The 72,089-nt window shown below is 38.2% G+C and overlaps 1 non-coding gene across 1 annotated transcript; it reads right to left on the bottom strand.

Annotated features, from left to right (window-relative positions):
• Positions 1 to 36,356: 36,356 nt before the first annotated feature.
• On the bottom strand, positions 36,357 to 36,463 carry LOC133813061 (small nucleolar RNA R71). The gene has a single exon (XR_009884106.1). It is a non-coding gene; the product is annotated as a small nucleolar RNA R71 (small nucleolar RNA).
• Positions 36,464 to 72,089: the final 35,626 nt, after the last annotated feature.

The following is a 72,089-nucleotide window of genomic DNA, read 5'->3' as shown; positions in this document are numbered from 1 at the left end:
TAAAATGAGTGCTTAGAGAGAAGTCAAAATACAAGTTTGACAAGTCATAAGTCAGATTTTCTGATAGGTTTTAGATTCTCTCTAAACACAAGTCATTTTCTAAGCCTCTTTGATTATTTTCTCTTCTTCTCTCTGTATCTATCTCATGTGTTGAGAATTTCCCACACTAGTCTAGGTGATTCTAAGGATACATTGAAAGACTGTGAAGAAATTAGAAGAACGGTTGAGTTTCTTGATAATACTCTGCGACAGAAAGGATACAAGAGTTAGAGAAACTGACGGAAGGACTCTTTCATTCCACTGCGTATACTGTAAGTATTCTTATTTTTGTTTCTCTTTGAATTCAATTATAGAAACATGTTCTAGGTTATCTCATATTAATTTATTTAATATTAGATCTACATAAAAATAAATAAAGATCCTGTATAAGTTTTCCTAACAGAAACTAGGAGAAAAATGTAGTCCTCAACTTTTCTACGCTTAGGGTCAGCGTAGCTCTCCTGTGACTCTGGGAGGTGAGCATTCGAGCTCTAATCTTTTCAATAGCCTCACTGTTCCTCTGAACTGCTTCAAGACCTAGATACTTTCTCTCACCCATTTCATCCCAATGAATGGATGATCTATACTTCCTACCATACAACATTTCATATGGAGCCACTCCAACCATCGATTGATAGTTGTTGTTGTGGAAAAATTCTATCAAAGGCATATATTTGTTGAGATTGGTTAAATACATGGTGAAATTTTTTATGCATGAAGAGGTGCTAAAACAATAACGATTTCACAAAATTCATTGGGAGGTGAGCATTCGAGCTCTAATCTTTTCAATAGCCTCATTGTTCCTCTGAACTGCTTCAAGACCTAGATACTTCCTCTCACCCATTTCATCCCAATGAATGGATGATCTATACTTCCTACCATACAAAATTTCATATGGAGCCACTCTAACCATTGATTGATAGTTGTTGTTGTGGAATAATTCTATCAAAGGCATATATTTGTTGAGATTGGTTAAATACAAGGTGAAATTTTTTATGCACGAAGAGGTGCTAAAACAATAATGATTTCACAAAATTCAACGAGTGAAAGTTGAATTTCAATATAGGCATTTATAAATCAACTTTTTGGGTCCAAAATATTTATTTGGAGTATGTAAGAATACCCAAGAAGTTTGGGAGCATTTGGAGGTATTTTGAGACAAGTCTTGGAGTTCCAAAACAAAGGAGTCGACGACGTGTCACCCCTTAGGAGCCGACACATTGCCAAAAGCTTGAAACCCTAGGTTGAGACGGACTAGGCGATGCATCGCCTGGTGCAAGGCGATGTGTCACTTGGGCTATTACAGAAAGTCTGTGCAAGTACATAAAATAGCTACAAAGCTTAAAATAAAATGCTCTAATCTCATTGGTTGAGTCTAATGAGGTTCTTATACTATTTAAGGGGTTCATATGAGTTAATTGGTGAATTGATCACTCACCTCTCTCTCTTTCTCTAAAACCATATCTCTCTCTAGCTATCAAGATTACTAGTTTTCTAAAAAAAACTCAAAAAGCATTGCTTGACTTGCATGAGTTTCAAGGCTTGTTAAATCCCAAATCTTATTCTACTTAGTTGATGCTTCAAGCAATAAGAGAAGCCTTGGAATAGAAATTTTTGACAACAATATTCTTATTGTGTATAAGCCTTAAAAGTTCCCCAAGTTTGAAGATTCAAGTTACTCAATACAAATGTTATATCTCTCTAACCCTAATCTTGTACTTTGTCATTCTATTGTATTTTCATTGTTAGTATTGATAATTAAATGTCTCTAAGTTGATCTTATCATCATTTAATCATTTAGTTTCTTATATTAAAGGATTGACATTCACATTATGAATATGCTTTTTTGATTATCAAGATTTATATTCATGCTTTGAATTAGGTTCTTGCTTAGTGATTAGGGTTTCAAATATTGAACTATTCACATTATTAATTGTTGATTTGCAAAGTATAAAGCCATATATTCCCAAGAATATTTACTCTAAGACCCTTCAAAGTCCAATACACAAGCTCGAAGCATATCCTCCAGTATATGAATTGTTCTATCACATTGTCTGTCCGTCTGTCTATTTGAGGATGATATGTAGTGCTAAACTTTAACTGAGTAACCATGGCCTTCTGTAGGCTTCCCCAGAACTTGGAAGTAAAATTGGGGTTTTGATCTGATACTATAGACTTTGGAGCCCCATGGAGACATCCAATATCCCTGACATGCAACTCAGCGTACTGATCCACGGTGAAATTCGTTCTCACAGGTAAGAAGTGCGCTAACTTGGTATAGCGGTCCACTATCACCCAAATCGAGTCATGTTAACCCACTATCCTAGGCAACCCAACAAAAAAATCCATGGTGATGTCCTCCCATTTCCACTCAGGGACACCCAAAGGTTGTAATAGCCCTGCCAACTTCTGGTGTTCAACTTTTACTTGCTGACAAGTTAGACACTTAGCCACATATTCAATAACATCCTTATTCATTCTAGGCCACCAATACAAAGAATTCAAATCCTGATACATTTTTGTGGTACCAAGATGCAGTGAGTACAAAGTAGTATGAGACTCGTCCAAACTCTCCCGCCTGCTCCTAACCTTCATCGAAACACAAATCTGATTCTTATACCTCAGTATACCCGTCTCTAAAATAGTAAAGTACTTAACCACTCCAGCTAGGACGTCCTCTCTATGATTCATAAATTGAGAGTCACTCATCTAGCTCTCCTTTATCCTCTCCAGGAGTGTATATTTTAAGGTAATGTTGGCTAACTGGCCCACCACCAACTCTATTCCCGCTCTGGTCATATCTTCTGCTAACTCTCTTGATATCTGCTTTAGGCTATACAATTGTCATGGGCCTCTCCAATTCAGAGCATCTGCTACTATGTTGGCTTTCCCTTGATGATAAAGAATTTCACAATCATAATCCTTCACCAATTCCAACCAACCCCTTTGTCTCATATTCAGATCCTTCTGTGTGAAAAAGTACTTCAAACTTTTATGATCAGTGTATATCTCACACTTCTCACCATATAGATAATGTCACCATATCTTCAAGGTGAACACTACTACCGCCAACTCTAAGTCATGAGTAGAGTACCACTGCTCATACTCCTTTGACTATCTCGAGGCATAAGCAATAACATTACCAGCCTGCATTAGAACACAACCTAATCCTTGCCTCAAAGCATAGCAATAAACTACAAACTTTTCCTGATCTAGTGAAAGACTGAGCACTGGAGTAGTAATCAATTGTCACTTCAACTCCTAAAAATTGTTCTCATGTCTATCTGACCAAACAAACTTCAAATTCTTACGTGTTAGCTAAGTCAATGGTGTTGCAATCCTTGAGAACTCTTAAAAAAAACATAGATAATACCTAGCCAACCCAAGAAAACTCCCGATCTCTGAGACACTTTTTGGCATTGGCTAATCTCTCACCGCTTCTATCTTTGCTAGATCCACCATAATCCCGTCCTTACTAACAATGTGACCAAGAAATGTCACCTGAGGCAACCAAAAATCGCAGTTCTTGAACTTAGCATATAACATGTGTTCCCTCAATCTCTTCAATAACAAACGAAGATGTTGCTCATGTTCTGTCTCTGGCTGAGAGTAAATCAGAATGTCATCGAAGAAGACAATAACAAATCTATCCAAATAATCTTTGAATACCTTGTTCATTAAATCCATTAACGATGATGGGGCATTGGTCAATCCAAAGGACATAACCAAGAACTCATAATGCCCATACCTCGTGCGAAAGGTTGTCTTCAGGATATCCTCATCCTTGATCCTTAGTTGGTGATAACTGGATTGAAGATCAATCTTTGAGAACACCGTCCTACCCTGGAGCTGGTCAAATAAATCATCAATCCTCAGAAGTGGATACTTATTCTTAATAGTTAACTTATTTATCTCCCTATAATCGACACACATTCTTAATGATCCAGCCTTCTTCTTCACAAACAGTATTGGTGCACCCCAAGGTGAGAAGCTAGGCCTAATGAATCTCAAATCGAGTAATTCCTGTAACTAAATCTTCAATTCCTTTAACTCTACGGGTGCCATCCTGTATGGTTCCTTAGATATTGATTCTATCCCCGACGCCAACTCAATCACAAACTCGATCTCACGATACGGCGGTAACCCCGGTAGATCCTCTAGGAACACATCTAAGAACTCACAGAAAAATCTGGTCTTTGACGGTCTAACTGGCACATCCCTAGTGGTATCCACTACACTCGCTAGGAATCCTATGCAACCTTCTTGCAATAGGTCTCTAGCCTTCAATGCTGAAATCATAGGAATGCAAGACCCACTCAGAGTACCAACAAATAGAAATGGGTCATTTCCCTCTGGTTCAAAAGTCACCATCCTTCTTTTGCAATCTATGGCCGCCCCATGCTTTGCCAACCAATCCATACCTAATATCACACCAAAATCTTCCATTGCCAACTAAATCAGATTCACAGATAGTTCTCTGTTATCAACTTCTACTGGTAACAACCCGACCCATCTCCTAGAGACTACCAATTCCCAAGTAGGCAACAGAGTCCCAAACCCCACAACATAAAAATCACAAGGTCTACACAATCTATCAATCACTTTACTGGATACAAACAAATGAGTAGCACAAGAGTCAACCAACACAGTATAAGGAGAACCAGCACTAGAAATCTGACCTGTCATTATTGAAAGAATAGCCTCAGCCTCTGACTGCATCAAGGTGAACACTCAAGTTGGAGTCAAACTTTCTGCCTTCTTCAGTTCTAGTTTCTTAAATATCGGGAAATCCTTATTGAAATGCCCAACCACCCCACAAAAAAAGCATGCCTTCACTTGACATTCTCCCAAATGGTGCCTCCTGTACTTGGCACACTCAGGATAACTCCTCCAAACCTCATTGCTGCTCTGGCGGCCACCATGAGCACCCTGAACCCTCTAATTTGGGTCAACTGTAATAGAGGTGTCTGGGGTCTTCCTCTTCTAGTCACTAGGGTCCCTGCCCCTACCAAATCCCACAAACGGAGGTACCACCCTCTTGGTATCCTGCCTAGCGGCACTCTCGTGCCAAATCTTATTCTCAACGCCCTCAACAATAAGGGCCTTCTCCACTACCTGAGCATAAGTAGCAACTCCAAGCATGGAGGTGATCCTAACGTCTTGGGCTATCATAGCGTTTAGCCCTCGAACAATTCTTTCCTTCCTTGTCACATCAGTTGGTACCAAGTCAGAAGCAAACTTGGCCAACCTATCAAATTTCAAGGCATACTCTATCACTGGCATACTTCCCTGAACTAGATTTGTAAACTCATCCACCTTTGCAGTTCTGACTGCATTGTTGTAGTACTTCTTATTGAACAACTCTCTAAATTCCTCCCAGTTCATTGTGGATACATCCTGAGTCTGGGATACCACCTCCCACCAAATATGGGCATCTTCCTGTAACATGTATGTGGCACATGCCACTTTATCATTACCCACCACCCTCATAAAATCCAGGATGGAGGCAATCATACTCATCCACTACTCAACTTATAGTGGGTTTGTCCCTCCATCAAAAGTAGGAGGGTGCTGCTTCTTAAACCTATCATAAAGAGGCTCCCATCTGTTATGAACTGTTGGCTGTGCCAAAGTGGGTGTAATGTCCTACCTCCTTAGAGTCGTTACTAAGTGAGTTTAAATCGTGCTAATCACCCGCTAATCGAGGTTTTAGGTTAAATGTGTAGCTAAACGGTAATATAAGTAATGTTATTTGAAAATATTTCCATTCATTGAAAATTATGAAGCGTTTAACATTTTGGATCCAAAAAAAAAATACTGTTTTAGAAATATTTTCAACTCAAAAATATAATCAAAGTCGATTAAATGACAAAATTAGGTTTAATACAAGCATCTCCCAAAAATACCCCTGGCCGTGGTAGCTAAGCAGGCCAAACATGTATGCGTTGCTTCACGCTTTCCGTACTCATGGCTGGTCGACTTTCCCTTGCCCTTACCTGCACCATAGAGCACCAATGAGCTGAAGCCCAGCAAGAAAACCCACACAAGCAAATAACATATGCATATTTATCAATTAACATATAGACAAACCGCCAACAGGCTAAACACATACAGCCATGCCCTCCCAAGCGCTTTACCAGGCCCTGGGTTCATGGTCTACACCGTAAGGATACCCCAGGTATCCTATAGGGTCTCACCCTGGCAACTCGCACTCCGGGTGCTTAACGCTGCTCTCGGCCCTATGCCGTACTTGTCCTTGTCGTTCTCGGCCTTCGTCATTCCCGGCCCTCGGCCCTCGCCATTCCCGGCCCTCGCCATTCCCGACTCTTGTCGTTCGTTCACATATATGCACACATAGCATAATTAAAGAAATACTTAAACACGTATAAACATAATCAATGGGGTCGTGCCCTGCAACAAAATCATATAGGGTCGTGCCCTGCAACAAAATCATATAGGGTCGTGCCCTGCAACACATGCTATAGGGCCTCACCATGCTCTGTGGGTACAACAGTTTTCTTACCTGTGTCCCGAGCTTTCCAAGCACCGATGTCCCGAGCACAGTCCCTTAGTCCAAGCCTCGCAGAAAACCTAGTCACAACGCATCAACAACATCCACCCATTAAGTTCTAATCAATTAAACAACTTAGGGTCACAACTTTAGTTCTCAGAACCTTGGATTTTATCAATCCGGGTGATAAACTCCATCCCGAGCCTTAATAATTGGGTTCCTAAGAAAAATACTTACAAAACAGCCAACACTTTAAACCAAGGCCGCGGCCCAACCCCTTAAGGGTCGTGACATGCCCCAAAACAGAGACAAAACGCCTCCCTAGAAGGAGACACGGGCCGCGGCGTGCCTAGCCTAGCACCGCGACGCGCCTCAAGAGCTGAGGCCTTCCTAGGCCTCTCCCACACACGGGCCACGGCATGCTCCATCAAGGGCCGCGACTCGACTTGCAAACCCAGAAAACTAACCTTTCTTTCAAAATTTTCCCCAAGTGTAATCCCATTTCTCACATCCCAAACTTCAGCCAATACTAGAATTAAGTCTAGAATTCATAACCATATGGCCTAAACATCCTAACAAGCTCATAAACCAATTTCTACACCCATCAAAAATTCAATCCATTCTTGGAAATCAATTCATGCATGCCTAAGTTCTAACAATCAAACCAGCAGAATTTCAACCTGTCCATCAAGTTTAAAAGCTTCCCTTGAGCTTGATTAAATCCCTGAATTACTCCTCTAAGTTCCAAGCTCTGAATTCCTCCTTTGCTCCCAAAGAAAAATCAGCTTCCTTTTCCTAGCTTCTGGCTTTCTCTAGCCTTCCAACAGAAAAACAGAGATATGCCTAAGTGAAGCGAACGTGCATCACTTTTCCTCAGCCAAGTCTATCCATCCTTAAAGCCAACTTACCTTTTTTGCCCCTTAAACCTATCCTTAACTCTTAAGTAACCCCAAGGACAATTTAGTCATTTACCAAATCCCGTTGAATCCCTGAGTGCTCCTATAAATCTCCATTTAATCCCAACATAACCTAAGCATTACTAAATTACTACCCGCTACTCAATAATTCCCGAACACATTATAATATCCCCAAAATACCCCTAATCCCCTCTTGAGCCGGGTATTTGACCCCGTTGTGACTTTCTAGCTAATCGACTCCCTAGGACCGTCTCGGGTAGTGCAACACAGATATATCTCAAATATATCACAAATATTACATTCATGCCCTCAACGGGCGAAAATTACAAACATGCCCTTAATAACCAAACGGGGCCCACATGCATATTTAATTTACCTAAACATGCATTTCTAATCACATATTCATTAAATTCACACACTAGCATATCAATTCACTTATTGCCCTCTAGGCACGCTAATATAGGCCGAAGCCTTATTAGCAAATTTGGGACGCTATAGTGGGTACTACCACTGGCAACGCGGTCGGGGTAGCATTCCCTGGTGGACCCTACTTGTCTAATCTCATCTTCTTGTCTTTGTAACCTTGCTTGCATTTTGGCAAACATCTACAGCCAGTTTTCAAGGGTTGGCGGAGGGTTTTGACCCTAGTTATCATCTTTAGCCTCGATCTCATTGTTGGCTAGTCTATTTGATCGCTTTGGATGCATAACTCTCCAAGTATATCTGCAATCAACAACTCAGCCCATCAGGCAATGATAACAGTATCAAGGCACCACCACACCATCCAAAACTGAACAAATAACCATACACACATAATAACAATGCTAATAAGCATTTCAAGAACCTTCACATACAATAACAATGCTAATAAGCATGTCTTTTCACATTCACATAGCAGTCAAGGGCCAAGCTCTATCCATATAACACATTCTTCCTACTCTAGCATGCAGATAAGGTATATATATTCCAATTAAGCACACATTCACTTCATTAGTTACCAAATCGCAAGTCAAGCCTATCTTTAGCATCGAATGTATATATTTAGCCATTCTTTGAGAACCTTTAAACCTTGGCAGCTCTGATACCAAGTTGTTACCTCCTACTAAACAAGGACTGTTACACTGTGTGTTTAAAATAGAACTTAACTCGTTAAGCGAGTCATTTAGATTTAAACGTGTGATTAAAATTAACTAATAGGTTAGGTATTAAAATTTTTGGTCAAAGAAGTAATACTTTTCATTAAAAAGTTTAAGTTTATACACAAGTGTGAATAAATGTGATCGGCCTAAGCGACAAAACATGTTAAAACCCTAGTTCCTAGGGCTGAGCATCGGTCGGTTTGGGCAGTTTTTCCATATTCTCAAATCCAAAATTCAATTTTTGGTTCAGATTGGTGTGATCCAAAAATAGACCGACCAAACTTATTATGGGAAAAAACAGACAGTTTTGGACTGCGGCTTGGTCGGTTAAACCGACCAAGCCTATTTTTATTTTTTTTCATAATTTTTGAGAAAATTTAAGTTAAAAAAAAACTAAAAAATATGGATTGTTGGAATCCATTTTGAGCTTTTTTTTAATATGAAAATGATTCATTTAACTTGTCAACTTAAAGGTTCAAAACCTAAATACATAAAACATAGTTACATCTAAAAATTTGATATTTTGAAACATAATTAAAAGTCCATAAGCATAACCTCAAATCACAACACATTATCAAAAGTCCAATGTTATTGTCCAATCCAAGACAACACACAATTAAAACCAAAAGCCTGCAACCGCAAATCACAATACATGGTTAAAGTTTAAACTTAAAGTCCAAAGTCCATAGTACAATACAAGACAAATTAAATCAAAGTCTCGGTCCACTACAACACAAATCAAGTTCTAAAGAGTAGATAGAAAACAAAGTCCAATCCAAAATCCAACTTTCATTTCATGATTGTATCAAGCAACTATGACCACCTGCTCAGACAAAATAAGGAATAAAATTATAATGTATGACACATGGTACATAATACTTTTACAAGAACTAAAGCTACTAAACTACAATCTTAGAATTCAACTAGTTACCTTGATATTTTAGTTGTTTTTATCTATCCCACTCCCCCTCCTAAACTCACTGCCAAGATTCTCAAGAACATAGGTAATACACGAGCCATCGTATTTCTATATGCTAGACACAATTTACATTTCACAAAACAAATCAAAGATAAACACAATTTACCATGTGAATGATCTATTTACATATTTATAATAACTAGATCATGAACAAAAACTACAAGAATAAAATGGCCAAATATCAAAATTAAAAAACTAGATCATGCTTTCATTTCCAATTAAAAACTCAAGACAAGCAGAAGATATGAAGTCAAAACAAGTAAAATAGAGAGTTCATGAAACTTTTTCAATAAGAAAGTATCCACTTAATGTTCACTAATCACTAGTCATAAATATCAACCACAAGAATAAGTAAACAATCTCATCAATTCAAAATTTCTAAGTCTAACAAAAACAAAAGAATTAAAATAAAAAAAATCTAACTATAACTAAATCCAAGTAATAACCAACATTTAACAAAACATAATGTATCCAAAAAATGCAAAAATAGAAACTTAATTAAAAGAAAGTAAAACAATAATGAATTAATAACATAACAAAACACAAATTAAATCAATAAACATCAATAGTTTTGTTGATGATACACGATTGTAATAGGCAATTCCATTTTAAAATTATTTTGGTTAATATTTATTTATTATGCTGGATCTGTAGCTTTTAGGCAAAAGCCATTTTGTACATGTGAACTTATTAGTACGTTTAAGTAGGGAAGATTAAGCAACTGGTTATGTAGTCCTAATAGTAAAATAATAATGAGTAAACATACACAAATTTACAATAACATAACATAACACAAATGAAATCAATAGATAAAAAAAGAAAAGAGATAAACTAAGAGAAAGAGATGTATACCTCTTTTAGCTGTGAGCCTCTGTGAAGCAAAGGGACTCGAACCCAGAGTGCCACCAGAGAAGGATGACGCAAGAAAGGAGTGACACCGGAGAGGGAGAGCCGTTGAAATAGAGTATCGTCAACTGTACTCGTGGTGGGCTGTGAGAGTACGACTCTGAGAGATATCGTGAGAGAGAGGACTGAGCCGTGATAGGGAGGGTTGTCGTCGATGTCGTGACCGTGAGAGGATAGGGAGGTGCTGGCTAGCATGAGACAGAGGGAAGGGGAAGGGAAGGGGAAAGGGAAGAGCTCAGACCAGCCGCTGATGCAATGAAGAAAAGAAAGAGAGAAGAATGACTGAGAGAGAATAAGATATAGAGAGAAAGAAAGTATCGGGTGGTGCCCTACCTTTTTGTTTTTTTAAAATTATATATTTATTTAATATATTTAATAATTATATAATATTATATGCACATATTAATATATATATACGGTCAAACTTAAAATCTGAAAAGCATATAATTAGGACAATGTTCGATTAGTTTTGGTGTGCTTGGTCGGTGCACCACTAATTTTCAAACCAACAAAACAGTGTCGGTTTACACTGCCAATGGTTTTTTCGGTGCTCGAAAGGTCAGTGTACTCGGTTTTTTGGTTTTCTGGATTTTATGCTCAATGCTACTAGTTCCTCAAGAGAAGTCACAGCCGTGGTGATCGAGCAGGCTGCATATGTACACACCACCCCTAGAGCTCTCCAACTCATGGCTGGTCCAACTTCTTTTTGCCTTTACCTGCACCACGTAGCACCTGTGAGCCAAGGCCCAAGAAGAAAACCCAATTTAAACAAAAACAGATAATCAACAGAATAAGAATCTTAAACAACATGTTTTGCAACTATAATCAAACTTAAGCAAGCATATAATCAACATAAAAATACCCGAAACCACCCTAAAATGCAAAGATACCAAAAATTGAAACCTTGAGTTTTGAACTCAAGATTTTTCCCTTAAAATTTGAGAATCACACCCCAATTTCTCAATTGTAACCCAAATTCGAGCCTTCCATAACTTTCTAAATAGATTGCTATACTCAACAGAACTGGTATAGAGTTGTTGGTAGGCCAGTTGGCCAATATTACGCTACAGTCTACACTGTTAGAAAGAATAAAGGAAGGTCAGTTGGGTGATCCACAACTGACAAAGATTAGAGATGACATCCTAGCTAGAGTGTCTCGAGACTATACAGTGTCAGACATGGGCTTGTAGGGATACAAGGGTAGAATTTGTATTCCGACAAACACTGTTATCACACGGGAAATTCTGGATGAATCTCATACTACTCCTTACTCTTTGCGTCCAGGCACCATGAAGATGTATCAAGATGTGAGATCGTTGTATTGGTGGCCTGGGATGAAGAGGAATGTGACAGAATATGTGGCTAAGTTCTCGAAATGTCAGTAGGTCAAGGTTGAGCATCAGAGACCTGCAGGGCTATTACAGCCACTGGATATCCTAGAGTGGAAATGGGAGGACATCATGATGGATTTTATTGTGGGGTTATCCAGGACTGTAGGTCAACATGATTTGATGTGGGTTATCGTGGATCGATACACCAAGTCAGCTCACTTCTTTCCAGTGATGACAACTTATACAGTTGACTAGTATGCAGATCTCAATGTGAAAGAGATAATGCGTCTTCATGGGGCTCCGCGATCGATCATGTCAAATCGGGATCCAACATTTACTTCCAAGTTTTGGGGTAGTTGGCAGAGGGCCATGGGTACACAGTTGAATTTTAGTACTGCTTATCATCCTCAGACAGATGGACAATCTGATAGGACCATTTAGATATTAGAGGACATGTTGCGAGCATGTGTGCTGGACTTTGGTGGATCTTGGATTAAATATCTGCCTTTGATAGAGTTTTCCTACAGTAACAACTATCAGTCAACCATTAGGACGGCCCCTTATGAAATGTTGTATTGTAGGAAATGCAGGTCCCCCATTCATTGGGATGAAACAGGAGAAAGGAGATACTTGGGTCCTGAAGCAGTTCAGAGGACCAATGAGGCTATTGAGAAGATCACAGCTTGGATGCTCACTTCTCAAAGCAGGCAGAAAAGTTATGATGATCCCAAACATAGGAACGTGGAGTTCCAAGTGGGAGACTATGTCTTCCTTAGAATCTCACCATTGAAAGGGGTGATGAGAATTGGGAAGAAGGCAAGCTGAGCCCTAGATTTGTAGGTCCATTTGAGATCTTGGAGAGGATTGGTCAGGTGGCCTATAGGTTGGCCTTACCACTGGCACTGTCGGCCGTACACGATGTATTTCATATTTCAGCTCTTCAAAAATATGTGTCAAACGTGACTCGTGTGTTGAGTTACGAGGATCTGGAGCTTCAGGCAAATCTCTCCTATAAGGAACAACCAGTCCAGATACTTGACAGGAAGGACAAGGTCATGAGAAATAAAACTATAGCTTTGGTTATGGTATTATGGAGGAACAACAAGGTCAAGGAAGTGACTTAGGAGCTGGAGTCAGATATGCAGAGTCAGTATCCCGAATTATTCAGGTAAAATTTCGAGGACGAAATTCTAGTAAGGAGGGGATAGTTGTAACGTCCCAAATTCCTTAATATGGCTTAGTGCTTGCATTAGGGGGCCAGGAAGGTAATAAATGGTTTAATGTGTTATTATTTCATTATATGCATGATTATGTGGGTTTTATTATTATATGGCTATATTTGCATGCATGCAGAGCCATTTCTTATAAGAAGGGCATTTTTGTAATTTTGGCCCGTTGAGGGCATATTTGTATATTTATGTGCATGTATGTGATATATGGGTGAGACCACATTATTATGTGAATATATTTGAGTTACTCGGCATGAGGTGATCCTAGGAAGCAAGTTAGCAGTTTAGTCATAACGAGGTCAAATACCGGGCTCGAGGTGAGCCTAGGGGTTATTTGGTACTTAGTACAATACTAGGATTGAGAGGGTAATAGAAAATTATTTGGTAATTATTTGAGGATATTGGGAGTAACAGGAATTGAGAGACGTTAATTGTGATTAACGGAGTAGGTGGCATATGACAAAACTGCCCTTGAGGGGCTTTAGAGAGAAGGTTGGCCCTAGGGGCATTTTAGTCATTTAAGGAAAAATCTGGTGACTTAGCCACCTTTTTCTTTTGGCTAAAGAAGCAAAAACAGAACAGGGCTCTCTCTTCCTCTCGATCATTCTCTCTCTCTCTGTAACGACCCAAATTTGCTAATAAGGCTTGGGGCCTTGATTAGTGTGCCTGGAGGGCAATAAGTGAATTATTGTTATAATATGTGAATAAATGTGATAAATGTGATATGTTTGTGATTTTAGCCCATTGAGGGCATAAATGTGATAAATGTGATATGTTTGTGATATATCTGTGTAGCACGATCTGAGACAGTTCTAGGGAGTCGTTAGTTAGAAAGTCACAATGGAGTTGAGAATCCGACTCGGGGCGAGTCGAGGGGTATACCGGGTATGAGATATTTTATGGGGTTTCCAGGTTTTGGAAATAAATATTTGGAGATATATTTGAGGTTAGAATGTCTAGGAGGGAATATTGGGAAAATTTACCATTTTTCCCTCGGGTATGTTTTGGTACCTCGAGTCTTGAGGTAACCACATAGACTTAAGTTAAATAAAACAAAAAAATAGGAAACTCTTAGACTTCTCTAAACCGACTCTATCTCTTCCTTCACCTCTCTGGAAGATTTTCTCTCCATTTGAAGCTTGGGGAAAACTTTTGGTGAATCAAGCTAAAGACTATGAAGTGGAGCTGGGATTTTGGGGAGAATAAAGCTTGGAACCTAGAGGATTAGCTCAGAACTTAATTAAGCAAAGGTAAGATTCTTAATATGTTGAGTTATGCTGATTTGTAGCTGAATTCAGTTGATATTGGGTGAGAGGACTTAGACATGCATGGTTTGGGTTCTAGGATTGGTTTTGTTTTCTTGATGGGTGTAGGAATTGGTTCTTGAGTTTGTTGGTATGTTTAGGTTGCCTAAGTGTGAATTTTGGGTTTAAGTGTTGGGTTGAGATGATTTTGGAAGTGTTGAATCGAAGGAAATGCAGGTAAAAATGGTGTTTTCTGGGTTTGGAGGCGAGGGTCGCGGCCCTTGGAGGGGCATGCTGCAGCCTGTGTGCACGCGAGGCCTGGGGAGGACATGGAGCTCGAGGCGCACCATGACGCTTGGCCAAGCATGCCGTGGCCCATGTGTGTGTCCAGGGAGGAGTTAGCCTCTGTTTTGAGGCTAGCCACGACCCTTGAGGGGTTGGGTCGCGGCCCTAGCCCAAGGTTCAGGGTGATTTGTAGGTTTTGACTTGGGAACTTAATTGCTATGGCTCGGGATGGATTTTATCACCCGGATTGATAGAATTCAAGGTCCCGGAGATTAGAATCATAGCTTGAAGCTACTTAGTGGATTGGAACTTGATGGCTGAAATTGTTAATGCGTTGTGACTAAGGTTTCGACGAGGCTCGAACTAGGGAATTGTGCTCGGGACATTGATGCCTAGAAATCTCGGGACACAGGTAAGAAAACTATTGTTCCCATAGAGCTTGTGTTGCAGGGCTCGGCCCTATATGATTGTGTTGCGGGGCATGGTCCTTTGACTGGATTTATGTGTGTTTTAATATATGTTTAATATATAATGTGTAGGTATTAATGATGGAACGACGAAGGTCGGGAACGGCGATGGCCGGGAATGGCGAAGGCCGAGAACGACAAGGGGTCGGGTGCAGCGTTTAGCACGCGGGGAGCGAGTTGCTAGGGTGAGACCCCAAGGGATACCTGGAATATCCTTACGGTTTGGACCACGAGCCCAGGGCCTGGTAAAGCGCCTGGGACGGCATGGCCGTACTTGTATGACCTGGTGTTGGCTTGATTTTATATTAAGTGTTTGATATGCATTTATCATCTGTTTGTGAGGGTTTTCTTGCTGGGCTTCGGCTCACGGGTGCTCTATGGTGCAGGTAAAGGCAAAGGGAGGGTCAATCAACCTTGAGTATGGCGAACGAGACGAGCGGCGCGTACATGTCCGGTCTGTCTGGCTGCCATGGCCAGGGGTGTTTTTGGGAGATGTTTGTACAAAACCTGAATTTTGTCGTTTAGTCGACTCTAACTAAGTTTTGAGTTGTAAATATTTCTAAATAATGTTTTTGGGATCCCAAATGTTATATGTCTTATAATTTTCAATGAAAGGTTTATTCTCAAGTTTATGACTCTGATTATGATTTAATTACACTTTTGTCTTAAAACCTCGATTAGCGAGTTAATTGCACATTTAAACTCACTTAGTAATGGCTCTAAGGCGGTAGGGCAATACACTTTCTCTCTCTCTCTCTCACTCTCTCTCTCTCTCTCGGTTTGGTTTTGAGGCTTAGATTCAGAATTCAAGCTTGAGGATTTAAGGCTTGGGGTTTAAGATTGAATTGTTGTAGCTAGGAGGCGTTGATAAATAGCAGAGGTGAGGTTTACAAATTCTATTTTTGGTTGGTTTTCTTTATACTTTTGGTTGTTCTTAAGCTTGAAAGCTTTGTTATGGAATTGGGTTTTTGGTAGTGTTTTGAGTGGGTTAAAGCTTGGGTTTTATTGCTGGTTTGGTGATAATGTTATACTAGGTTTTAGTTTTCATTTTGGGATTGTTTGGAAGTGTTTTTGGTTGGGTTTGGGCTGAAGGAAAAACAGGGGTGCTGGGTTCACAAGGTCAAATCGCGGCCGTGTTCTTAGGCGCCGCGATCTGTGCTAACCCTAGGGCCTAGGATGGGCTCTGTCCTGATGGCGCATCGCGACACTCAAGGGCAAGTCGCGGCCCACCCTTGGCACCCAAACATGGGGGCTTTCTATCTGGGAGGCACACCACGGTCCTTGGGGGTAGGTCGTAGCCCGCCTGGTCCTTTTTAGCCAACATAGGTTTTAATGACAGGGTTTCAAACCTTTAGGCTCGGGATCGAATCTACTACCCGGTTTGGTAGAATTCGAGGTTCCGGAGGCTAGGACTTGGTCCGGAAGCCTTTATTTGCTCATTATTGATGGGATTTTATATTTGGTTATGACTAGGTTACTAGTAAGGGCTCAAGGTCAGGATCGTGCTCAAGGATTATTCTTAAGTTACTTTACACTCGAACTTGAGGTAAGAAAACTGCACCCATTATGTGACATACATGATTGGGCATTGGCCCTTGTAAGTGCGCATGTTTCTTGATGAAGCATGTTGAGTGCTCTATGTATGGATATTTGTTGTATAATGAATGCTTGTTTGCATTACTTACTTGAGAAAAGCATTGACTTATCTGTCAAGGACGACAATTGCGCTGAGCGCTGGTCGTAAAGCATTGATTGATGAGTCAAGAGTGGCAATAGCGTTGGTCGATATGATTAGATCTAATCAAGAGAGCGTTACACGCTCGTCCGACCCAATGGTTGTAGAAAACTAAAGCACTTGACTAGTTCTATGGCTATTTACTCAGAGCTAGGGAAAAAGGCCCAAGGTGACTTTATGGTCACATGGCTAGGGAAACGGGCCCCAAGTTGACTCCACGGTCATCTATTCAAGGCAAAGGACCCCAGGCTGACTCTATGGTAATCTGATTAGGGCTGCGAACCCCAGAATGATTCTAAAATCATTTACTTGTACTTGTATGCATGCAGTATTAAGTTTTCTTGCTGGGCCTTGGCTCACGGGTGCTATGTGGTACAGGTAAAGGAAAAGAAAAGCTTACCCAGCCATGAGTTGGATAGCTTAGGTGGAAACGTGTACATATGCGGTCGTTTGACCACCACGACCAAGGTTTCTCAAAGGAATTAGGGTTAAACCCTATTTTTGCCGCTTAGGTTGGTGGATTGTAACCTTTGAGTTGTAATGACCATTTTGGAACTATAAACAACTTTGTAAACATTACTATAGGATCCCATGTATATTTTAATGTTTTTAATGAAACATCCATTCCTTTTAACCGAAATTTTTAACCCTAGACTAGTAATCACACTTAGATGCACGTTTATGGCCTAATGACTCATTTAGCGAGTTAAGAACTATTTAAAATACACAATGTAATGGTCTTGGCTAACCAGGGCATTACAATCTTCATCTTAATCCCATGCTCATTCAGCACACATACCCGGCCCTTATATTTCAAGAACCCATGTCCTGATATAGAGAAATTCGTAGTCTTTCCTTCTTTGACTGCGACTATATGCGGTAATAGTGTGTCATCATGCCCTTGCCCGATTCGTATATCCTCTAGTAAACTTGAGTGGATGGACAAGTTAGCTAGTTGACCCATGACTATTTCTATCCTTGCATTAATCAGCTCTTGTTGAAGCGGCTTCTCAATGGCAGATAATGTTGTCAGAGTGCCATAATTCTTCCGACTTAACGCATATGCAACGACATTTGCCTTTCTTGGGTGGTATAAGATTTCGCAGTCATAGTCCTTTACTAGTTCCAACCATCTGAGCTGCCTTATGTTGAACTCCTTTTGCATAAAGAAATATTTTAAGCTTTTGTGGTCTGTATAAATCTCACACTATTCTCCATATAGATAGTGGTGCCAGTTTTTCAGTACGAGGACCACTACTACAAACTCCATATCATGTGTTGGATAGCGTTGCTCATATGCCTTCAGCTGTCTTGAGGCGTAGGCAATCACCTTGCCATTTTGCATCAACATGCAGCCCAACCCTTGCTTGGATGCATCGCAAAATACTACAAACTTGTCATTGGGTGATGGTACGTAAAGCACTGGTGCTGAACACAATTTGTCTTTGAGCAATTGGAAGTTTTCTTGACATTTATCCGTCCAGTTGAACTTTTACTGTTTCTAGGTCAGGTTGGTAAGCGAAGTGGCTATCTTAGAAAAGCCTTCCACAAACCTTCGGTAATAGCCTACCAGCCCCAGAAAACTTCTAACCTCAGACGCATTCTTAGGTCTTGGCCAATCCTTCACAGCCTCTTCCTTAGTTGGGTCCACTGCGACTCCATCCTTTGATACTATGTGCCCGAGGAATGCCACTTGTGATAGCCAAAATTTGCATTTCTTGAACTTGACATAAATTTGGTGCTCCTTCACTCACAGCATGGTCTATCTTAAGTGTTCCTCGTGCTCGACTTCATCCTTGGAGTACACCAATATATCGTCAATGAATACCACAATGAATTTGTCTAAGTAATCCTTGAAGACCCGACTCGACTTCATTAAGTCCATAAATGCGGCTGAAGCGTTGTTCAGACCAAAAGACATAACTAGGAACTCATAATGTCCGTATCAAGTCCTAAAAGTCGTCTTTGGAATATCTTCTTCCTTTACCTTGAGATAGTGATAATCAGACTGTAGATCAATTTTTGAAAATATTGTCACTCCTCGGAGTTGATCAAATAAGTCATCGATCTGGGGTAGCGGGTACTTGTTCTTAATTGTCACCTTGTTCAGCTCGCGATAATCGATACACATCGGCATGCTTCCATCCTTCTTTTTCACAAATAGAACTGGTGCCCCCCATGGCGAATGGCCTTGTCTGATAAATCCCAAGTCTAAGAGCTCTTGTAACTGTGTTCTAAACTCCTTGAGTTCGATAGGTGCCATCCGGTATGGTGCCTTTGAGACAAGCTTGGTTCCCGGTTCTAGTTTGACTGTGAAGTCAACTTCTCGGTAAGGGGGTAACCCTAGTAAGTCGTCAGGAAATATGGAAATTCCTTTATAATTCGAACGTCTCCAATCTTTAATGGTGTTTCCCGTGCAACATCTGTCACGCTTGCTAAAAATGTGTGGCATCCTTTCTCTATCATCCTCTGGGCCTTGAGAGATGAGATAAGTGGTGTTCGAAGTCCTGAAACCTTGCCCATGAAACATAGTTTCTGACCCTCGGGGGTTTCGAATGTCACTTGCTTGCGTCGATAGTTGATGGTTTCGCCATGTCTTGCTAGCTAGTACATGCCTAGTATTACGTCAAAATTCTTGATCTTTAGCTCTATCAGGTCTCCTTCTAGCTCCATGTCCTCGACTTTGATCGGTACTCCTCGTACTATCTGTGATGATTGAACGATTTCGCCCGAACGCAGTTCCGTAACAAATCTATTTCTAAATCTTTCACAAGGTTTGTCTAGTTTCTCTATCATTCCTAATGAGGTATACGAGTGTGTTGCTCCTGAATCAAACAATATTGAACATATATAATCGAGGATAGGAAGCTGACCTGTGACCACCCCTATTACTAGTTTTGGCTTCTCCCTGGGTCAAAGCAAAGACTCTGGCTGGAACCATCTTGTTATCTTTCTTCTCTTCTACTCTGAGCTGAGGACATTCTCTTTTCAGATGACCTTCCTGGAAACACTTGTAGCAATCCTTGATGTCTGCACGACACTCCCCAGTATGTCTCTTCTGGTACTTGGAGCACTGGGGGTATTCCACAAAACATGTCTTGTTGTTGGTCTGTGCTCTTTTCTCAGCGACGGTCTGCTTATTATCGGGATACTTCCTTTTCTGTCCATTATTTTTATGCTGGTTTTTATGGTTCCGACTATTATGAGTTTGATTCTGCTGCTTGGAGTCTGACTTGCTCGTCTCCTCCTTGCCAACATTTCCCTGGAGCCTTTCCAACTCTATATCCATTTCTAGGACATCGGCATAAGAAGTGGTTATGGGGTTTGCTAGCTGAACCCCTAAAGCAATCTTTGGTCTGAGCCCTCTGGAAAACTTGGTTACCCGCAAGTAGTCATTCGAGACTAACTCAGGTGCGAACTTTTTCATCCAATCAAACTGCCGAGCGTACTCGACTATAGATAAATTTCTTTGTTTCAGGCTAACAAATCCTTCCACCATTTTAGCGATGACTGCCGAATTGTAGTAATTCTTGTGAAACACAAATCTGGCCCAAGTCATGGTGGTGATATCGTAAGACTACTGCACCAAATCCCACCATATTCTGGCATCCTTTTTCAGTAGGGAAGAAATGTAGGATATGTGATCTACGTTGCTAAGGTTCATGTGTGTCAGAATCAACTCTACATTCCTGAGCCATTCCTCAACCTCAAAGGGGTCGGTTGTCCCTTCAAAATTTGGAGCGTGCTTTTTTTGGAAAACGCTCATAGACTAGCTCCATGTACTGAGCTAGATAGGGTGCGAAATTTTCCATCGGCCATCCCACCTACGAATATCCTCCTTTCGGATAGTTGCCATTTCGATATTCTCTGTTCTGCTCTGGATAGGATGCTTGAGCTGCTGGCTGAGGTTGTGGCTTAGGCTGTTGTTGTTGTTGTTGTAGTTCTTCTACTTGTCGTCGTAACTGGATAACTTCAGCGTCGTTGTCAACCGAAGGTGGTGCGTTCCTATTAGCAGTAGCAGTGGCAATAGGTGTTCCTCTTCTTTGGACTGGAGGGGTCTCGTGTGTCACGTTGATGGTGCTGGGGGCATTTTCGTTAGTTCGTGTAGACCTTCAAAGCGACATCTTCAGTAGAGTTCTAGCAGTCGAGAGAAACATGTTAAAACTTACCCTAATAGTTTCTAAGGCAAAAACTTAGTCTAAGCAAACATAACTCGGACCTACCAGTTATGATTTCTTATGAAAATTTATGTAAGTCATCTTTATAAATTAGGGTGTGTTTCTATACTTAGATTATTAAACCATCTTTATTATTTTCTAAGTCTATTTCTAACCACTCTATATGACTTAACTCAGACTCGAAACTTGTCGTTGTTTCAAAGTTAACCATATTGAGGGAAGGTTGGGATCAGTAAAATCGTTCCCACTACTATGGCCCCCTAAACTCTCAATACAGAACTTGATCCATTGATTCGTAACCACCTTCACTGAACTTAACCATTATTTATTGAATTTATTCTAAATTAATTATGATTTAAAAAATAATTCAAATTCATAGATACCATTCAAAAATACTAATAACTTTATTCACTTGGAAAAAAAAATCACTTATTACAATAATAATTCAAAATAATTAAAGAAATAATACTAATAATAACTGAGGTAAAAATTTCTAAAAATCAGGATCTTCTAAATTTGATCCTTCATCTAAAATATCATCAGTTATTTCCTAATAATCATCATTATCATAAGCATCGAATATACTATGGGAAATATTTATTACGATATTATTCTTTTGTTCATTGGTGAATCGAATCTCAAACCTATAGGTAAACCCAAGTATAAGAAAATAATATATAATAGCTACCGGTAAGTTATCCTCATTATCTAGAGCTTCCCATATTTCTTTCAATTTTGAACTACAAAAGGCATATCTTCGAAAAGCCTAATTACAAGGACATATAAATCCATGGCTCTCATCATAATTTGCCTAGTAATTTGAAGGTGAGCTATCTCCTTGTGAAATCTAACCAATCTTTAAGTGATTTTTTCTAGCACATTTACTGTATCCTTTGGCTCTCTAATCCTTTTCATTGCCTTAATGACATGGATATCCTGATAAGTCATGGCTCCATTCATTTTGACTGAAAACATATTAACTAAAACGTTAGTTTTAACATAAACATAATATTCATAAGATAAACACTTACATTGGCGGATAGATTCAAAGCTTTTGCATGTGTATCAATGAGAATTTTATGCATATGAACCGTGTCTTTGATACCAACTGTAAAGAACCGACTAATTTAAAGACCTCAAACATTTAGAACTACTAAAACATAACTACTATCATTTGGATATATATATATAATAATCAAACGTTATTATTAATACTTAGAAAGTCCAAAAATACGGGATCCCATTATTCATACATAAAATAATAAAGGAAAAAAAATCTTTAATTAATTTAAATATTTCAAAGTACTAAGTGCGGAAACTTTAAAGACATAATTCAAAAGATTAAAAAAAAAACAATAACGATGTCATCCTCGATCGATCCCATCGGTTCATTTCTTTAGTTCCTCACCTGATACATAAGCCAAAGTTGCCTTGGATTCGTCCCGCCTTCCATGTTCATTTTCCTGCATAATCTAAATAAAAAGGAATGAGGCCAATGCCCAGTAAGGAAAAACTACTAAAACATAAAACATAAAATGGACTTCAATATTAATGGTCACTAACTCATTATCGTAGTATGTGATAAAAACTGCTATAGTCCTCTTATTTTAACTATTATTTTAGAGGTAGGTTTAAACATAACTATAGTCTATGATAACAATAAAAATCTCGGGATTTGCTATCTAAGCAACCATACTTCCTGAGTGACTAAAGACATTAAAAAAACATAGAAACACATAGCACATAAAATCTAACTTATTTTCCTTACCAAAATCGAGATATTGGAGACAAGTGCGGGATTGGAAACTCCTAAAACCAAACATTAAAAACCATAAGTTTCATAGAGAAAAGAAGAAGAAGAGAAGATCTAAACCATCAACATAAAGACTTAACGAAAATCTCAAGTTTTAAAGAAATCAAGTACCTTACCAAAAGACATTATGACGAGTTAGGATTTGGATTAAAAGAAAAAAATAAGAAGAATAAAAATAGAATAGATTTGAGGATTAAGAGTACCTTAGATAGCTAGAGCTTCGATTTATACCACCGAAATCACACTATATCTTACTTCCCAAGTGTTTAGAAAAGCTTATATTTGAAAGCTTTAACCCCAAAACCCTAGTGTTTCTCTCTAGAATGAAAATGACAGCTTGGAGGCTCTGAGAAGTGTTTGAAAAGTGATGCAAATGACTGAGTGAAGGGTCCTATTTATAGGATTCAAGGAGCGAAACTAATTCCCATTAAAATGAATAAATAAATGAATAAAAATTGCACTTTCTGCTCAACAAATGCTCAAAACTAGCTCAAAATCGTTTCAGAACAAGTCCAAGCTATTGAGGACTGATTCTAGCTTTAGATTTCACGAAGATTCAAATATGCCACATGCAGCCAATATATCGCTTGCTTTGATTTGTCGAGGGTCTGGGGTTTATATCATGCAAAGTCGGCGTGTTTTTCCATATCAGTATAGGCGATAAATCGCCCCTATAACTGCGATATATTAGCTTACTCTTACGTACTAAACCACGTTTTTGCACATTTTAAGCACACTTAAAGCTGTTTAAACCACTTTGACTGATTAATACAAGATCCTAGCATCTGAGAGAAGGTTCTAGACTTCTTAGGCTTATCTTTACCTTTATATTTATCCTTGATTATTTTTATTCATATAAAATCATTAAATCCTGAATAAATATACATGTGACAAATGTCACATTCTTAATTATTCTATTTCAATCTTAGGTTATAATAAATAATATTTTTTAGGCCAACTACATAAATTAAACTTTGTGATGAAATTAATATTTCTAAACTATAGCCTAAACTTATGAAATCATTAACTATCTCTACAAGTTTCCAAATAATTCCTGGCTTGGACCAATATCACGAAAATTAAAATACTACAACATAAATAATGTTATCTAACTAAGGAAAATTTTGAGGCACTACACTACTTGAAAGGAGGAAAGTAAGGGTGGTGAGCTAAAAGTCTAGTAAGGAAGTACAAACAAGATACAACAGTTCACATAACATAAGCTTATAACATAACATATCATATCTTCATTATAGCATAATCATACACGTTATCTGAATATGTCATCATAACAAATGAAGCGAACAAGTTCTATGAGCCAACCAGTAAAGCATAAACCAGTAAATCCTCCTCTGTGAGGTACTCATGAGCTCTGGTCCTAGAATAACCTTGGCGCATCCGCCCTATGAGTTACGTCATACCTTAGCAAATCCTTTGTTGTGTCGCATTCAGCACGCTAATAACCTCTGCTTTTCATACAACATGCAAGCACATATACAAGCAGCTCATGTCATAACATTACATCTCATACAGTCAACATAAACTCAGAAATTCTAGCTAACTTCCTTACCTCAAGTCCAAGCAAAATAAATATCGATGTGCTTCACAACGAGCCTGGAATCACAACTAAACGTTCGCCTCAATATCAAGTAAGACTAAGCATACTAAACAAACATACCCCACGTGTGCATGGGTCATGCACACGTGGCACACGTTGCATCTCAAACATAATCACAAAATCACACATAAAATCATAAAAGAATAATCTCAACTTTACTAATTAAACCTCAATGAATGCCCAGCAACAATCATACATCTAGTCAAAAGGCTTAATTTTGGACGTAAAACTCAGCTTGCATTTAGCATGCATACGTGGGAAGGTTCTTAAAACACGCTTAGAAGTTGGTAGATTAATTTTAGTCCCTTTATCTCTTAGTCATCTCATAAGAATTTATTAAACAAATATGTTTTACCAACTTGATTTATACCGCATCACTACAATAAAATTTTACTCAAAATTTCATTAAAAGAGTTATTTTAATTTTGTTATCATTTAGCAAACATTAATTCCATTTATTATCTCAAATATAATAAAACAAAATATAATAACCCTTCTCCATTTCTTTTCTCACAAAATAATTAATTTTAACAAAATTAATTAATATTGAATAAAGTAAACATAATCATTCAATATAAAATAATTGAGTCTCAAGGTTAGAAAAATAATAATAATAATTTAACTTTTAAAAATATAAGTAAATAAATAAAGTAAATAATAATTTAACTTTTAAAAATATTAAGTCTCAAGGTTACCAACATTTCATACATATCATAGTTTTAAATAAGTTAGAAAAAATTATTTGTAGCCTCTTTTACTCAAATAAAATTACTTAATCCCATAACAATAATGTTACTTAATCGATTATTTTACAAATAAAAACTGCATTATTATAATTAAGATATTCCATAGTTATAGAAAAAACACATTTTTCATATATAAAGTCTAAGGCGTAAATTATTTGAACATATACTTTATATTTTGTATTTAAAAAAAAAACTTTCTTTCATGAAATTAAAAAAAAAATTCTAGCAAGCATTTTTATTATTTTAATTTCACATAATTAGATAAAAATATAATTTTTTTCCACAAACTTTATAAAAATAACTTCATGTATTTATTTGAAGAACAACCACCATTAAAATTTTTAAAAAAAAAAATCATCTATTGCTTATATTAGTTCTAAAATATGAATTTTGAGACATAACTTGTGCATTTTTAAAAATATTGATTAAATACCATAACATAAATAAGAAAAAAAAAATACAACAAGCATATACTTATTCAAAATGTATCCTTAAGCATGTTTAAACCATTACTTAGCATGTTTCTACAATTCCATGCATTCCAAGAGAACAATTATCATGCATTAAGAATCTAACTCATCTATACACAATATATGCATTATCATCTCAATATGAAAATTTTAACACATTCTTTGTTTTCAAATACATTTACAATACTAAATATAAACTAAAGACATCAACAACTTAGCATGCTTCTAAGAGCACAAGTAACAACAAAAGAAAGAAAACAAAAACAAATCATGCTAAAAAGAACCCTAGGCTGAAACCTACATGTTTCAATAACAACAAATATCTTGGATGTTTCTAAAAATTAAAAAAAAACAACATCAACATATATTAGCAGACAAAACTCCAATCAACCATATAGTAATAGAATTTCTAACCTATCATCATGCATCAAATCATAGCTTATATAAGAACAAGACTCTTCATACTATAACTTTATTAAGATTTCCCATAATCAATAATGGAAATATTCCATAAACCAAAACCATAAAAAAAAAAAGCTAACCATCATCATATAAACATATTTTCTCTTGAAGACAAAACAAACAAGAATCAAAGTAACAAAACAACAACAATAAGGTTATAGATTCCCAAAACAATGGTCACCCTCTTTGAACAACCTAGGGTTTTCGAAACCCATATCAAGAAAAGAGAAGAAACATATTAGGATTGAGGGGAAGGAACTTATACTTAGAGGATCAAAAACCAAAGATCAAAATAAAACAAAGAACCATACCTAGCACAATTTCAAACCCCTTATCTTCTTCTTCTCCTTCTTCTCTTTCATGATCCCTCTCTCTCTTTCTTTCTTTCTCTCCTTCTCTCTCTACCTCACGAGTTCTCCCTCTCTCTCACTTTCCCTCTCTACTTAACAACCACAATGAGTCTCTAAGACTCACCTCTTGCTAAATATAAAACCTATTTACTGCTCACCAAGCAAATGAGAAAATAAATATTCCCCATAATTAAGTTTCCTCGATTTTGTCCTAGGATTTAAATGGGAATTAAGGTGACAACTCAAAGGGATAGGTCAACCTCAAAATAAGGAAACCCACAATACTTTCTCTCTCTCTCTCTCTCTCTCTCTCTCTACCCCTTCACACGCACACACCCTCTCACTCTCGCTATACTCGGCTAGCACACACACACCAACAACTCACCAAATTCTACTTACCCAATAGAATCCCCTACTAATATTCCTATCTTTCTATTAATTAAAAGAAAAGAAAATATAAAATCATGATTAAGGAAAGTCCTATTCTCTCTTGGCCTATTCACACGCCATTCTCTTCTTCCTTCTCTGAACTTGTGTGAACACAAGTATTCTAGAACTTTTAGTCTTTAAAAGTCTTATTTCTCTTTTCTTAATTAAATAAAATACTTATAAATTAAATAATGCATGGAAAAACTAATGCATGCACATGCACACATCCAAGTGCTCAAGTGCATCTCTACTAATCATACACCCTACGTCACACAACCACAACTCAAGAACCCACAATTTACAAATAATTAAATAAAACAATTAACAAAATTAATTTCACATAATTTATACCAAACAATTCAAATAATAAAATTAAAATGCTATCACTTAACAATTAACAATTAAATTAATATAAACAAACAATTAAAATAAAAAAAAATTAGTGCGCTACAATGAATTACCTCACTTTTGATTTTTGTTGAGGTTAATGATCTCACTTGAGATTTTTGAGGTGAATGATCTCATTTGAGAAGTTAGAGGTGAATGACCTCATTGAGAAACTTGGGGAGCTTGTGACTATACCTAACCTTAGCAATTAGGTTGCATACATATCCTTTGGAGCAATCAAGTCAAACGTAGCTCAAATTTTTTTGTATTTATACACTTTGGAGATTTTGAGTTTGTTTTAGATTGAAACTCATTTTTTTTATCTCACTTAAATAAATTTGGAGACCACTTGAATTACAATTCTATTTTGATGAGAATTTTGAAAAAAAATTCAAATTCACTTGAGATTTTTTGTCTTTATGGAAGTAATTTGAAACTTATAGTTTGGAATTGAATCCAATATTTGACAGAAATATCTTTTACACAAATATAATGACTTCCATTTTTATATATTTTGTCACACTTGTTTTTAATTAAATTTTTGTTTCATGTACAAAATTCCAATTTTCTCTCATTATATTGAATGTGCATTCTATTTCTTCACTTAATATCACATAATATATATAGTATTTCAGTATTGACACTATGTTTTGTTTGGGCTCAGCGTACTTTTCAGATTTTGTGTACCATTTACATACATATATGCATATATTAATATGTAATATAAATATGATGTTAAGCTTTATATATTTCAAGCTTTTTTTTTATTTTAGGCTCGAGTGCCACGTTTGAATATATGTGTAATCGTCATATTTATTTTTAATTAGACATCTATGTATAGCAAATGTATATTGTACATGTGAGTCTTTTGTTTATTCTATTCTCAAAATTTCTTTTTGTTGGGCATATAATTTTTGGACTTGGATTAGAGTTTTGAATTTGTTTTGTGATGTAAACATCCATATACATCGAGTTTGACTCCATTGATACGATGGTTTCTTATTTGACTTAAAATGCCACAAAGTCGTTCAACTAAACCATCACCCAAAACAAATTAGATGTTGCGATACTACTAAAAAGCGATACTTTATGTATATCACGAATGTGTCGAATCAATTTTTTTTCCAACAGATTCTAACAAGTGAATTTAGTATTCATTAATTTTATTTTAAGATAGTTACACTGAATTTGCAATATTCTTGTACTCTTACTCAATTTGGCAGCATAACCACATCAAAAAATTTCTTTTTACGATTTATTATATTCCCCATGGCTATATCTCATTTTTAGAGACCTTTTGTGGCTAATAAAGCCTAGGTCAAAATGGACTATGAAAAATATAAAAGATAAGGAGAATTTGAGCAGAATAACAACATGGAGAAATCAAATTTTCTTATTTTCTCTCAGGCTATATCTCATTTTTGAAGACCTTTTGTGGCTTATAAAGCCTAGGTCAATGTAACGCCCCAATTTCTTGGAACATTAATTACGTACGTTTAATAAGCTTTAAAGACTAAAAATATATTTTAAACTAAATAAAATCAACTTTACCAAATCAAAATAGCATATTCAACATCATTTAAAACAAAAGAAACTTGGGAGTCTCATTATTTTGAAAATAAAACAAATGATCCAAACTACTAACCAAAACTCTAAGAAAAGCGACCAAAACATTTTACTAATAACTAAAACTAAAGCAAAAACATAATCCGAGTAGGTCTAACTCCTAACGGTTGTTAGATCCTGAACATGTACGTCGTACACCAAAGTTCTCCAACTTATTGATGCACAACCAACTCATTTCCTTTACCTGCAGCATAGAGTACTTGTGAGCTAACGCCCAATAAGAAGAGTTGTGTAGGATACAACTCCCAAACCCAGACTTAAAACAACATAATGACAAGTATATAATCAAATCATAATACATCATAAATACTTTTAGATACAAAAGTCGTAAACCAATACTAATTTGGTCAAGTGTGCAACAAACCACGGAAACGTAAGCATGCATTATACTATACACGAGCATGCAAAATTTATCATAATGTAAACATGCAAATTATCATACGTAAGCATGTCACGCAAAACATACAACATACACATTTATATTATAAATATTCATCACCTAGATAACTTTAAACATAAATCATATTGTAATCACATAACAAATAGACAGACAAGTACGTCGAGCGTACACCCTGTATGCAAGTGTCCACTCTTCTTACCTCAAGTCCAAGCAACAACAATAATTATGTTCCCTTCAAGTATCCTTACCGAGCGTGGTCATAACACAGATATATTTACTTTAAAAAAAACTTATAGCTCAACCCAATATCATGCAATTAGTCTTACTTTTTCTAAGACCAAACCACTCTAAAGTGTCTGTAAGAAAGTCCTAAAAGTCCTAAAAATATCTCCAAGAAGTTAGGGATGAAGTCCCCCAATGAACCCCATGTGAAATGGCTTCAAAACGGCCTAAAAACAACCAAAAAGGACCATGTTGCAGTCAAGCATCACGACCTTAGTATTTAGTGCTGCTCAGCCCCTTAATTTTCCCAGTTTATGGGTATTTGGGCACCTAGGCGCGCTCCTTTTGCATCACGGTGCTGGTTTGAAAACCAAACGCCAACCATACTTTGGAATGTCATAACTCTTTCAATATAAATTTAATTTTGACGATTCTTTTTTAGTTTCTCTCATCTTGAATCCCTCTATATCATCATACAATTTTTGGAAACAAATAAAATACCAAAAATTCATGAGAATCCCCTAACTACATAACCCTAACAATTATCATGCAATAAAATTTCTTCTTCCCAAAGCTATGAACATATATCCCAAACCAGTTCTTATTTAATCATTAATTCCTCCATAGCATGTTTATAACACTAAAACATATTCATAAAATACCCTAACATGAAATTCTAACAATTAATTCATAACTTCTACCATTAGATCCCAAACAACAAACATAAACAAGACCTAAATCCTATAAAGTAATTAGATCTTACCCAAAATTGTTCTTCAATCCTCCAAGCCCTCTAGATCACAGCAAGAATAATTGAGATCTACTTCCATTATATGAGAGAGAGGCAAATGAACGAGATGTGCTTAACCCTAACTTGGTCACATTCTATTCATACTAACTCTTCAATTCCAAAAGACTAATCTACCCTTAACCCTAGCTCTCTCATTAATAGAATCAAGTCTTTTTAGTAACTTCATTCTAAGATAATAGTTTTGAAAACCCTTAATTAACAAATGGCCCAAAAGTCCTTTAAATTACACCATAGCGCTCAAATACATAATTTGTGACATTTATGCCCTTACCACTTGAAGGAATATTGTTGTTGCTCATGGACATTCTCAAACTTACCAAATATTCATATAGACCATAAATAATCATAAACATAATCAAATAGACACATAAAACATGTAATCACATAAAATTAAGAAAATGCCCTTACAATGACGATTTACAAAAATACCCTTCTTCTAAGGAGACATATATTACAACTATCCCCCCTTAAAAAGAATTTTGTCCCTGAAATTACCTAAACAAGTCTGGATACTAGTCTTGCATATCTCACTCCAACTCCCAAGTTGCCTCTTCTACTGCATTGTTTCTCCATAACACTTTGATTAGTGCAATAGTCTTATTCCTTAGCACCTTATCTTTCTTATCCAAAATCTGAATTGGTTTTTCTTCACATGACAAGTCTTCCCACAAACTTAATGTCTCATAACTCAAAATATGAGACAGGTCGGACACGTACTTCCTTAGCATAAACACATGAAAAACATTAAGAACTCTAGATAACACTGAGGGCATGGCTAACCTATACACCACCTGCCCAACTCTATCTAGAATTTCAAATGGTCTGACATATCTTAGACTCATTTTTCCCTTCTTGTCAAATCTCTTAGCCCCTTTCATCGGCGATACTCGCAGAAACACATAATCTCCCACTCGGAACTCAAAGTCTTGATGTTTTGGGTCGGCATAACTCTTCTATTGATCTTTAGAAGCAACCATGCGCGCTCTAATATTTTCTATGGCTTCATTAACTTTTCACACCACCTTGGGACCTAGATATTTACTTTCTCCATCTCGTCCCAATGTACCGGTGATCTACACTTCCGCCCGTATAAAATTTCATATGGTGCCACCACAATAGTTGACCAATAACTATTGTTATATGAAAATTCAATTAATGGAAGATACCTTTTTTACTCCTTGATCCACCGATATCAAAAACACATGCCCAAATCATATCTTCTAATATTTAGACTGTTCTTTCCATTTGACCATCAGTTTGAGGATGAAAAGCAGTACTAAATTGCAAATGGTTCCATTGCTTTTTGTAAACTTTCCCATAATTTACAAGTAAACTTTGGGTCTTTATTGAAAACTATAGACTTAGGAGCTCCATGGAGTCACACTATCTCTTGAACATATAATTCCACGTACTGCTTTGTTGTATACACCGTTCTTACATGAATAAAATGTGCGAACTTCGTCTATCTATAGATAATTACCCAAATTGAGTTGTGCTGCTTTGTGGTTTTAGGTAAGCCTACCATGAAATCCATTGCGATGTCCTCCCATTTCCATTAAGGAATACTTAATGGTTGTAACAAATCGACTGGTCTTTGATGCTCTACTTCAACTTGTTGACATGTAAGAAACTTTACCACGTACTCCACCACATCCTTTTTCATTCCAGGCCACCAATACAACACTTTCAGATCTTGATACACCTTCGTGGTCCCTGGATGTAGCGAATAGGACTGGTATGTGCTTCATCAAGGATTTCTTTTCTAATTTTCGCATCAACGGGAATACATACGCGTCCTTTATACCTTAACATTCCATTTCCACCTACAGTAAAATCCTTAGCACTTCCATTTTGAATCCCTTGTCTACACTTCACTAATTATGGGTCTTTATCTCGCTCAACTTTAATCTTCTCCAAAAGAGTTGAATGTAAGGTTATGTTAGCCAGTCCGCCAGTGACAAACTCAATGCATGCTCGATCCATCTCCTCAACAAGTCTCGTTGAGACACCCTTTAATGTAATCACTTGCCCTTGGCTTCTTTGGCTTAAGGCATCTGCTACAACATTTTCCTTTCTGGGGTGATACAAAATCTCACAGTCATAATCCTTCACCAATTTCAACCACCATTGTTGCCTCATATTTAGTTCCTTATGGGTGAGGAAATATTTCAAACTCTTATGATCCGTATAAATCTCATATTTCTCCCCATACAAGTAATGCCTCCATATTTTAAGAGTGAATACTACTGCTGCCAATTCAAGGTCATGCGTTGGATAGCGCTTCTCATACTCCTTTAGCTGCCTTGATGCATAAGCAATTACTTTTTTCGCTTGCATCAACACACATCCCAACCCTTTTTTTGACGCATCACAATATACTACAAACTTTTCATCGTTTGTTGGAAGGCTTAAAACAAGTGCAGTGATTAGTTTCTCCTTTAACTCTTACAAGTTGCTTTCACACTTCCCATCTAAGAAAACTTTAGAACCTTTCTTGTTAACTAGATTAGTGGTGTGGCAATCCTAGAAAACCCTTCCACAAACTTTCTATAGTAGCCCGCTAACCCAAGACAACTCCTTACTTCATAAGTGTTCTTTGGTCTTGGCCAATCTTTAACAGCTTCAATTTTCACCGGATCTACCTTAATGCCCTCATTACATACAATATGCCCTAGAAACGCCACTTGAGAAAGCCAAAATTAACACTTATTGAATTTTTCATACAACTTTATGCTCTCTTAATCTCTACAGAGCTAACCGTAGATGATATTCATGCTCTTCTTCGATCCGTGAATAAATAAGGATATCATCTATGAATACTGTCACAAATCTATCCAAATAATCTTTCAATACTCTATTCATGAAATCCATAAAGGAAGCATGGGCATTGGTAAGTTTGAATGACATAACCAAGAATTCATAGTGTCCATATTGTGTACGAAAAGCAGTCTTCGAAATGTCCTCTTCCTTAATCATTAATTGATGATACCCGGACCTAAGGTCTATTTTTGAGAAGACTGTCTTTCCTTGAAGTTAGTCAAAAAAGTCATCTATCCTTAGTAAATGATACTTATTCTTTATATAGTGACCTTATTGAGTTCCCTGTAGTCAATACACATACGCATTGATCCATCTTTTTTCTTAACAAAGAGTACAAATGCTCCCCACTATGAGTAACTTGGCCTGATGAATCCAATATCCAACAATTCTTGTAATTAAACCTTCGACTCCTTAAGCTCTGTTGGTTCCATCCTATAGGGTGCTCTCATGATTAGGGTCATTTTTGGTGCTAGTTCGATCGTAAACTCGATCTCTTGGTGCGATGGCAACCCTGGTAAGTCCTCGGGAAAAAATCCAAGTAATCACGTACTATCCTTGTATGTTCTGGTTCTAGTGCTACCGCATTCGTTGCATCGATAATGTTTGCCAAAAGTCCCACACACCGATTTTGTATCATATTTCCAGTCTTTAGCGCCAAAATAATAATGATTCACATTATATTCGTTGTTCCGAAAAATATGAATGAGTCGTCTCCTTCTAGCCTAAACACCACTATCTTCCTTTTATAGTCAAACGTAGCATTGTACTTGGCTAACCCATCCATTTCAAGTATAACATAAAAATCGGGCATACTTAATTCTATTAAATCCACAAAATGTTCCCTACCATCTACCCTCAAAGACAGGGCTCTAATCCACTTCCTAGATATTACCACCTCTCCTGATGGAAACATGGTTCCAAATCCCTCAGCATGCAAATCATAAGGTCTATTAAACTTATCTACTATTCTCTTTGTAACAAAAGAGTGAGCAACACCAGAATCAATTAATACATAATGGTCAATTCCAGCTATAGAGATCTAACCCGAGACCACAGAAGTACTTGAATTTGCTTGTGCCTTGGTGAGCGGGTAGACACGAGTTGGAACCAGCTTGTCATCCTTTTTTGGCTATTCCTTAGCATTGTTCTGTACATGTGGATAGTTTATCTTGATATGTGTTAGGTCCAATCCATACTGTTATTAGGGTGTGTTTTAGATGGTATTTGAGTTTATTTTATTTGTTTAGTGCAGTATTATGCTTGTTTTCATTAATGTTTAAGGTTTTATTGGTTTCACTATTAAGAGGGAGTGAAGAGAGTGAAAAATGCTATAAGAAGGCGATATTTGGCTAGTCTGAAGCCAATTGTAGTGTTCATAGTAACTTTGACATCAAAAAGATCACAAGAGGGTGTGCCAAAGTCAAGGAAGGAAGAAGGAAAAAAAATCAAAATATAGCGCCTAGGCGCCATATACTAGCGCCCCAACGCTGTTGGTTACAGAGAGCAGGAAAAAAATATTTAGGAGATAGCGCCTAGGCGCTACAAACCAGTGCCCCAACGCTAGGTGTTTTCCAAAGAGTTGTTTAGGCTATTTTCAGATAGCGCCTAGGCGCTATCTCGTGGCGCCCGAGTGCTAGAGTCCGAACGGAAGTAGAATTTAGGGAAATTTTTAGGGGCAATTTTGTCTTTTCATGCAGAATTAATTAGGGACTATAAAAGCTTCCTTAATGACGTTTTTAGAAAAAGGAAGAAGATCAAATTAAGCAAGAAGGAGGCTAGAGAAGAAACAAATACCTAGAGTTCTTTTTCTTTATCTTTTGATTTAGACTATGTTATATTCTATGTTTATGTTTGATTTAGTCATGTTTATGAACTAAATTTCTGTTTAGGTTTTCTAATTTACTCTCTTGAAACTCTATTATGATTTAATGCATTTATCTATTTCTTTTTCATCTGAAATTTATTCAGTTTGTGTTTATTGTGTATGTGATTGACTGCGCACCTTTTATATACGATTTATGAATTTGAATCAAAATCTGAAAAAGTGAGATTTGAATATGCTAAAATTGAATAGACATAGATTTCAATTTAGAATGAGAGTATCAAATTGGTTTATGTGATTAAGGGTTGTATTCATTGCTTCCTATTGTTTGAATTCACATTAGGTCGAGTTTTCTATTTCTTAACCCGAATAGATAACACTTTGGCTTGCCTATCATTTCATTGAGAAGAATTTAAGTGGTAATTGCATTAATGAATAATAGAGTGGATAGTAGAGAAGATTAGGATTCCTAATTGTTTTATAGTGAATTTAATCTTTGTGTTCTTGTTATTATTTGATTTCTACAATTTTCATTTATTTTTGTTTTCTTGTTTTTAAATCTCATTAATCTAGTTTTCATTAGCCAAATAGAAACTAGCAATTAATTGTTTGGTACTTGATGATTCAGTCTTTGTGGGACGATACTCGGTCTTACCGAAATAAACTATAAAAGTGAATACGGATACTTGCATAGCTATAAAATCCGCAGCAAGTTTTTGGCGTCGTTGTCGGGGACTGAAAAATTATCAATATTAAAATAGTTAATTTTATTTATGAATTGGTTGTCTTTTAAACTGTTTCTAACTTGGCTTGCTTGCATATGTTTACCTCTATTTTAGGTAATTTTATTATATGCGTAGAAGGAGGGGAGCAAATAATATTGTTCCTATTAATCCTGAGATTGAGAAGACTTGCAAGTAGAATCATAGAAACAAGAGGGTTGAGAACTCTGCTTTTGCCATGGCTGAGAAGATAATGATGATGTGGGGAACAATGGTAATGAAAGAGTGCACCCAGCTGCGCTAGCCCAGGCACAACCTCTGAATCCCGTCGTTCATAGTTTAAGGGATTATGCACTCCCTACTGTAACGAGGGTGCAAGCATGTATCAGACCATCGACTGTTACCGCTAATAATTTTGAGATTAAGCTAGCGATCCTCCAAATGGTTCAGGGTACAATACAGTTTGGTGGTTTATCCTATGAAGATCCACACATGCTTATAGGTGATTTCCTGGGGTTGTGTGCCACTTTCAAGTATAATGGGGTGAGCGACGATGCAATTAGGTTGAGGTTATTCCCTTCAATCAGTGGGAAAGAGCTAAGAGTTGGTTGAACTCCCTTCAATCCAATTCTATAAATACTTGGGAGGATTTGGCTCATAAATTCCTTGTCAAGTTCTTTTCTCCATCAAAAGCTGCTAAATTGAGAGGGGAGATCAATAATTTTTATCAGTTGGATGGTGAATCTTTGTATGACTCTTGGAAAAGGTTCAACGAGTTGCTAAGAAAATGTCCCCATTATGGCATTGAAAAGTGGATGTTGGTTCACAACTTTTACAATGGATTGTGCGGTACTACTCGCACTATAATTGATGCCGCAGCTGGAGGAGCATTTATGAGTAAAAGTGCCAACGAGGTATATGAGTTGTTGGAAGATATGGCTACAAACAATCATCAATGGTCTGATGAACGTACAACTAGTAATAGAAAGGTAGTTGGGGTTCATGAATTAGATGCAATCACTGCCTTGACTGCTCCAGTTGCTTCCTTAACAAAACAGTTACAATAGAATATTGTGTCTGCTAATGCCATTCAAATGCCAGTAGGTTGTGGAATTTGTGGGGGCCACACTCTTTCGATCATTGTCCTTCAGGTGACCCTAATAAAAATATTCCTATAGACCAAGCTCAGGTTCAAGTAGTGGAAAATTTTCAGAGGCCTTTCAACAACCCATCCTCCAACACTAACAATCATGGGCGGAGAAATCACCCAAATTTCTCATGGAGAAATAATCAAGGCCAACAGTCACAGTTTCAAGGCCAATGCCAGCAGAATATGTCACAACAGCCTATGAATTGTAACGACCCAACTATTCTAGACTTTGGACCATTAATAACTACTATGCTAATCATAAGAAAATGTACATATAAAAATACCATAACTTTATTTAAGACTGTAAAGCCAATGTTGAATACATAAAAATGTAGTTAGGATATGGGATCCCATTGTTTTAAAAATAAAACATAACATAGCTTGAATAAATTGGTTACAAAACATAATGTGGAAAAATAATGCATAGAAATCATAATGTAAAGACTTAAAGACTCATCCTCAAATCGAACGCTCAGTCCATCGATTCCATCCTGCCTCAATACACATCCCTAAGCTGCCAAGAACCTTTCCCGCCGCCATAGCTAATTTCCTGCACATATAAACATAAAGGAATGAGCCTAATGCCCAGCAAGGAAAATCTACAACATAAATCATATACATAAAATTATATCATAACATATGCTTTATCATAAACATATACTATAAGCATATCATAAACATATGTCATATACTACTACAATGGCCATTATACTACTTGGGGCTTGTTAACTAATCAAGTCATATGCCCATTAGATTTGTGGGGCTTGCTAGCTAAGCAAGTCATATGCCCATAAATTTATTGGGGCTTGTTAGCTATACAAGTCATATGCCCAAGTCTATCAACATACATAATATAACATTTCATAACATAAGATAACATATAACATATCATACAACATATAAAATCCTATCCTATTTTCCTTACCAAAATATCGGGATATGAGAACAGAATCGGGACTTTGGAACACTCCTAAAAACCATAATAGAAAGGTGAGTATACTAAAGAAAAAGGAATGAAAAGAATGAACTACACCATCGAAAGGATACTTACCAATAAGAATCTTACGTTCAAGATCTTGGATTGCCTAACCAAAATAGAGGATATGAGTTAGGATTTTGAGTAGAATAACTATAAGAATAACACAGAAAGAAACTGGAATAAGGAATAACTCGAATGCTTCTATAACCAAACTACACCTCGAACCGAAATATACTATGAACCTTACTTCCCGAGTGTTTATTAAGCTTATAAGGATAAAGCTTATATCCCCAACCCAAGTGTTTAACCACTCTAAAATAACCTAGCAGCTTGCAGACTCTGAACTTAGCTTGATGAATGAAGAAATGGTTGGCTACTAGGTCCTATTTATAGAGTTCAAGAATGAAAAGATCTTTATTTAGCTTGAATAAAATAATGGCTTTTTAATTGAAAAATCTTTGAATAATCGTTCAGCAGAGGCTGAAGACTCGGTCAAAACGATTCTGGACTTATCAAGAGGTTAAGGAATAAAATAAGCTCGGTTTAAAAAACGTTCAAATATCTGGCACTACAGTCGATATATCGCCCCTAGTAGGCGATATATCGCCTGGGTTAATATGTCCGAGGCTCGTCGAGGTGGCCGTGCGAAGTTACGTGTTTTCCGTATCCCCGTATGGTGATATATCGCCCCCTAGTGCTGCGATATATCGACATACGCTGAAATATTATACACGTAATTGCACTTTTTCAGCCTAATTTGAATTGAGTAAACAACCTTGACTAAGTCCTCTAACGATTTCAAAGCTACTGGGAGACCCTAGGATATTCAAGTATTACTCTTAATAAATTTATTCCTCAAAATACTTAATTATTCATTAAACATACACATGACAAGTGTCATTTCCTTATTGGGTTTATCTAAACCTTATATTATAATAAATATCACCTTCATAATCAGTTATATTAATTAGACCTTAGGTTAAAATTAATATTCTTAAACTATAGGTTAAACTTATAAAATCTACAAGTGTTACTACGAGTGTCCAACTAAATCTCGGTCTGAACCAAAATCAACAGTCATAAAAATACTACAACTATTACTATTGCTACTACTACTTAACTAGCTAAGTAAATTTCTTGGACTCTACATGAATCAAGCTTCATCTTTACAGCAGCCTAGGCCACAAGATCAACCAGAATATCCCAATGAATTGCAAGCAGCTTTGTTGACCCTCACTAATACTCAGACTCAATTCATGACTGAGACCAAGAACTCCATTTGAAACCTTGAGACACAAGTGGGTCAATTGGCTAGCACGTTGAATAACAGCCTGTAGGAGAATTTGCCTAGCAATACAGTGGTGAATCCCAAGGAACAATGTCAAGCAATCACTTTGAGAAGTGGTAAGCAAATTGAACAATTTGTGCATCAGTCATATGTAGAAAAGAATGAAGAGCTTGGTGAGACATCTGGTTCCGAGACTAAATAGGTTATTGAAGACCGTTGTATTACAGAGAAAGCAACACCATTCATTATTGTTTACCCCCAGTTAAGTTCTCATAACCTCAATGGTTTAGGAAACTTCTCTTGATAAACGTTTTCCAAGTTCTTAGAGATGTTCAAGAAGTTACACATCAACATTCCCTTTGCTGAGGCCTTAGATAAAATGCCCAGTTATGTAAAGTTCATGAAAGAAATTCTTTCTAAGAAGAGGAAGATGGAAGACTATGAGAATGTGGCATTGACTGAAGAATGTAGTGCTATTCTACAAAGGAAGCTTCCCCAGAAGTTGAGAGATCCAAGGAGCTTTACCATTCCTTGCACTATTGGGAATTTTGACTGCAAGCATGCTTTGTGTGACTTAGGGGCAAGCATAAATCTGATGCCCTTATCTGTTTTTCGAAGACTTGGGTTGGGTGAAGCTAGGCCCACAACAGTTACCTTATAGTTGGCCAACTGTTCGATGAAGCATCCACGGGGTATTATTGAAGATGTTTTGGTGAAAGTGGATAAATTTATTTTCCCTGCTAACTTTACAATACTTGACATGGAGGAGGATATCGATGTGCCAATAATTTTGGGAAGGCCATTCTTAGCCACTGGGCATGCACTCGTTGATATTCAGAAGGGAGAGTTGAAACTCAGAGTTCAAGGTGAAGAGGTGGTCTTCAATGTGTTCAAGGCAATGTCATATCCTAGATCAAGTGACAATTGCTTTTCTATAGATGTGATTGAGGGGGCTTGTAACGCCCTAGATAACCAAGACTGTTACACTATGTGTTTATAATTATGCAGGACTTGCTAATCAAGTTGTTTAGTTGAAAATGTGATCCCTAAAGTCATAAACACGTTAGGTTTAAAAGATTTTGGTCATAAATGGATAATTTTCATTAAAACAAATATTTAGTACATGGGATCCCAAAAACAAGGTTTAAAGGATAGATTTACAAAAATTCCAAAAGTTATATACAATCAAGGCCACTCTAATGGTAAAATACACATTTTAGGTTCTGTCCCTGTATAATCCCTTGACCATGGCGGACGAGCAGCAGACAATGTACACCTTGCCCCCAGAGCTCTCCAACTCATGGTTGAGCCATCTTACCCTTGCCTTTACCTGCACCACGTAGCACCCGTGAGCCGAGGCCCAGCAAGAAAACTATATAGCATAGCATAAGCAATCCAGACAATCAAATATTTCATAAGACATAAATCAGATATTTAGCAAGCTATAGTATACACATATTCAGGGATAACAATCAAGGAATCATCAGTCTAATATCCAAGTATTCAACAAGCCATAATCATCAGATTAATAACAGTAAATACATTCATAATCAATAGTTTATCAAAATCATCATACAATACTCAGGGTTGACGCCCTTAGGCCGCACCCTCTATTCACCCACTGGCTCTGGCTCGCTTAGGTCGAGCCCAGTGTTTAACCCACTGACTCCGGCTCACTTAGGCCGACTTCAATGATTATTTAGCTAACCGCAACTACCAATGGCCCAACTGTGTCCTGTGCGCAAATATTAGTTTCGGAACTCTTAGCCGTTTATTTCATGCTCACATGGCATATCATAATCATATAACAATTGTATTCAGATGTAGGGAGCCCTTAGTCCCGTCACAGCCGCACAAATGGGTGCAGTTTTCTTACCTTTAATTTCCGAACGGAGAAGGTGAAATGGTTCCAAGCACGATCCTTAGCTCCAAGTCTTGGCGATAAACCTAGTCACAATCCATAAATGGTACTTCAATGAGTTTAAATTCTAAAGGAAAATCCTAGGACCAAACTCGCGCTCTTAGGACCTCCAATTCCACCAAACGAGTGGTGAAATCGTCCCCCGAGCCCTCGAGCAAAAACCCTAAAAAGTACCCAAAATCTAAGTTCTGAAAGCTGAGTAGCACTACAGTGCTACCTAATGGGTGTTACAGCGCTAGAGTCAGAGACTCCAGCCCCCCAAACTCGCAGCCTAGCGTTGTAGTGCTCCTATCCTAGCGCTACAGCGCTAATACCAGAGCTTCAACAATTCTAGGTTTTCTCTTCAAATTTTCCCGCGCCAAAGCTCCAAAGTCCATCCCTCAAGACCTCCAAACCCAAAATTAACCACATAAATACACTCTACTTGTCAAAAGCAATAGAACCTAATCAAGTTTTTCCCAAAACTCCAACAAATCCCCAAAACCCAAATCCAAGCTCTCAAGCCCTAAACACCATAAAAACAGACTAAGAACTCAGAAAATTTAGAGATAACAGTCAGAATTTTACCTCAGTTGTGACTATTTTCTCACAAGCTTCAACCTCCAATTCCTAAGCTTAAGTCTCAGCTAAACCCTCCCTAGTTCTAGAGCTTCAACTCATTTACAATCCTTTCAAAATCCCATAATAAACACATGCTCCAAGCTCAAACTACTCAATGAATGATGGCCTAAGCTTCCCTAAATCTTATGGTTGTCCTAAACTTGCCTTCCCTCAGCTTGACCTAGCTAAATTCCCTTCCAAAACACCAGCCTCAAGTCTGAATTCTTCAGCCCTTTTTCCCTAGGTCTCAAATTGCACAAGGGAGAGTGAAAGGGAGGGAGTACGTGAGAGATGAGAGAGAGTGAACTGAAATATTTCTATTTCCTTCCTTGAGTTATTCTATAATTTTCTGTTATGTCCTAATAATGCTGAGTATATCTTCTAATATCCAAAAGACACATTTACCCCTCTAACCTTATCCATCTTTCAAGGGTGCTTAAGGGTATTTTAGTCATTTGTTCCCAATTCCCGCTAATTCCTCGAGTGTTCCTATTATTTACCACTTAAATCCATCATCCAATTAATCACCAATTATTTACCCAATGTCTAATAATCCCCGATATATTTTCTAAATTTCCTAAAAATACCCCCAGGCTCCCCCGAGCTGGGTATAAATCCACGCCGTGACTATTTCGCCAACTGCTCACTAGGACCGTCTCGAGACATATGCTGCAAATATATCCATATAATAATGTGGTCTCAACAATTTATCACATATAACTACATTTATGCCCTCAATGGGCAAAAATTACAATTATGCCCTTATAAGCTAAACAGGGCCCACATGCATATTTAATACTCCTAAACATGAATTTGATCACATCCATATGATCATATATTCGTGCATGCCACATAATCATGCATTAAATCATTTATTCAAATATACACCAATTATGCCCTCCCGACACACTAATCAAGGCTCTTAAGCTTTAATAGCAATTTTGGGTCAATATAGTGTTGTTTCTGAGAAGAATATGAGTATTGATGCTCTATAGGTGGCACTGACACAGTGTAAAAAGGAAGAGAGTGATGATGTAGAGGTGATAGATTATTTGAGATGGGTGAACTCTTATGGGCCATTTTATAGAAAGAAATATGAAGAGTTGGGTCAAGTTCCTGACAGACCCTTGCTGTCTATAGAGAAACCACTAATGTTAGAATTGAAGACCTTGCCAGATCATCTCTGCTGCATTTATCTGGGTGAGCATGAGACTTTACCAGTGATTGTTTCTACTTTTCTAGCTGATGTGGAGGTAGAAAAATTATTGGGAGTCTTGAGGGCTCATAAGCTGGCTATTAGGTGGACATTGGCAGATATTAGAGGAATTAGTCCTTCTACACTGATGCATAAGATCTGCTTGGAAGATGAGAGTAGATCTTCAATTGAAGCTCAAAGGAGATTGAATCCCACAATGAAAGAGGTGGTGAGAAAAGAAATTCTAAAGTGGTTAGATGTCGGGGTGGTGTACCCTATTTCTGACAATGCATGGGTGAGCCCGATGCAGGTAGTGTCAAAGATTGGAGGGATGATTGTGGTAGCACATGAAAAGAATGAATTGATTCCATCAAGAACAGTGAGGGGATGGAGGATTTGCATCGATTACCACAAGATGAATAAGGCAACAAGGAAGGACCATTTTACTTTGCATTTCCTGGATCAAATGCTTGACAGACTAGCGGGCCAAAGTTACTACTACTTTTTGGATGGGTATTCTGGGTACCATTAGATCACCATTGCACCAGAAGACCACCTTTACTTTTCCTTATGGTACATTTTCCTTTCGAAGAATGCCATTCGGGCTATGTAACGCTCTTGCTACTTTCCAACGGTGTATAATGGCCATTTTCTCTGACATGGTTGAGAGGAGTGTTGAGATTTTCATGGATGACTTTTAAGTGTTTGGGTCGTCATTTGATGAGTGATCGAAGCATCTGGAAGCAGTGTTGCAGCGGTGTGAAGAATCCAATCTAGTTCTAAACTGGGAGAAATGTCATTTTATGGTGAAAGAAGGAATTGTTCTTGGTCATAAGATCTCTAGTAGAGGCATTGAGGTGGACCGAGCAAGAGTCTCTACCATTGAAAATTTACCACCGCCCGTGTCGGTTAAGGGAGTTCGAAGTATTCTAGGACATTCTGGGTTTTACAGACGATTTATTAAGGACTTTTCAAAGATTTTGAAGCCTCTTTCTACTTTGTTGATGAACAGTGTTGCCTTTGATTTCAACGAAGAGTGCCTAAATGCTTTTAAGGTACTTAAGGAGAAGTTAATCTCAGCACCAATAGTTGTTGCTCCAAACTGGGATCTTCCATTTGAACTGATGTGTAATGCAAGTGATTACGCAGTAGGAGCATTTTTGGGCAAACGTATTGATAAGGTATTTCGGTCTATTTATTATGTTAGTAGGACGTTGAATGAAGCACAATTGAATTATGCCACAACAGAGAAAGTGCTTCTAGCTATTGTTTATGCTTTTAATAAATTTAGACTGTACCTTATTGGTAACAAAGTAATAGTGTACACTGACCATTATGCTATTAAGTATTTGATGACCGAGAAAGATTCCAAGCCCCACCTCATTATATGGGTCTTATTATTGCAAGAGTTTAACATGGAGATTCGAGATAAAAAGGGCACATAAAATTTGGTAGCAGACCATTTGTCAAGACTTGAGGTGGAAGAGAGCCTGAATGACAAGGAAGTGCAAATAAATGATCGATTCCCTAATGAACAATTATTTGGGGTAAGTGATAGTTCTATTATGCCTTGGTACGCTGACTATGTTAATTTCTTAGTAGCAAAGGTTGTGCCTTCTGAGATGTCAAGGCAACAATTGAAGAAATTCTATTATGAGGTAAAGTACTACTATTGGGAGGAACATATTCTTTATAGGCATTGTGTTGATCAAGTCATCCGACGTTGTGTTCCTGAGGATGAAATGCACTTAATTCTCACCCATTGTCATACTTTTCAATGTGGTGGCCATTTGGGGGCATCAAGAACAACAACGAAAGTATTACAAAGTGGGTTATATTGGCCAAGTCTGTTTAAAGATGCTAATTCTTTTGTGAAAGCTTATGAACGTTGCCAACGAACTGGGAATATATTGAGGAGGAATGAGATGCCACTTAATGTGATTCTCGAGGTTGAGGTTTTTGATGTTTGGAGCATTGATTTCATTGGCCATTTCCCATCATCTTTCAACAATAAGTTTATTTTGTTAGCAGTGGACTACGTGTCAAGGTGGGTTGAGGCAGCTACAACAAAAGAAAATGATGGAAAAATGGTAATGAACTTTCTGCACAAGAACATTTTCATAAGGTTTGGAACTCCCCGAGCTCTTATTAGCGATGAAGGGAGTCATTTCTGCAATAAGCAACTTGATTCTTTACTTGCTCGGTATGGAGTATATCATCGCATTGCTTTACCATATCATCCTCAGTCGAATGGACAAGTTGAAATTTCGAACAGGGAGGTGAAAAGTATCCTTGAGAAGACAGTGGATAGCTCCAGGAAGAATTGGTCCAAGAAGTTGGATGATGCACTATGGATGATGCACTATGGGATTAGTGTTTGGAAAGGCGTGCTTTACCAGTTGAACTTGAGCATCGGGCTTATTGGACAATAAAAAGGCTGAATTTTGATGAGAAGGTTGCAGGACAGACTAGGCTACTGCAACTAAACGAGCTTGATGAGTTTCGAAATGAGGCCTATGAGAACGCCAAGATCTATAAGGAGCGCATCAAGGCATGGCATGAGAAGAACTTGATCAAAAAAGAGTTTCAATCCAGACAATAGGTACTATTATTCAATTCAAGGTTAAGGCTCTTCCCAGGCAAGTTGAAATCTAGATGGCCGGGTCCATATTACTGTGGTAAGGATGTTTCCATATGGCTATGTTGAAGTGCAAGGAAACAATGGTTCGACGTTCAAAGTGAATGGTCAACGGTTGAAGCCATACTTGGGTGGTCCTATCGATCAATACAAGTCTGTCATCCTCTTGAAGCCCATCTGAAGATGAGTTCAGCGTCCGGCTAAATGACGTTAACGACAGCGTTTTTGGGAGGCATCCCATTCTTTTAGTTGTTTTGCTTTAGTTTATGTTTTTTTTTTTGAACAATTTTTAAGTGTTGTTTCAGTTTTTATAATTTTGGACAATTTTCAGATTATTTTTGTAAGTTGAACTATGGAAAGCGTGAAAAAAAAAAGATTTGATTCAGGGACTAGTGCCTAAGTGCTACAAAGTGGCACCCCAGTGCTGATCAACTCAGAGAGGGCCGAGAAAATTCTTCCTAGGCAGTGCCTAGCGCCAAAACCAGCGCCCCAGTGCTGCACAAAACTGAGAGCCCCAGGATTTTTTTTACCCTGGTAGCGCCTAGGTGCTACAAACTAGTGCCCCATTGCTACCTCGGGCCAACATTTAAAAATTCTTTCCTTCTTCAATTTTGCCTCAAATTTATTTCCTTCTTCTTCATTTCCAATTCTCTCTCTCTCTCTCTCTCTCTCTCTATCTCCATAACCACCTATTTTTCTTGCAATTCCACTCAAATCCTTTCCTAATTACCTATTTCTTCCACAAATTCAACACACCCCAGCCTTAAATCATCCTCTATTTCTCTAAAAAAAATCTACTCTAACTTCAATCCCTAAACCCAAATCCGAAAATGGCTTTCTCTCTCATGGGTGTTTGATTTGTGGACTCATTCTCATAACTTTTGATCATGGATCATCATCAAGTAAGGTTCTTTCACTTATTCTTACATTTTAATCCTTATTAATCAATTCTAGAGGTTGTTTGAAGATTGTGGAAGTGGAATTTTTTTTTTGGTGTTGAATTGAGATAATAATTGCTAGTGGGTTGTATTATGCATTATTACTATTTTGGGAAGAGAGCAAAACAAGGGGAGGTGTTGCCAAAATTTGGGTAGAATTGTTGGGAAATTTTTTTTGGATTGGTGGTATAGGGTGATTTTTGTTTGACTATAAGGGTTGTGATTTGTGTACAATGGGGCCAAAAACAAGGAATATTGGGGCATCATCATCTAGGCGTCGAAGGGACCCTCACCTCCACTGGATTATGACAATGATCGTTTTGTTAGTAAAGATGCAGCAGAAAGATATGAAAAATTGTGTCGTAAGATAGTGATTCCTGAAAAAAGGTATGGAGTTTCAACGTGAGCCATGTGAGGATCCAATTTATGAGCCTATACGGGCTAATATAGCTCGTAAAGGATGGGCTACTTTTGTCAAGGGGAATTTGACTGATGTTAACAAGTCCCTGGTCTATGAGTTTTATGCCAATTATCCGCAAGATCTGAAAAATGAATTCATTGTTAGAGGAGTTACAGTGAAAGTCAATCATCGTTCGGTTAATGTTATTTTTGGGACTACTTATTTACAAGATGTTGACGATCAGTATTATAATTTCCTGGCTAGTGGCATTAATTATGAAGAAGTGACTGCTACAATGTGTTTCTCGGGGGCTCAATGGAATATGAAGAATGGGATGCCTCAAACTATGCCATTGTGTCAAATGAATTGGGAGGCTCGTGCTTGGACATATTTCGTTTGTTGTTGTCTCCTTCTGGTGAGTCATTTTCCACCATTCATGTGCAGCGTTCTCTTATGGTTTATGCGATAATGAAAGGGTTTTCTTTGTATCTTGGGCGCGCTATTCCTACTAGTATAAAGCATATATCTTGTGGCACTACAACGGGAGGTCTTGGGCATGGCTCTTTTATTACTGATTTATGTCAAGCTTATAATGTGCCTGAGTATACCACTGATATTCCAGAGGAGCCTATAGCTCCCATTACTCGTGCTATTGTAGCGGAATATCCTTTTCCCACTGTTGCACCAACCCCACAGCCTCGAGCAGCAAGGTAACGTCGAACAGATGCCCCAGCCCAAGATGAGCATATGGAGCCTCCACCAAATGATCCTATGCATGTTGACCTGCTATTGGTTGCTATCGGGGATCCCATAGACTCTGGAATGCAAGGCACTTATAATCGGTTGGATTACATTATGCAGCAAAATCAATATCTTATCCAGTCTCACCAGAATATGCACATGTACATGGATCGGCGACATGCTTATGAGCTTACCCATGTGGATTGTTTGAATGTCCTGGTTCAGCGTTGTTCAATGAATGAGGCAAACAACCATTCTTTTCCTTATCCTCCACCGTACCCTCCATCACCGACTCCTCCACCGCCTCCTCCCTTTTAAAGCTCGTGTCGTCATCCTGGTAAGTTTCTTCTCTTTTACTATATCCGTACATTGGGGACAATGTATTAAATAAGTTTGGGTGAAGAGATTTGTCGAGTATATATTGAGTAGGTTTTCCGTAATAGTCTTTGTTTTATTTTTGTGAAATATTATGATGTTTTTGTTTAGGTTATGTTGTGTGTAAGGTGTTTAGAGTGTTTGATCAATTAAGTTGATAATGATTAGCTGATGATAATGAATGAATGAATTGCTTGTATAGTTTGATGAAATGAAAGCCATAGAAATTGAAAAAAATCTATGTGCTTGGTTGAATGTTTCTTTGAGTTTCTTGGGTCCATTTAAATATGTGAGAGCTTGATCATGATTTTTAAATAAATTTCGTGCATTTATTGATATTTATGCTTGCTAAATTTTGGTTTAAGGAAAGTTGGATGATTATGCTTAGAACTTCCTTGCTTGCTACTTGAGATGAAATCCTAGATAATGCATGTTTAGGAAGGTTATTTAGGCAATTTTTGGGACGATTAAGTCTTTCAAGCCAACCTTGATTAATTTGATCCCTAGTTTCCCTTTTTTGAGCTTAACGTTAAATTTTTTGTTGTGACACCTATTTTGAGCCTACTTGAAATAATTTATTATGTTTCCCTCCCTTGAATAATTACCATGAGCATATATGTAACGTCCTGGATAGCCAAGACCGTTACACTGTGTGTTTATAAAGGTGCAGGACTTGCTAATCAAGTCATTTAGTTAGAAATGTGTAACCAAAACTACAATTGAACTAGGGTTAAAAGATTTTGGCCACAAAAGCTACTTTCCTTATAATCAAACATTTTTACATGGGATCCCAAAAGCAACAACGTTAAAAGACAGTTTACAAAATTTAAGGATAAAAGTACAGCTACTAGCCACTCTAAGGGCAAAACGAACATTTAGGCTTTTCCTGTCCTATACTACTACTCGGTCGTGGCGGCCGATCAGCTGACTATGTACATTCAGCCTCAAAGCTCTCCATCTCAGGACTGGTCCACTTTGCCATTGCCTTTACCTGCACCATGTAGCACCCGTGAGCCAAGGCCCAGTAAGAAAACACAATAACAGAACATAATCAACAAACAAACAACCAGATAACTCATACACTATAATCATATACTCAACATTCCAAATATTCACATTAATCAAGTATTCAGCATACCAAGTTCATCATTTCATACTAATAACCAATTCACATATGATAACCAAGGTCAACGCCCTTAGGTCACACCCTCAATTTATCTCACTGACTCCGACCCGCTTAAACCGAGCTCAGTGAATATCAAGCTGTCCTCAGCTACCAGTGGCCGAGCCGCGCCTTGTTCGCAAATATTATTTACGACACTCTTAGGTCGTTTACCACATGTCCCATGGCATAATACCATCTATGACATCATCCAGATATAGGGATCTCTTAGTCCCAACACAATCACATAACCGGGTGTAGTTTTCTTACCTTTAGATTCCGATAGCTTTGTTCAATTCAACCCTCAAGCATGATCCCGTTCGGGCTCTAGCGTACACCTAGTCACAGCCATAGATCAGAATCATCACCAAACTTCAATTCCAAAACCTAATCTCGGGACCAATCCCGAGCCCTCGGGAAGCCCTAATTCCACCAAACGGGGTGGTGGAATCAAACCTCGAGCCCCCGGGAAACAACCCAAAAATTCCCTTCTAGGAATAGGGTAGCGCTACAGTGCTACAAACAAAGCCCAAAAACCCTCTAACCACAAGGCCTAGCGCTGGAGCGCCCAAAGGCTAGCGCTGCAGCGCTAGTCACAGCACATCCAACCCTGTTTTCCTCTTCCTTCAATTTTCCCCGAGCCAAACCTCTCCAAAACTCAACCAAACCTTAAATATACCCAAAAGCAAGCCTACCAACATCTCCAACTCACCCCAAATGACCTAACCATATGAAATTCAATCACATGCACCTCAAAATAAAGAAATCACCATGGTTGAGCTTAAAGCTCAAAACTCAGCAGGACATAATAGAAACTTCAGAACTCAAGGCTAGAAATTCTTACCTTTGATGGTTGAATTCAACCTAGGCTACCCTCCACACTTCCTTAACTTTCACTCCTCAAAACTTCAGCCTTAATTCCCTAGAATTTCCATCAAAACTCAGCTCAAAATCCATTTTAACACCAAAATCCAGAAACTGAATAACAACCTCAAAACCTTACCTTGATTGGATGAGTAATCTCTGCCAATCCCTCAAGCCAAATCAAGAACCCCAGTGTTGAGCCTTATCCTAAACCTTCTCTAAAGCTAAGCTCCAAATTCCTTCAAGAGATGGAGAAGAAATCTCGAACCGAGAGAGAGAAGAGACTCCCACTTTTCCTTCTTTCCTTTTCCTTCTTCTTTTCTTTTCTTCAGACTTCTAAAGCTTCCTACATATTCCACTAAGGCAATAAAGCCAAAAACAACACTTATCTGATTTTAAATACCAAAAGACCAAACTGCCCTCCTCACTAAAACTAAGCTTTTAAACATCCTAAGGGCATTTTAGTCATTACTCCCAATTCTTGCTAATTCCTCGAGTGTCTCTAATATTTACCGCTTACTTCCCAACACCTAACTAATCACCAATTATATTCCTCAATATCAAATAATCCCCAATATACGTCTTAAATTCCCATAAATACCCCTAGGCTCGCCCCGAGCCGGGTTTAAATCCCCGTCGTGACTTTTTCGCTAAACCGTTCACTAGGATCGCCTCGAGTCACAAGCTACAAATATATCCACATAATAATGTGGTCTCAACAATTTATCACAGATATTTACATTTATGCTCTCAACGAGCCAAAATTACGAATATGCCCTTCTAACTTAATCAGGGCCTACATGCATACTAATACACATAGTCATGCATCACAGATATCCAAATAATCATATAAACATGATTTAAATCATTTAAATCACATATAATCCAGTTAATCCCTCCCTGCACACTAATCAAGGCCCTTAAGCTTTATTAGTAAATTTGGGTCATTACAATATAAGTGAATGATGATTGGGGATTGGTTTTGTAATGGTGTGTATTTTTGATTGGGTGTTATCAATATAAACAAAATTGAAGAAAAATAGATTGAGAAATATTGAAAAAGAAAAGAAAAGAAAAAGATATTGAAAGTAGATGATTAATGAGTCCATCTCTAGGGTTATGCTCCTTGAATAGATGGCTAATGAGTCTATAACGCCCTAAACTCCAGGGACCGTTACGGTGTGCATTTTGAACAGTGCTAAACTCGCTAACCGAGTCATTTGGCCATAATTGTGTAACTAAGTATGATTAGCGGTTTAGGGTTAAAAATTTTGGTTAAGATATAACGTTTCACTAAAATGTTTACTTTATACATTGGGATCCCAAAATATAATTTAAAGGTTAATTACAGCAAAATATTTACAACCAGCCGACCTAAGCGGAAAAATAGGGCCTAGTTCCTCTTTAAACCCTCGGTTGTGGTGGTCGAGCAGCCGCATATGTACACATCGTCACCTAAGCTCTCCAACTCAAGGATGGTCCAGCTTTCTTTTGCCCTTACCTACACCACAAAGCACCCGTGAGCCGAAGCCCAGCAAGAAAACTCAATATGCTCATGAACAATTAATAACATGTTACTAAGTCATAATAGGCATGCCTAGCAGTAATAACTCTACTCATGCATGCAAGCAGGTACAAATAAATGTTTGTGAAGTCCTGCGCTCTGAGTAGATGACTAATAAGTCTCTCGCTCTGAGGTAGATGACTAATAAGTCTCTCTGAGGTAGATGACAAATAAGTCATTCTTTGAACAGTTGACTAATAAGTCACTCTCTAAATAGATGAATGATAAGTCTATCTCGGTCAGATGACTAATAAGTCTATCTCGGTCAGATGACTGATAAGTTTATCCCAATCAGATGATTGATAAGTCCATCCCAGTCAGATGATTGATAAGTCCATCTCGGTCAGATGACTGATAAGTCTATCTCGGTCAGATGACTAATAAGTCTATCTCAATCAGATGACTAATAAGTCTATCTCGGTCAGATGACTGATAAGTCCATCTCAGTCAGATGACTGATAAGTCTATTTCAGTTATATGACTGATAAGTCTATCTCGGTTAAACGACTTATAAGTCTATCTCAATCAGATGACTAATAAGTCTATCTCGGTCAGATGACTGATAAGTCCATCTCGGTCAAATGACTGATAAGTCTATCTCGGTTAAATGATTGATAAGTCATTCTCAATCAGATGACTAATAAGTCTATCTCGATCAGATAACTGATAAGCCCATCTCAAAGGTCCCTTACCCTCCTAGCCATGTGACGTGTAGGTCACCTTAGCCTTTCTGGCTCTAAATAACTAGCTATTAGACTAGACAAGCGCTTTTAGTTTTCATCAAACTTGAGGTCGGTCCAGCATTAATGCTCATGATGATTCATTCAATGTAGATGTCGATTAGGTCTAATCTTTATCGGCTTGCATTAAACATACTAAAATCATCCTTGACTCATAAGTCAATGCCATACGACCAATGCTCAAAACTACTATCGAACTTGACTAGTAAGTCACAGCTTCACAACTAGTTCTGACACCATTGCCGATTCTGACTAGTAAGTCAGTGTCATTCACAGGTAAGCAATATTTGTTAAGCATTTGATATGCAATCCATGTCCACATTTAAACACTCAACATGCCGCAATAATATCCATGCATGTCTCATATGGGGTGCAGTTTTCTTACCTTTGGTTCGAGCGAGAAATAACAAATGAACGACCCTTGAGAACGATCGATCCTTTAACGGTCACCTAGTCATAACCAAATATGGAATCCCATCAATAAAATAAATCATAAAAAGGTTTATAATCTAAAACCTCATTCCCGGGACCAATCCCGTGCTCTCGGGACTCCCAAACCACCCAAACGGGGTAGACGAACCATTCCCCGAGCCCCCAAAGTCATCCCAAATCCTAAAAATTGATTTGCTGGAAAATGAACTAGCGCTGGGGCGCTGCATGGTAGCGCTGGGACGCTGCCCAAGTTAGAGAGGACCCTCAATTTCCCCTCTGCCTAGTGCTGAGGCGCCAGAAGTGGCGCTAGGGCGCCACTTACAGACCAGAAAATCTCTGGTCTTCTCCCCTACGATTCCCCTGAAAACCAAGCTTCAAAACCAATCCCAAACATCATTCAAACCTATATTTTAACCCCAAAACTTCATTCATACCACAACCTCATCTAAACCCAAGAAAACTTTCTCAAAAACTTCCATTGATTCTCAACTAATCACCTCAAATTTCTCAAATGAAAACTTATTAGAAAACAAGGTATAACCAGAATTTCATGGTTGAATTCTTACCTCAAGCTTGAATTGAGTCCTCTTCAATGGTTGAACTTAAGTCTAAAACCTCAAGCCTTGATTCCCACACTTGAATCCTCAAACTTAGCTTCAAAATTCCAAAGGCTAAGAAGAGAAAATGATGAACGGTTTGTAAGGAGGAGAAGGTGAAGGGGATGCTCTGTTTTCTACAAATTCCACAGCCTTCTAGTGTGATATAATCCCTTGGTCAAATGACCATAATACCCCTAGGTTAAATAAAGTCCTTTAAAGTCTAGTAAGGGAAAAATCGTCCTTTCTCCTCTATTCCCGTTAATCATAATTAACGTCCTCCAATTCCCGTTATTTCCAAAATTCTCAAATACCAATAAATCATATCTCATTACCCTTTAATTCTCGGTAATGTTCTAATCCTCAAATTACCCTGAGACTCATCGCGAGCCCCGAAATTAACCCTGTTATGTCCAGACCGAAAACTTGCATTCAAAGATCGTCTCATGCCGAATGGCTCGAACAAATTCAGATATAATGTGGTATCATTTGTAATTCACCCACATGTATGAAAATATACAATTACACACTCAACGGGCTAAATTACCAAAATGCCCTTATAATAAAATGTGGACCCATATGCATACATTTATCATCATATAATAATATAATTCACATAAACATGCATATAATCATTTAATGGCATAATAAATCAATTATGGCCCTCTCGACCTCCTAATCAAGGTCCTAAACCTTATTAGGGATTTTGGGGCATTACAGAGTCCATCTCTTGGGATCCGCTCCCTAAGCCATGTGACATGTAGGTCACCTTAGGCTTTTGGTTCTGGCTCTAAATAACTAGCCTTTAGAATAGACAAGCGCTTTTGTTTCCATCGAACTTAAGGTCGGTCAAGCATTTCATACTTATGTTGATAATGCTTATGTCGATTAGATCTAATCTTTTCGATTTGCGTTAAACACGCTAATACCATTCTTCACTCATAAGCCAATACAATACGACTAGTGCTCGGTACCACTGCCGAACTTGACTAATAAGTCACAGCTTCACACTCAATATTGACACCATTGCCAAATCTGACTAATAAGTCAGTACCATTCACAGATGCAAGACTGCTAAGCATTTACAATGCAATCAATGTCCACAAATAGAGCACTCAACATGCATCATCAATAACCATGCATGTCACATACTGGGTGCAGTTTTCTTACCTCTGGTTCGAGCGTGGAATAATAAAAGAACGACCTTTGAGAATGATCGGTCCTTAAGTCCCTTAGCGGTCACCTATTCATAACCAAATATAAACTCCCATCAATAAAATGAGTAATAAAAGGTTCCCAGACCAAGACCTAGCCTCCGGGATGTCGAATTCTACTAAACCGGGTAGTAGGAACGATCTCAAGGCCTAAGGTTTGAGTTCCCACGATTTAAACACCATTCTGGCCACAAATGCCCTTAAGTGCCGCGGCCCCACCCTACTGAGTTGCGGTCCGCCTCCCAGGCGTCGCGGCCCCAAGGCCTTTCAGCTCCACCTCTCTTCTTCACTAAGCTCGGGTCGCGGCGCATAAGAACAGGGTTGCGGCCCCATCTGGAACCCAGCTAAAAACCTACATTTTTCCTCCTTTAAATCCTTCCAAAAACCTACTCAAACATCCCCAAATCCAAAAATCAAAGTTCCCAAACATCCCAATGGCCCAAAACTAATAAAACCCAAGGCTCAAATAATTCGAAAACTCATCAACACATAAAATCCAATTCAAAGCTTAGAAACTCAAAAACTAAAAACTTAAAGCTTGAATTGCCTCAAATTGAGTCGTTTCTCGCTAAATCCTCTGGTTAATAAGCTTCTAATCTTCCCCAAAATTGTTATAACTCGATCCTCACAAGAATCCAAGTCCTAGAACTCAAGTTCCCTTTGAAAATGCGACGAACAGTAAAAATGGATAACGGGAGAAAGAGAAAAGGTGTTTGAACGTAGTTTTCCTTCTGACAGGTTACTTCAAGCTTAAGTAATCTCAAGTAAATCCTAATTCTCGGGGGCTCAAAAATGACCCCGGGAGCAAAATAGTCAAAATTCCCAGAATTTCCTCCTGATCTCACTAACTCCCAATATATCATCAAATAATCATTCTCATTATCCAATATCCAAATAATTGACCATGTTATGACAAAACCGCTAAATTACATCATAGGATTGTCTCATGTCGAATAGCTCAAACATATCCACATAATAATGTGGCCTCATCAATACCTCACCAACATGCATGAAAATATACAAATATGCCATCAACGGGCCAAATTACCAAAATACCCTTATAATGAAAAGTGGACCCACATGCATGCATTTATCATCATATAATAATATAACTCACGTAATCATGCATATAATCATTTAATTGCATAATAAATCAATTATGGCCCTCCTGGCCCCCTAATCCAGGCATTAAGCCACATTAGGGATTTTGGGTCGTTACAGGCATTGAGGCTGTCTCGTAGGTCGGGCTGCTCGGGCCTACTACCTAGGTCATTGCTGGGCACGACCCCGCCCCTGCGAGCATTCTAACCCTCTCGCAGGTTGGACTACTGGCATCCATTTAGACCAGGCATTTGAGCACCTCTTCCACAAGCGTTCAGCCCTTCTCAGAGGTCAGGGTTTTTGGGAGGTGCGTACTGTTCTTCTTCTTCTAAGTTATCATCATAGACAAAATCATTATTGACTAAAATATTGATGTTCAGATGGCGTGAAGGAGCTCGGCCATTTCGGCAGGCGCCTAGGCCTAGGCGTTCTCAAGGCAACTGAGGGCCACGCGCGGGAGGCCAGCAAGCATCTAGGCGCATGCTCATTGTCCTTTGGGAACTTTGTTGAGGCCTCGGTTATGGCTAAGGGTTTCTGGGCTCCTAGTGTGACGACCCTAAGGTAGGGTACATTTGCCACATACTTGTAATACCAGGGTTTACGAGTATGTTAAGCACTTGACCAAACGAAATAAATATAATGATACTATGAAATACAGAAAAATTTAAAACTTTTTTATAATCTTATTAATAGAAACTATTACACGTATGAATAATTTGCTTTAAAATATAGCAATACAAAAAAAAAAACCTAAACCGTTATTGCATTGCTACTAAGTCTGTGCTCCAGAAGTTGCCCAACATCTAAAGTCACCTGGAAAAATGTTGGAAAATAACATAATGAGCTAACACTCAGTAAGTAAATCTCATGCATACACATACACATGAATGTCGTGAGTTTGAAGTGCAGATATACTCATATGTTGACTTATAATACTTATGCATTTCATTTATTGATCATGCACTTTCAAACTTTACTTATATGCTTTTTATTTTACTTTCACATTTTTATGGGACCATTATCTTTCGTGCACACTGTTCGATTTAGCCAATGCTTGCAAGGCTTGTTACACATAAAATATAAATCCCATGGGTTCTCCTCTGGCTAGCCATCATCGCAGTTGGGCTCATCGTATTACTCATTTCATTGTTGTCATAGCTGTCATACTTATTACATATATAAATGGAAGAGAAAGACAGGAACATGGAAAACATATCTGAATGGTCAACTCTGACCTAGCCCACACTAGTGGGCTGCCACTATAAGCCTTATAGACCTCTGTCTTCTTTACTAAACTTAGTTAATTGCTTCATTGAAATAGTGGCACCCTTTTTAACATCTTATTATCACTTTGCTTAAGCCTTGTTGTCATTAGAATGTTTAACTTTGCATAAGAAATTTCTCATATTCTTATGCATGGTCTTATATCACATAATAATGTATCACATAATTGTACATGCCATGCATACATGCTGATGCTGAAATGTCAATGTTCATGTTCATGATTCATGTTTGATGGTATTCAATCAAGGCACTATATCACATCTCATATGACTCAAAACATCTTTAGTAATAATATATGAAGCTTTGGGTTGGTAGCATTTTTATACCTTAACGTAGAGCTATGGCTCAGGTTTTGAGGTTTCCAGCCTAAAAACTTAAATGCTTCATATATCATAACATCTAACAAAATCATGAACGTATAAGGCAATCCACCTATTCATCAACATAAGAACATATACTTGCTCATAATTCAGAACAATCTTAATCAAATAAGACAACTTTCACACATCACGAAATTCATCAATTATATGTCATACAACATCATTCTGATACTCATATCACACAGAACTCAATATAATCATTCACCATCCCATATTTAACTCATCAGACATACACAATCAATGTAGTCATGCATCTCACACTTAAGCACAAAAGGTGAAATTTACTTACCTAAAGTCTTTACTTATTTTAAAACTGCTCACCAAGAGTCAATTATGGTAGAAGTGGGAACAATTTATTGGGTTTTGAAGGCCATAACATGAGGAACATGATGGTGGTGACGAGTCAGCTATCATATGCTTGAGGTAGCCGGATCGCAACTTTGAAGTCGCGCAGTGGCCGAACTTAAATCGACCGGTTGAGGTGCTTAACCGACGAGTGAGTTCTATATTCTCGCGTAGTCGATAGTTTGGAGGATTCTGCACATTCTGGTAAGGTGCGTGTCTATATGTGGCAGCCAAAAATTGGTCGTTTGTCGTTGGCAACAGTAGCTCATCAGAGAGGAAAAAGAGAGAGAGATAGAGAGGAAGAGAAGTAGAGAGAGAATTTTTTTAGGAGAGAGGCTATGGAAAAATAAGGCTGAAGCCCTTTTTATATTTTCTTGAATTTACATTTAAACCCAAAATATTAAAATTCTTTTCAAATAAGCCTTTTGGCAAAGCTTTCTTAATTTTATAAAAATCCCCAATTAAAATTATATGACATTTGGGTCCAATACTTGACTACTCATGTCTCTCTTTCCCTTTAATCCGTTAATAACATAAAATTATGCTTTAAAAACTATTTTCCATTACTATTTCCTAAATTTGTAAAGTTGTACATTTTATGTATTGAAAACTCTAATTTATATAAAAAAATGTATTATGAAAATGTTGGGTGTTTGTAATGCCCTACTACCTAGGGACCATTACACTGTGAATTTTAAACAGTGCTAAACTCGCTAACCAAGTCATTTGGCCATAATCGTGTAACTAAGTGTGATTAATGGTTTAGGGTTAAAAAAATTTGTCAAAGAAACAACGTTTTCACTAAACGTTTACTGTATACATTGGGGTCCCAAATATATTTTAAAGGTTAATTACAATAAAATATTTACAACCAGCCGACCTAAGCAAAAAAATAGGGTTTAACCCTAGTTCTTCTTTAAACCCTCAGTCGTGGCATATGTACACATCGTCACCTAAGCTTTCCAACTCAAGGATGGTTCAGCTTTCTTTTGCCTTTTCCTGTACCACATAGCACCTGTGAGTCGAGGCTCAACAAGAAAACTCAAACACATGCTTGTAAGCGGATAATAACATGTCACTAAATCATAATAAGCATGCCTAGCAGTAATAACCCTATCCATGCATGCAGGCAGATACAGATAAATGATTTTGGAGTCCTGCTCTCTGAGGTAGATGTCTAATAAGTCTATCTCTGTATAAATGACTAATAAGTCACTCTCTGGGGCTCTGCACCCTAAGCCATGTGACGTTACAGTCACTTGAGCCTTTTGGCTCTGACTCTAAATAACTAGCCTTTAGTCTAGACAAGCGCTTTTAATTTTCTTCGACCTTTGGGTCGATCAAGAATTTGATGCTCATGTTGATTAGATCTAATCACTTCGGCTTGCGTTAAACACGCTAATACCGTTCTTGACTCATAAGCCAATACCATTCGACCAGTGCTCAGTACTACTGCTGATCTTGACTGATAAGTCATAGCTTCACAATCGATACTTACGCCAATGTCGTTCCCTGACTAATAAGTTAGTGCTTCCTCAATGAGGTAATGCAAACAGACTTATATCATATGTCAAATATGCAAATATAAGGCATTTAGCATGCTTAATCAATAATCACAAGCATAATTATAATCATGCATAATTACAGATACTCAAGCTCTGGCAAATTCCATATTTCACATTCATACCATGCCATAATCACATGCATTGCATGCATCACATACTGGGTGCAGTTTTCTTACATTTGGTCCAAGCACAGATTACCAATAAACGACCCTCAAGCACGATCCTAATTTTGAAACCTTAGTGATAACCTAGTCACAACCATAATATAAAACCTCATCAAAAATGAGTAAATAAATACTTCTGAACCAAAACCTAGCCTCTGGGACGTCGAATCCTACCCAACTTGGTAGTAGGATCGATCCTGAGCTCTTAGAGTTAAGTTCCCACAACTAAAAACCAAGTTTGTGCAAAACTGCCCTTAAGCGTCGCAGCTCCCCTAGCTTTGAGTCGCGTCCCACCTCCACACAGATGTCGAGCCCCTTTCTCTTCCTTTGCATAGCACCGCGGCGCGCCTACCTTGCGCCGCGGCCCTAACTGCCCATCAGCCAACTTCACCTTCTTCGTGAAGCCTGGGCCGCGACCCGACCACGAACCCAGCCATAACCTGTTTTTTCTCCCATTTAAAACCTTCCAAAAACGTAACCAAACATATCCAAATCCCAAAATCAAAGTTCCCAACACATCCCAATTATCCAAAACCATTAAAACCCAAGTCTCAAACTATCCAAAAACTCATCAAAACATAAAATCCAATCAAAGCTTAAAAACTTGAAAACTTAAAACTTGGATTACCTCCGATTAAGTCATTTCCCAACTAAATCCTCCATCTAATAAGCTTCTAATATTTCCTAGCATTGCTATGCCTCGATCCTTGCTTGAATTCGAGTCCTAAAACTTGAGTTTCCTTCGAAAATGCGATCGAGTGTCGAAAAGGGAACGAGAGAGAGAGAGAAAGTTCTTTTTATTTTTTGACAGGTTACTTCGAGCATAAGTATCCTCATGCAAATCCTAATGCTCGGGGTCCCAAAAATGCCCCCCGAGGTAAAATAGTCAAAATTCCCTCCTAATCTCACTAACTCCCAATTTGTCATCAAATATTTATTCCCATTACCCAATATTCTGGTAATGTGCTAAATACCCAGAATACCCCTTGACTCACTCCAAGTCAAGTATGGATCCCGTTGTGACTTTCCCACTGGCTTGCCTCCTAGGATCGTCTCGTGTTGAGTAACCCAAGCATAGTTGTAGCATTCCAAATTTGCTAATAAGGCTTAAGGCCTTGATTATCATGTTGGGAGGGCAATAATTGAATTAACTATGTTAATATGTGAATTTGATAATTAAGTGATTAGAAATGCATGTTTAGGTGAATTAAATATGCATGTGGGCCCCATTTGGCTATTAGGGGTATATTTGTAAATTTAGCCCATTGAGGGCATAAATGCAATATTTGTGTACATTGTGATTGATACCACGAGTGAGTGGTGATATATTTGTGATGCACGATCCGAGACGGTCCTAGGGAGCAGTTTAGCTAGAAAGTCACAACGGGGTAGAATACTCGGCTCGGGAGGAGCCTAGGGGTATTTTGGGAACGTAATATGTGTTCGAGATTTTTCGGGTAATAGGTAGTAGTTAAGTAATGATTTGGACATGTCAGGATTAAACTGGGATTTATAGGAACACTCGAGGAATTAGCGGGACATGGCTAATGATGAAATTGCCCTTGGTGGCACTTGAGGGTTAAGGATAGGCTTAGGGGTATTTTAGACTTTTTGGCTAAGGGATAGGCTTATGTCTAGGTAGCTGGGATTCTAGGAGGGGTTAGAAACAAACAGAAGGAACTTTCTTTCTCTCTCTCTCTCTCTCTCTCTCTCTCTCTCTCTCGGGTGTTTGTGAATTTTTGAGGAATCTTGAGGATTTGGGCTGAAGAATTGGTGGTTTGCAAGCTTGAGGAGTTGAGGAATTAGTTCAGGCCGAAACTATCTCAAAGGTAAGAATCAAAACTAGTTCTCTGTTGAATTTCTCTGTTTTGTTTGAGTTTTGGGGGGTTGGAACCTAGATAATTGAACTTGGATTGTAGTACGATTTTGTTTAGTTTTTTTAAGTTTATTTTCTGCTATGAGTTTGGTATAAGTGATTTGGGGCTTAATTCTGGCTTTAGCATAGGTTTGGGTCGATTGGCAGGGTATTTAAAAGTTTGAAAATGGAGGTATTTTCTAGGCTTCGGGCTCCCATAGAGCTACGTGGTGTGTTGTGCTATATGTGTTGCTTATAACTGTTATGCCAAACATATGGATGTGATTGATCGGCAAGATCCGGGAGCAACAAGAGCTAGAAGAGGCAAGAGTTGGGAGAGGCAAGAGTCGGGAGAGGCAAGAGCCGTGAACGGCAAGAGCTGAAAGCGGCAAGGGGCTGGGATCGGCGTTAAGCATGCTGAATGCAAGCTTCCAGGGCAAAACCCTCTAAGGGTGCTGTACACACCCGTTCGGTTAAGACCGCGGACCAGGTGCTTGGAAGCGCCCTAAGTAGAGGAGCCTGCTGCCGTGATATTGTAATGCTAAGATGTTATGCTATCGTGCTTATGTGTTGATATATTGCTATGATTATATGTTGTTGTACTTATCTGCTGTTATACTGCTATGATGTGATGTTGTTGTGCTATCGTGCCCTTGCGTATTCCAATAACAGTTTGTAGATTGTCTATTGCCTCGAATTAAGTATTTATTTGTTGAGATAAATTATAGTATGTTGTGCTTTAAGGTTCTCTTGTTGGGCCTCGGCTCACGGGTGCTCTGTGGTGCAGGTAAAGGCAAGGAGAAGATCGATCAAACATGAGTTAGAGGGAATGGAGCAGTGTGTTCATGTTTGGCCTACCTAGCTGCCACTGCTAGGGTATTTTGAGGAGCTAGTTATAAATGTTGATTTTGTCACTTAGGTCGACTGTAAAGTAACTTTTTGAGTGTAAATATGTTTCTATATAGTATTTTTTTTTTGGGATCCCATTGTAACCATTTTCATGATTTAATGGAATGACCGACCTTTTACACAAAAATCTTATTTAAACGAGTTTACATTTTAATTAACTACACTTTTTGGTCTAATACCTCGATTAGCGAGCTAGTGACACATTTTAAAATCACATGGTAACGGATCTAGGGAAGTAGGGCGTTACAACTTGGTATCAGAGCGTGCCAAGGTTTATGGTTCCTGGAAAATTGACTGAACATGTACGCTCGTTGCCAGAGACAAGCTCGACTCAGGGTCGATTGGTATTGAGTGAATTATTTGTCTAATTGCTTATTTGAATGGCCTTATCTGCTTATTACTATAGGGAGCATGATAAATATATATATTTGTGCTTGATATTCTTATTGTTTGTGGCCATTATGTTTGTCTGGTCTTGCTCGGGAGTGGTTCCGGAAGGGATTACCATATCTGATGGATTGAGTCATTGACTGTAGACAGATTTAGAAGTTATGCAGTAGAGACAGTTAAGTGGTGCAGGCATTGTTAATGTTGGGGTTGCAGATAGTAGTCGAGGCCAGAATCTTCCATCTGTCCCCTGGGATGCAGGCTAGATTACAAAAGCAAGAGGAAGAGATTAGGTGGTTGAGATAGTGGGTTCCACCCACGAACGTCACTCCGTGTGTTTCTACGATATTGGCTTTAGTTCTGGTTCAACCTACGGGTGGAAATAGGTGGGAATTGTTGTATGAAAGATTCCAGAGGCATTATCCTCTAGTATTTTAGGGGGGTTTAGATCCGTTTAGAGCTGAACAGTGGATGGACATGGTTAGCACCATCCTTGACTATATAGGAGCAGAAGGCAATGATAGAGTGGCTTGTGCCACGTACATGTTACGGGAGAATGCCCGAACATGGTGGGAGGTGGTATCCTAGACCCGAAATGTTGTTATGATTGGTTGGGAGGAGTTCAGATAATTGTTCAATGAGAGGTATTATGGTGACACAGTCCGAATTGCGAAGACCAATGAGTTTATGAATTGGGCTCAAGGCGGTAAGATGGTGACAAAATATGTCAACAAATTTGATGGGTTAGCTAAGTTCACATTTGATTTGGTACTGACAGATGTAGCCCGAAAGGAACGGTTCATTTAAGGGCTGAACCCTAGGGTAGCCCATAAAGTTAGGGTTGCTCCACTTCACGAGATTTCCACCTATGCTCTGGCGGTAGGGAAGGCCCTTGCCATAGAGGATGCAGGAGGTGCGATATGGAGGGTGCCGTGGGGCAGGAATCTCAGGCAAGGGTACCCCCATTTGTAGGAGCAGGTAGGGGCGGAGGACCCAGTAGTTAGAAAAGAAAGACCCCTGATAGTTCTACCATTATTGGTCCTGATGTGAGGGGTCATAATGTTCAGGGCAGTCGCCAGGGTGGCAATGAGGTTTGGAGAAGTTATCCAGTGTGCATCAAGTGCAGGAGACGCCATCTGGGAAAATGCTGAGTGAAGACATGTTTTCTGTGTAGAGTAACTAGGCACATCATGAAGCATTGTCGGAATTGAAGACAGAAGAATCCAGCAGTACAGATAGCTCGACCTCAGCTCGAGAGTCTGCCTGGAGGCAGCCAGAGCCTGGAGCTGGTTCCTTGAAAATGACAGGTTGGCCTTCTAGTTCTTGTTCTTTATATTGTGTTGACTGAGTTCGATGCTACATACCTTTTAGTAGAGATATAGACATGGGATACCTACCGTATGAATAGAATGTTGTGGGGCTTGAGATTTTGCGTTTGATAAAAGTTGGTAATCTACAAGGAATGAAACAAGTAGTACAGGCGGAAAATTTGTAGTAAGAATTGGTTTGGATTGTATATGATGACCTTGGTATGGTCCTAAGTATGGATTAGTTGGCATATGAGGGACAATTATGGACTGTTAGAGAGAGTGGTGACTTTCGAGTGTAAGAGGAGCAGACTCGACTATGATTGCGAAATGTCTAGCCGTGGTGGTAGGTACCACTACGGTTATGTCAGGTAGATCGGAGGGAAACTGGATGGGTCAATGGAATTTCAAATGGGTGTACATGGATTTGTCAAGATTCTTGTCATGACTAGGAGATGGAGCGTACTACGAGAATAAGGCAAGAATAAAACTAACACTAGAAACACCATGAAGAATGATGCTAATTGAGTAACCAGAATTAAAGGTTCAGTCAAGGGAGTTTCTTAACTTAAAGGTGATCAGACGGAGCATCTTACAATAGGGCATGTCAACACCATGGGTTAATGAGAAGGCCAAGTTTGTAAGAGTACATACTGTATATGGAAGCCAAATAAGATAATTGTTAAGAATAGGTATCTACTGCTGAGAATGAAGGATTTATTTGGGTAAGTCATATGTAACATGGTCAGGAATGACTTGAACTACTTTTAGTTAAGAACAGAATATAAGAAATCCTCGAATTGATATCACTAAGGCTGAGGAAGTGGGGATTACAGGTGAAATTCTAGAAGGAATAAGTTTCGATTTCTCCAGATGATAGTTAAGGTTACCTAATGGGAAGTGATGGGAGTGCGCATGAATCAACTAGGATTAAGACCACAAGGCAATTGTTAAAGAAATGCTTTAGGGGATTAGAACCACGGTGAGACCGGTGAGGCACCACGACTTCTGTCTGAGACGTCCTTAGAGATTTTTATACCCTTGATTGAAGTAATATAGAAATCTAAAGTTTGTTTGAATGGATAGTGGTGTGATGGATTCCCAGAGATGGGAATAAGGGGTGGATTTGCGTGTCGTGGTATGAGGGTATACATAGGATAGATGAGTACAAGAGGACGGCACGATGGACACCATCCTTACTCAGAACATGGGATGTTAGTGTGGTGCATCAAGGATTAAGGTGCGCCCGTATATACATTGGAGGAGTGATTGTCTATACCCTGCAACAGATGAAGAGATAAGGACTTAGATGTTCTACGTGGGATGTCAAGTTGACAAGTGGCGCTGGTTAGCCATAGTTAGGGTGGAGAAATGATCGAGATTGGCCCAAAGCCTATGATTGATGAGTAATAGATACACCTCTAGAAATAAATAGTGAACCACCGGAATAAAGATTTTGTAGAAATGGTTAAGAATTCCACTGCCTTAGCACATATGAGTTAAGATATGTGAATTGGGTGAGTGATCCAATGGGTGCTGGTATTGAACATAAGACACGGGACGAGCTTTGGATTACCTCTTTACAACTATTGTATCTAGAAAGTTGAATACTGGGAGGCGCACGACTTGATCTTTTGGTAAGTGAGAAATGATAGTTAGAAGCTAGAAGGGCTATTATGACTCTAGGATAACATAAGATTAGTATGAAGAAATATAGTTATGGACCGTAAAGGTGGACCACCTCAGTTTGTAGGTGAGGTGAGTGGATGCGAAAAGTTGTGACCAGACCTATTGGATTAACACACTATGGTTTGTGTGAGCGTGATATCAAAGAGGAAGTGTGTATGGAAGAAGACCATATCTCCCCACTGGACACCAAAGTCAACAATGTTAGCTTGAGACCTTTAGGTTCCCAGGTTCGGGAAGAAGGTCATAGAAGGAGATGAGTATGAGGATGAAACCTAGAATTATCGGTTACAGTTATACAAGGCTCACTTGAAAGAGTAACTCAGGGTTTGAGTGTTTACTTTACTAAAGGGTAGAGTGTTCGCAATTTGAGTACGGGAACGTAGGATTCCAAGACTAGAGACTCTGTGCTTCTCTGAATATTATGGATTAAGTAGGGTAAAGGAGTTTGGGAAAAGAAGAAGAAATTTTGACCCTAGATTGGGATAAATATGAAAGATCCTAATAAGGACTGGGCTAGGGGCCTACAGCTTAGCCTTACCCCAGCATGGGTGGGTAGAGGCTCATGAGATATTATTGGTGCCAATATTAAGGGGAGAAGTGTGAGTACTACCCCTAATCAGGCAAAGAGGTCCTGGAGGTTCAGAGGAACTTGTTGTACAAGGGAAATCTAGTGAAACTCTGGAGACAAGAGATTGAGACATACAAACGTAGACCATCCTTCTTGTGAAAGTGTTGCAAGTAGTGGCAAAGTAAAAAACCTGGTTCTAAGGTTATAGCCAGGGTTACGGAATTAGTATCCTGAGATGTTTGAATAAATTTTGAGGATGAAATTTCTGTAAGGAGGGGATAGTTTTAGCATTCCAAATTTGCTAATAAGGCTTAAGGCCTTGATTAGCGTGCCGAGAGGGCAATAATTGAATTACCTATGTTAATATGTGAATTTGATAATTATGTGATTAGAAATGCATGTTTAGGTGAATTAAATATGCATGTGGGCCCCATTTGGCTTTTAGGGGCATATTTGTAAATTTAGCCCATTGAGGGCATAAATGCAATATTTGTGTACATTATGATTGATACCACGAGTGAGTGGTGATATATTTGTGATGCACGATCTGAGACGGTCCTAGGGAGCAGTTTAGCTAGAAAGTCACAATGGGGTCGAATACCCAGTTTGGGAGGAGCCTAGGGGTATTTTGGGGACGTTAAGTGTTCAGGATTTATTGAGTAACAGGTAGTAGTTAAGTAATGATTTGGACATGTTGGGATTAAACGGGGATTTATAGGAACACTCGAGGAATTAGCGGGACATGGCTAATGATGAAATTGCCCATGGTGGCACTTGAGGGTTAAGGATAGGCTTAGGGGTATTTTATAATTTTTGGCTAAGGGATAATAGGCTTATGTCTAGGCAGCTGGGATTCTAGGAGGGGTTAGAAACAAATAGAAGGAACTTTCTTTCTCTCTCACATGTAACTCTCTCTCTCTCTCTCTCTCTCTCTCTCTCTCTCTCTCTCTCTCTCTTGGGTGTTTGTGAATTTTTTAGGAATCTTGAGGATTTGGGCTAAAGAATTGGTTGTTTGCAAGCTTGTGTTAGATTAGCTTATACAAGATCTTTATTTATTTTCATGTATATCTAATATTAAACAAATTAATATGAGATAGCCTAAAACATGTTTCTAAAATTGAATTCAAAGAGAAACAAAGAATAGAATACTTACAGTATACGCAGCGGAATTAAAGAGTCATTCCTTCAGTTTCTCTAACTCTTGTATCCTCTCTGTCGCAGAGTATTATCAAGAAACTGAACCGATCTTCTATTTTTTTCACAATCTTCCAATGTATCCTTAGAACCACCTAGACTAGTGTGGGCAATTCTCAACACATGAGATAGATATAGAGAGAATAAGAGAAAATAACAAAGAGGCTTAGAAAATGACATGTGTTTAGAGAGAATCTAAAACTATCAGAAAATCTGACTTGTGACTTATCTTTTGACTTCTCTCTAAGCACTCCTTTTATGGACTCAATTAGACCATTTAATTTAATTAAAAAATCAATAAAATAATAGCCATTTTGAAGCCCTAGGTCGAAATTATCATGGGCTATAGGCCCGTGAAATTTTCCATTTGATTATAAGCCCATTGGACTTAAAATCAAGGCCTGTTATTTTCTATTGATTTAATTAATTAAATAATTATTTAAATCCTTTATCAAATTAATTATTTATAATTTGAACCTTGATTTAAACTTATTTATTAATTTAGATACCAATTTATCTTAATTAATAAATCTGCCAAAATTTATCTTTGTTTCTCACAATTACACAACTATGTGAAGCTATCCAAAATTGACCTGGTCAACTTTGATAATTCTAATTGATGATTAAATTAATTAATTGAGACTATCTAGATGATTTTATCCAAGGTACAATGGGGACCATGGGCCTATGAAATCAAGCTCCAATAAGTTATCATAAATCTAACAAATAAATTTACTAACTTATTAATTCCCCGTGACACCACTATAGACTCGGAATTGCACTCTTGATTTCATAGAACGCTCTATAACAAATATAGATACACTATTAATTATCCATTGTTACAACCATAATTATCATTCAATCCTCTATAGACAGTCTACAATGAGATAGGACTAAAATACTGTTTTACCCCTCATTGTATTTTATCCTTAAAACACTTAGTTCCTTGTAAATGATATTTCAGTAAACTAATTTAATTACTGAAATGAGATCTCTATCATTTAACACCTTGAACCAAACTAAAAGGAAACCATCGTTTCACTTCTTCATCAGAAGCTATAGATGTTCATATCTATGATTAACACTCCCACTCAATTATACTATCGAGTTCCCAAGATGTAAGTATGGGCTAGTCCGTAGGGTAAGCTGGTAACAAACAAGTCAAAGAACTCAAATAATACAATCAGTTAGAATACTAACCACTCAGAATTGAGATTGAATTTACCTATGGTCAACTATATGATATGACTAGAATAGATAATAACGGTATGTTTACTTATCTTATCAACTGTCAATATCGGTCATGTCCGATGTAACAAATACATCCGATCTTATCTACTTTGATAATGTTCTGGAAAGAACATAACACTACAATGTGTAAGTAGATCATATCGTAGAATGGCAAGTCAGTGTAAAACCTATGCACCGACTAATCTTAGGACTAACTTATTTTGAATATATAATCATATTTATATTCCACTGTGATTACATCACAATAAATAAGATTAGATATATGCTCGAGATTTAATAGAAGTTTATATTAAACAAATAATCATGAAAATAAACACATGTGAGCAAAGTGATTGACCAAGTCAAAAAATGATTTATATTCTTTTATTGATAATAAAATGAGATTACAAAGAATTTGGGTTTTAATTAGGGCATAAAACCCCAACAGCTTGAGGAGTTGAGGAATTAGTTCAGGCCGAAACTATCTCAAAGGTAAGAATTAGAACTGGTTTTCTGTTGAATTTCTCTGTTTTGTTGGAGTTTTGGGGGGTTGGAACCTAGATAATTGAACTTGGATTGTAGTAGGATTTTGTTTAGTTTCTTTAAGTTTATGTGCTGCTATGAGTTAGGTATAAATGATTTAGGGCTGAATTCTGGCTTTAGCATAGGTTTGGGTTGATTTGCAGGGGATTTAGAAGTCTGAAAATGGAGGTATTTTCTGGGTTTTGGGCTTAAGCCGTAGCCTAGTTCATTAGGCGTTGCGGCCCGCTTGAGTTTATAAGCCAGGGGACTTTGGAAAAATTGCCCAGGCGCCGCGGCGCAAGGTTTGGGCACCGTGGCCCGTGTCTCCCAGCAAAGAGGCATTCTTGCCTCTGACTTGTGTGCGCCGCAGCCCTTAAAGAGGGCTGGGCCGCAGCCCGGATGCAAAATTTTGGTAGTTTGAGGGTTTTTAGCTCGGGAACTCGAATGTTAAGGCTTGGGAAGGATCCTACTACCCGATTTAGTAGAATCCAAGGTCTCGGAGGCTAGGTTAATATTCCAAAATTATTTATTGGTTTAGGACTTGATGTATGGTTATTATGAATGCGTTATGACTAGGTTTTCAATGAGGCTCAGACTAGAGGACTGTGATCGGGATCGCATTGACTCAGATAGCTTGGGACACAGGGAAGAGAACTATTTGTACCCATAGAGCTACGTGGTGTGTTGTGCTGTATGTGTTGCTTATAACTGTTATGCCAAACATGTGGATGTGATTGATTGGCAAGAGTCGGGAGCGGCAAGGGCCGGGAGTGGCAAGAGCCGGGAAAGGCAAGAGCTGGGAGCGGCAAGAGCCGGAAGCGGCAAGAGCCAGGAGCGGCAAAAGCCAGGAGCGGTAAGAGCCGAAAGTGGCAAGGGGCTGGGATCAGCATTAAGCATGTTGAATGCAAGTCGCCAGGGCGAGACCCTCTAAGGGTGATGTACACACCCGTTCGGTTAAGATCGCGTACCAGGTGCCTAGAAGCTTACCCTGAACAAAGGAGATCGCTGTCGTGATATTGTAATGGTAAGATGTTATGCTATCGTGCTTATGTGTTGATATATTGCTATGATTATATGTTGTTGTACTTCTGCTGTTATACTGCTATGGTGTGATGTTGTTTTGCTGTCGTGCCATTGCGTATTCCAATAACAGTTTGTAGATTGTTTATTGCCTCAAATTAAGTATTTATTTGTTGAGATAAATTATAGTATGTTGTGCTTTGAGGTTCTCTTGCTGAGCCTCAGTTCACGGGTGCTCTGTGGTGCAGGTAAAGGCAAGGAGAAGATCGATCAACCATGAGTTAGAGGGCATGGAGCGGTGCGTACATGTTTGGCCTACCTGGCCACCACGGCTGGGGTATTTTGAGGAGCTGGTTATAAATGTTGATTTTGTCGCTTAGGCCAACTGTAAAGTAACTTTTTGAGTGTAAATATGTTTCTAAATAGTATTTTTTTTTTTGGATCCCTATGTAACCCTTTTCATGATTTAATGGAATGACCGACCTTTTACACTGAAATCCTATTTAAACGAGTTTACATTTTAATTAACTACACTTTTTGTCTAATACCTCGATTATCGAGCTAGTGGCACATTTTAAAATCGCATGGTAACGGCTCTAGGGAAGTATGGCATTACAATAATCAAACAATAATGAAGTACCACACACATACGACAAATATGCCATATATACCCATAACAGGCCAAATTATGAAAATTACTCAATTAAACAAAAATGGGCTCACATGCATATTTAATATACCTAAACATGCATATCAAGTCATATTATAATATATCTCACATAATCACATAATGATACAAATAAATACCATATAATCACGTAATTTCATAATTCACCATCCTGGCCCCCTAATCAAGGTCATAAGCCTTATTAGGAAATTTGGGTCGTTACAACTATCCCCTCCTTATAGAAATTTCATCCTCGAAATTTTAATCTGAATAGCCCGGAATATCAATCCCGCATATCTAATCCTGTTTCTTAATCATACCATAACTAAAGGTATAGCTTTGTTCCTCAGAATCATGTTCTTTCTGTTTCATATATAAACTGGCTAGCTCCTCATAGGATAACTTAGCCTCCAATTCCAGATCCTAATGAATCAACACATGAATCTCATCTAATACATGTTTCCGCAACATGGAAATCTGAAATACACTATACACGGCTGACAGTGCCAAAGATAAGGCCAATCTATAGACCACCTGACCGATCCCCTCCAGGATCTGAAACTGTTCTACAAATCTAGGGTTCAACTTGCCCTTATCTCCTCATCCCTTTTTCATGGTGATACTCTAAGAAAGATACAGTCTTCCACTTGGAATTCCACATTCTTGCATTTCAGATTAACATAATTTTTTCCCATTTACTCTGAGAAGCGAGCATTCGAGCTCTATCCTTTCCAATAGTCTCAGTGATATTGTAACCTACCATAGGATCCAAATATAATATCTCACCCATCTCATCCCAATGAATGGGCGATAAACATTTCCTACCTTACAACATTTCATAAGGTGCCCTTCCAATAACAGGATCACTCTCTCTTTGATTTACCATTAGTCTGAGGATAATAAACTGTACTAAAATTCAACTGTATACTTATTACCTTCCGTAACCTTCCCCAAGACTTGGGAGTAATGACAGAGTCCTCATCTGATAAGATAAACCTCGAATTCCATGAAGGCGTGCTACCTCTCTCACATAGAGACTTGTATATTGATCAACTGTATTACTTGTCCTTACTGATAAAAAAGTGAGTTGACTTTGTATACTGGTCTATAATAATCCAAATTGAATCATGCTGACCCACTATCCTGGGCAGCCCCATCGCAAAATCTATCGTGATGTTCTCTTACTTCCACTATAGGATACACAAAGGCTATAATGAATTTACTGTTTTCTACTACTCTGTCTTGATTTGCTAACAGGTTAAGAGCTTTTCCATGTATTAAGTTACGTCCCTCTCCATCCCAGGCCACCAATATAAATCTTTCAGATCCTGGTACATCTTCATAATGCCTGGATGAAGAGAAGAAAAGGGTAGTATAAGATTCATCTAGAATCTCTCATTTAATCCGAGTGTCCATCGGCTCCCCAGTCTGATCCTTATACTTTAAT

This window comes from Humulus lupulus, chromosome 1 (assembly GCF_963169125.1).
Source record: "Humulus lupulus chromosome 1, drHumLupu1.1, whole genome shotgun sequence".
NCBI lineage: Eukaryota > Viridiplantae > Streptophyta > Magnoliopsida > Rosales > Cannabaceae > Humulus > Humulus lupulus.
The sequence above is the reverse complement of the archived record's forward strand: the minus strand, read 5'-3'. Positions and strand labels throughout refer to the sequence as shown.